Source organism: Talpa europaea (assembly GCF_964194135.1).
Source record: "Talpa europaea genome assembly, chromosome: 12".
Lineage (NCBI taxonomy): Eukaryota > Metazoa > Chordata > Mammalia > Eulipotyphla > Talpidae > Talpa > Talpa europaea.
In genome coordinates this window covers 74,024,610-74,096,105 of record NC_140079.1, presented here as the reverse complement: position 1 = coordinate 74,096,105, position 71,496 = coordinate 74,024,610, and the positions used below count along the sequence as shown (strand labels likewise).

The 71,496-nt window shown below is 40.2% G+C and overlaps 1 protein-coding gene and 1 pseudogene across 2 annotated transcripts; both read right to left on the bottom strand.

The window, feature by feature from the left end:
- Positions 1-11,931: 11,931 nt before the first annotated feature.
- Positions 11,932-49,144, bottom strand: TPST1 (tyrosylprotein sulfotransferase 1; the record flags this gene model as incomplete). Its single annotated transcript, XM_084250138.1, has 4 exons — positions 11,932-11,949; positions 13,072-13,122; positions 38,218-38,416; positions 48,300-49,144. The coding sequence occupies 4 exons, from the start codon at positions 49,142-49,144 to the stop codon at positions 11,932-11,934; spliced, it is 1,113 nt and encodes a 370-aa protein (XP_084106264.1).
- A 5,266-nt stretch (positions 49,145-54,410) lies between these two features.
- Positions 54,411-59,757, bottom strand: LOC311181697 (small ribosomal subunit protein eS1-like; annotated as a pseudogene). Its single transcript has 2 exons — positions 59,709-59,757; positions 54,411-55,197 (listed from the first exon to the last, which is right to left on the bottom strand). The product of its transcript is annotated as a small ribosomal subunit protein eS1-like (transcript).
- Between the last annotated feature and the right edge of the window lie 11,739 nt (positions 59,758-71,496).

Below are 71,496 nucleotides of genomic sequence, written 5' to 3'. Positions count from 1 at the left end.
TGGTGAATTATCTTATGGATACATTGTTGGATTCTGATAGCTAAAATTTTATTGAGGATTTTTGCGTCAGTGTTCATTAGGGAGATTGGCCTATAGTTTTCCTTTTTTGTGTTGTCCTTATTCGGTTTTGGTATTAGTGTAATATTGGCTTCATAGAACGTGTTTGGTATTGTCCCTTCCTTCTCAATTTTTTGGAAGAGTTTGTGAAGGATAGGCACTAATTCGTCTCTGAATGTTTGGTAGAATTCATTTGTAAATCCATCAGGTACTGGGCTTTTGTTTTTGGGGAGGTTTTTGATTACCATTTCAATTTCGCTGCTTGTAATTGGTCTGTTTAGGTGTTCTATTTCTTCTTTATCTAGCTTTGGGTGATTGTAGAGTTGTAGGAATTTGTCCATCTCCTCTAGATTGTTGAACTTGTTTCCATATAACTGTTCATAGTAGTTACTGATTATTCTTTTGATTTCTGCTGTGTCTGTTGTGATTTCTCCTCTTTCATTTATGATCCTGTGTATTTGTGCTTTCTCCCTTTTTTCCTTTGTGAGCCTGGCTAGGGGTTTGTCTATTTTATTTATTTTTTCAAAGAACCAGCTCTTGGTTTCATTGATCTTTTGGATTGTTTTTTTAGTTTCAATTTCATTTATTTCTGCTTTGGTTTTTATTATTTCTTTTCTTCTACTGGTTTTGGGGTTTTTTTGTTGTTCTTTTTCTAGATCTTTGAAGAAGCTTGAAATCTAACAGCAGATTTTCCCAGAGTACTCTGTATCCTGTGTCCCATGATGATAAATTTTCACCAAGATCAGTGCACTTGAGATTTGGAGGGGGAGAATGAACCCAAATGGGAGGTCATGCTTCTTGCTCTTTCAGCAGGCAAGCTTGGACCTTGAAAGTGTTAAAACTTCCCTTTTTGTTCTAGCTAATGCAGAGATCTGAGTGTTGGTCCCTAGCTTCCTTCTTGTCAAAAAAATAGGGTAGGGCAATCCCTTTGGCGACCTTCTTAATCTCTGTAATACAACATCCACTACAATGCCTGGTAGACAGTAGAAACTCAATAGATGAACACATCAAGGAAATTTGTAGTACAATCACATTCCAATAATTACCACACTCCATATATTTTTTTCCCTCCCTCATCCATTTAATGGTGTCTGTTGGGTTGCAGCCTCAGGAGTTTCCCAGGTCTAATTTGAAACTGGCTTGTGTACACTAAAGGCAAGGAAATACATACTGGCCTATGTACACTAAAGGCAAGGAAATACATAAGAAAAAGGTAGACTTCTCCCTATCAGTAGGTGGCAGTGCCAATGACCAAGGAAATATCCTTAGAGGCTTTGTTTTGGGTTGCTGAAAAACAAGTTTTCTGTACCTGACCCTCCCTCTCCCCCATCTTAAAAGTTTATATAAAAGCTTTACCTGGGTTTAATCACGTGTTTCATCCAGATGGTCTTAGCAATGCATTTTATCTCAGAGATGTATCCTTGCGCAGCTTCTGGAAGAGGTGAATGCAAGAGGAATAGGCAAAAGGAGCTCACATTCTTGGAGGACAGCGGGCACAAGAAACCTCCTACCCCTTGGTTCAATTGGCAGCCACGTTCTCTTGACAGACTTCCCTAAAAAGATTATTTGTATATAGGAGCATGAGTTACTGTTACTATTATCATAGAGGTAGGGAATTCCAGGATGCCATCATGCCGAGCTGGTGGGAAGTTGCAAGAGGTCCTAGGGGTTCTTATTCAGACCAGAACATTAAGAGAGGGCCTTTGAGGTAAACACTGGTAATGATGCATATCTTCACTGTGCAAGATGGCAACAGTCGTGAAGTGGCCTTATCCCAAGCTCTTTACATGTTAGCTTTTGATAAATATTTTATGTTTTCATTTATTATAACAAAATAAACATGTACAATATAGGTGTAAAAATAATTCTTGTCCAGAATTCCATGACAATTGTGTTTTAAGAATTTGGTTTGAGGGCCAATAGTTGTCCTACCTAACATTGCATATTACTTTCTCATCCCTTTATGGCTCTAAGAGAGCTCTCATCTCAGTCACCTCTGGAAGCATGATCCAATCCCCCTGGTCCATGGGGTGAGGATACTGGAACCACTTTCCCAATTCTCCCTCCTACATCATGTCCAGTTTGTGTGGCATTTCTACTGCTCTATCATTTCAAGTTTAAACACTTCACAGTCTAAACATCTATTACTTCACACGAGTCCATCAAGTGGCAAAATAATTTAACTGAAAATATAATTCCTGCCCCTTGATAACATTCACCCCCTTTCTTAATGACCCCATCTCTTGGGATCTTTCCACCATTCCACTGTTTTTCTTCTCCCAGTCTCCCCCAACCACTTAGAAACTGTGATGGATTTGAGATTAGGAGGGGCCTGCAGTGAAAGGGTATCAGAGGGAAATTTCCATTTTGGGCCTAGCTCTGACAGTTGTTCTGACATTTGTTTGGAACTGCCAGTTGAGAACCGTTTTGGTTGACTAGCAATATTAAGGTGCAGTGAAAGATTTAAATCTCTTGAGGCAATATAGGATTATTTAATTTAAATAATTTAAATGAGCAGAAGCCTGCAAACTTGTTCTGTAAAGAGTCAGATAAATACTTTCAGCTTAACAGGCCATAGGCTTTCTGTCCTTATAAACTTTGATACTGTTGAGAGAAAGTAGCCATAGAAAGACAAATGACAGGCATGGTTAGATTTGGTTCACTGCCTACAGTTTGTCAGCTTCTACAAAAGAGAAAATAAATCAATCCTAACCACACTGATTTTTCAGATGTGTTCCATCTAAATGTCCAAATAGCTGATAGCCTGCTTCATTTCTGATTCAAGTCACAGGCCTTTGTGAACAACAATCAATAGCCAAGTACTGAGATTATTAATGTTAGTTTTCACCAAATGAACTAAATAATGAGATATCAGAAAATAAATTGAAAGTCAATGTAAATGTGTAGTCTCACATTCCTAAACCCCACTTTATTTTGTTTTATATATTTTTACATAATTTTTTCATTTTTGTACAATGTATGCATTTTCATCTTGGTTATATTCCCCATATAATTCCCACCCCCCTTATTTTGACCATAATCTCTCCTCCTTGCCTCCCCCCACCCCCGTAGTGTGTCTCTGGTTTATAGTTGCTTGTTGATTTTGATTTTTACTTTATTATAATTAGTCTTTTTCCTGGTCCCTTATTTAGGTTCTCTAAATTCCTGCTATGAGGAGACCATCCAGTACTTTTTTTTTCTTTCTGGCTTATTTTGCTGAGCATGATCCCTTCCAGCTCCATCCATGTTGCTGCAAATTGCATAAGTTTATCTTTTTCGATTGCTGAGTAATATTCCGTTGTGTACCACATCTTCTTAATCCAGTCATCTATTTTGGGGCATTTGGGTTGTTTTCATAGCTTAGCTATTGTAAATAGTGCTGCTATAAACATTGGGGTGCAGGTACCCTTTTGAATTAATGTTTCTGTGTCCTTTGGGTAAATACCTAGTAGTGGAGTTGCTGGATCAGATGGAAGCTCCATCTTTAGCAGATTGAGGAATCACCACACCACTTTCCATAGTGATTGGACCAGTGGAGGAGAGTTCCTTTTTCTCCACATCCTCGCCAACATTTGTTGTTGCTAGTTTTTTTAATATGCGCCATTCTCACTGGTGTAAGATGGTATTTCATTGTAGTTATGATTTGCATTTCCCTGATTGCAAGTGATGTTGAACATTTTTTCATATGCCTGTTGGACATTTGCATTTCCTCTTTGGAGAAGTTCCTTTTTAGCTCTTCTGATCTTATTTTTTTTTTAATTTTTATAAACATTTTTTAAAGATTTTTTTTAAATTTTTTTATTTATACAAGAACTGGGGTACAGGCCAGATGTGTGGGAGGGTGAGAGGATTCACCAGAGACAGAGCAGGGAACAGAACAGGCAGACTGACGAAATACACTGCTGAGGGGAGCAGCAGGTGAGACAGAAGAGGTCTGCTCGCCATGTGGGTTGCTCCAAGGCCAGCAGGGATTGAACCGGCACTGCAGAGGCTGCGGACAGCTTTACAGCACAGCGCTCAACCGTCTGGGCCACCAAGGAGGCCTCTTCCGCCCATTTTTTTTTTTAAAGATTTATTTACTTATGCATACAAGAGCTGGGGTACAGGCCAGAGATGAGGGGGTGAGAGGATCCACCAGAGACAGAGTGGGGAACAGAACAGGCAGACTGACTTAAATACGCTGCTGAGGAGAGCAGCGGGCAAGACAGGACAGGTCTGCTGCACCATGTGGGTTTCTCCCTGGCTGGCCGGAGATCGAACTTGTGCTGCAGAGGTTGTGGATTTCTTCATAGTGTGGTGCTTAACCCCTTGCACCACCAGGGAGGCCCCTCTTCTGCCCATTTTTTGACTGGATTATTTACTTTGTTTTTGTTGAGTCTTGTCAGCTCTTTGTAGATTTTTGTAATCAGTCCTTTATCATTAGTGTTGTGTGCAAAATTTTCTCCTAGTCAGTGGGGTGTCTGTTTGTTTTGGTTACTGTCTCTTTGGCTATACAGAAGCTCTTTAATTTGATGTAGTCCCAGCTGTTCATCTTTGCCTTTGCTATCACTGCTTTGGGTGATGAGTCTTTAAAGATGTCACTGAAATGTATGTCATGTAGTGTTTCACCTATATTTCCTTCTATATATTTTATGGTTTCAGGTCTTATATCTAGTTTTTAATCCATTCGTAGTTGGTTTTTGTGCGTGGTGTGAGGTAGTAGTCAAGCTTCTTTCTTTTGCATGCAGCAACCCAATTTTCCCAGCATCATTTATTGAACAAACTTTCTTTGCTCCATTGCATATTCTTTGCTCCTTTGTCAAAGATTAGTTGACCATAAATCTGTGGGTTTATTTCTGGATTTTCTATTCAGTTCCATTGGTCCATGTGTTGGTTCTTGTTCCAATACCATGCAGTTTTGATTATTGTGGCTTTGTGGTAGTTTGAAATCAGGGAGTGTGATGCCTCCATTCCCTTCTCTTTTTTTTTTTTTTTTCAGGAGAGCTTTGGCTATTCGGGGTTTTTGGTGACTCTGTATGAATTTCATCAATATTTATTCTATTTCTTTGAAGAATGTCATTGAAATTTTTATTGGAATAGCATTGAATCTGTAAATTGCTTTTGGTAGGATGGCCATTTCGATAATATTAATTTTTCCACTCCATGAGCAGAGGATGTCTTTCCATTTCTTTGTGTCTTCTTCTATTTCTTTTAACAGTGTTTGATAGTTTTCTTTGTATAGGTCTTTACCTCTTTTTTTAGGTTTATTCCCAAGTATTTGATTTTTTTGGTTTCAATAATAAAAGGGATGGTAAAACCCAATTTTTTATATGTAAGATTAGGAGGTTCACTCTCATGATAACTTTATTTTAAAAAAAAATCTCTGAATGATTTTTACCTTTTTTGCCAAAATAATTCATGTTAATCACAGCACATTTAGAAAATAGAGTTAAGAAGAAAGAGGTAAAGAATTCTTACCACGAAGAGATACCATTGTTAATATTTCGGTACATGTTCTTTTGCTATCATTTTAGCTCTTCTACTTACTTTTCTATCTATCCTTTAAATAATGAAAATGGAATCACACTAAGTAGCTTTGTGATCTCAAATTTTCACTTAATGTAACAAACATTTCCCCATGTTCAGTATTTTTGTACAATATACTTACTAACTGAATGGTACCCTATTATATGATTATAATTCATTTAACTAACCCCCTCTCTTTTTATATTGTTTCCACTTTTTGCTTTTACAAATTACATGGCAATGGACATCTATGTGGAGAAAGCTGTGCACATGCATCCTTTGTGACATACATCCTTAAAACTTAAGTCCAGCAGTCATTCCATATTTGACCTGTAGAGGGTATTTTAGGCTTTCCTTCTCAGGGCAAGGACATAAACCATTTCTACAGCATATAACAACAAAAATAATGGTTTTAGTGTAAAAATTAGTCAATTTTTGATCTTTGGCAATAATCAACAAACTCCAAAGGAAGAATCAAAGTTATTTATTTTTATGTTTGACAAGATTAGACACACGCACAACATTTAATACTCAATAAATGGCTTTGTTAGGACTAAAACCCAAAATGAATAAAAATTTCCTATTTGTTTAATTCAGAATAACTAAGGGAGACCTCTGCTTTATGCAGAAGACTGTGTTGGGCAGACACAAACAAGCACATAAAGAAACTCAATCCTGAAAGTACTGACCTCGCCAGAAGAAAAAGCTTATGTAGTCCCAGGATTTGTAGCTCCCTAGAAACACAGATTTTAGGGCAACACTGAATGAAGTATCGTCTAGACTGTTTTTTATCCATCACCTACTAGCCAGGTTTTGGTACATAATACTCTAAGTTGTGTTAGCTAGAGTTCAAAGCAATTATTTTATGTGCATTTTTCTTGATTTTCACCAAGAGCATAAATTCTCAAGGTTAGCAATCTGCCTATACTTCTGGATGTACCCAATCACACCTAGAAAATTACTAAACAAAAGGGTTGTTAGAGATACTCCAACTATACAACTATACTTAGATAGTTGTCACTCAATACTAATGACAAGTTTCTATTCTTCTATAAAGATGACTGTCTAGAGGTAGTGTTAAGGGTGTAGGCTGGAGCCAGGCTACCTGTATTTGTGTCCTGACTCCATCACTTACTAGCTATACTCTCTGTACTTTATCTGCCTGAGTCAGTGTTTCATTACCTTGTAAAATGTGGCTAGTTATAGCACCTTCTTGAAGGATGATTATGAGAATTAAATGAGTTAGAAAATGTAAAGAGTTTAGCACAGGGCCTGAACCATGAGAAGTTCCTGATAAATATTACTAGAATGATTACCTGATTGCTAATTTTCTACCTCATTAAATTCTATGATTCTTCATGGCTGATGTTCTCCCCAAGTGTTTCCCATAGCCACTGATGACTGTGGTCATGGCCATGCTGGCTCTAGGAAGCTCTTTGATAGTCATAGGCCACAGGTCCATCCTGGCCCCTTATCCAGTTACCTCTTTAAATTTTATTTCAACCATCTTTCATTTGTTCAATAAGAGTTCTACTTGATTCCATAAAATTACATTTCACAATTACAGTCACTTTCATAAAGTTCATATGTCATAGGGAGCACAAATGCTTTTCTTCACAGGAATCAAAAGAAATGTGCTCAGACCAGAAAGAGATAAGGCTTTGTGAAAGGGAGAAATGTCAATAGGGGTGGACATACCAGAGCATCTGCTTCTTCCAGCCAGTAGTGCAGTGGTTCCTCTTCCCTGAGTCAGCCATTTGTGCGGTGGTTGTGGGTCTCTGCCCTTTTCCTGTTCCAATACACTCCCATCCAAAACAGCGGATTCCAGGGGTGGGAAGAGGTGGGGAATAAAAATCATATTACCTTATGGGCAAGTATTGGAGTCAGATGGGTTATACTTTAAAGATACCCTCCTCTCCCATTCTGATAGGATGTTTGATCTCCAGACAAAGTTGATCATATAAGGCTAACATGGGAAAAAAGAGAAAATAGTTTTTAAAAATATATATTATTATGCCAAAATTGAATTTATTGCTGTTTGGAAGATGCAGCAAATGAATAATAAGAAATGGGGCTTAGGATAGTTGAGTCCTTAATGAAGGTGGGATTTCACAGGTAGAGGGAAGAGGGGTTGGGTTTATAGGTATCTGGAATACACAGAAAAGTGAAAGGAGTGTAAAGAGACAGAGAAGTAGTGTATGGTACACAAGAAAATAGTAAGTCCATATTGTGAAGGTAGAAGAGTTTAGGTGTAGTGTGTTAGGCATTAGAGAATCAAAGGTTTTTGAACAAAGGAGTGACTTAAGACATAGTGCTGAACAAAGGATTGATCTCGCAGTAATTTTCATTTTAAATTCAAGGGAACAGGATTAGAAGAATGGAGTGGAAAAAGGGATATTAGGGTCATGCTTGGGTCCTGACACCAGCCAGCTGAGGGGCCTTGTATAAGTGAGCTGACCTGGCTGAGCCTCTGTCTCATCTTTACAATGGAATGTCAGAGGTTTCTAGGGAAATTAACCATTCACCAAGTATTTTTACTAGAATGTGCCACACTATTTGCTAGGTGTTAGGGATGTGAAAACAGACAAGAAAAGACATAGTGTCTACCATATAAGGACTTACTATCTAGTATAGGAGATAATTTAAAATATCATCAAGCAGATTAAAAACTGAAAGTGAGATATGGTGATAATGTGAAAAAACTAGGCAGAGAGGTATCTAAGAGCTCAACAAAAGATTAGGGAAATTTTCTCTGAGGCAGTGGAATTCAATGGGGCTAGCGAAGGGAGCAGAAGGCTGTCAGGCAAAGAGCAAAGGCAAGAACATTCCAAGGGAATGGATACTCTGTGCAGAGGTAGGAAAAGCTTGGTATGATCTAGGAGATACTTGGAGCCCAAAGATACTTGGAGACGTATGGCAGAATGGCTGGATCCAGCAGTCTGATTCTATTCTAACTGAAATAGTAAGTACCACAGAAGTTTAAAGTAGGGGGAGTCATGTTCAGATGTGTATTTAAAAACTATTACTCTTCCGTGTGCTAAACAGATTTGAGGGGAACAAGAAAAGGAATGGGATATCATTTAGAAGGCTCTCTCTTGCAACTATGTAGTACCAACTATGACAGATGGTGAAGTGTAAGATAAGGCTGAGTGCAGTAGAATTGAAAGCAAAAGATGGTTTCAGGAAATATTTTGAAGGTAGAATCAAAGGTCTTATATGTGGGTGAGAAAAGGGACAAAAATAAAAAAAGAGGACCTCTTCTGGTGGTGCAGGAGGTTGAGCACAGCGCTGTGAAGCTGTCGGCAGCCTCTGCAGCGCAGGTTCGATCTCGGCCGGCTGGTGAGAATCCCACATGGTGCGGCAGACCTTTCCTGTCTCGCCCACTGCTCCCCTCAGCAGTGTATTTCAGCCAGTCTGCCTGTTCTGTTCCCCCCTCTGTCTCTGGTGAATCCTCTCACCCTCCTGTGCATCTTGCCTGTGCCCCGGTTCTTGTGTGCATGAATGAATAAATCTTTAAAAAAAAGGGGGGGGGCAAAAAAGTAAAATCAAGTGTGACTCTCAGGTTTCTGGCCTGAGAGAGTGGGTAGAAAACAATTACTAAGATGGGATATGACTGGAGGAGATAGTTTTCAGGCCAGAGATGAGATAACATATATATAACAAGTACCCAGTGCATGGGACACATTGGATAAATGGGAATTACTACTACTGTCTGGCTTCTAGAGAACATCTGGAAACTCTAACTTCTCTGTCCTTAAATATACTATGTAAGCATGAAATAGAAGAACTGGATACTGAGACAGCTGAATGTCTGAAATAAATTACAGAAAAGCTTCACTAAGAAATTATGATGACGAGAGAGGATCTCTACATACATCAATAGAGGAAACTATGGTTTATCAGAAGACCATCTGATATCTCACTGCTTCCCTGAAATCACAGCAATGAAAACATGTAAACTCCTAGAATGCTTCACATTTAAAGCTTTTATTTTGAAAAATAAAATACAAAAGTCATTAAGTTGTAAATGTATACAGTAATTTCTCAGCTTCTCAGAAACAATACAATGAATTATTTAAATAATTAAGATATTTAATATTATCCACATCAATACATATAAGCAAGTACAAGTGTTCTACAAAACATCAGAATGTGTACAGACAACGTATTCCAAGATGAAACTGCCCAATTTTGTTTATAGAATCCCATTTTTAAACCCTTCTATTGAAAACAAAGTTTGGAATCTGGTAAGAAAAGATGAGGACCAGGGCAGTTTTAACAGAAAGCACACGACCCCTTTGGACTCCTTACCCACAGGGCTGTACATGTGATTAGGATCAAGAGCACTGTGCTTGGGAAGCAGATCAAGCAGCAAGGCCCAAATGTGTGTTGATGTCCCACCCTCTCAGCGGGAGGAGCCTGGCAAAGGAACAGGAGATATGGGTCACGGTACACACACTCCACTGATCTCAGTGGAGACAGCCAATCCTAGAAGTTTCCCTTCCACTGAAAAGGCAGCAGTGTCCCCTAGGGCAAACAAACAGAATGCAATTACAGGTCAGAGTCACAGATGGTCCTCCCCAGCACCACAAGGATTCCTTCCCAGTTGTGGGCCTGGCATAAGCCAGCCAGGCAGGAGGATGGACAATGAGAACAGCTGCCTCAGAAGGACTGCAGGAGAGGCATATTCTCCCTCTATGAGGAATGCTTTTAGATACCTGCCAGAAGCTTCAATGTGCAGAACAAGGAATACAGGACAACAGACATAGGACACTGCCACTTCTACTAAGGGAAACGCAAATCAAAATCACAATGAGAAATCATCTCACACTTGTGAGAATGACATACAAAGACTCACAAAGACCCCTAATAACTGTTGGCAAGGATACACCGTTATACACTCTGATGGGAATGTAAACGGTACAGTCATTTTGGAAAGCAGACCTCTAGACTTCTCTAAAAAAGTAAAACTAGAAATATCATGTGATCTAGCAATTTCCACTTCTGGGCATCTATCTGAACAACATGAAACCATCAGTTCAAAATATTAAATGCTCAGGCCTCCCCGGTGGCACAGCGGTTGAACGCTGGGTTGCGAAACTGCTCGCAGCCTCTGCAGCGCCGGTTCGATCCCCAGCTGCTCCCTGGCCACCAGAGGAGGGTCCCACATGGCGCGCAGACCTCTCCTGCCGCCCGCTGCTCCCCTCAGCAGTGTACTTCGGTCCTTCTGCCTGCTCTGCTCCCCGCTCTGGCGAATGCTCTCACCCTCCCGCGCTTCTGACTGTACCCAGTGCTTGTATAAATAAATAAATAAATAAATCTTTAAAAAAAAATATTAAATGCTCAACAATGTTTATTGTGACATTATTTACAATAGTTAAAATATGGACACAACCTAACTCCACACTGATAGAGGCCTGGATAATGGAAAATGTGATATATACCCACAGTGGAATACCATTCAATCACACGGAAAGATGAATTTGCTATTTACAAGAAAATGGAAGGATTTTTTAAAATGCTTTTCAAATCACAAATGATTAAGGCTATCACCACATCTCTCAGAGAAAAACAGACTCTTAAAGTGTGAGAAAGGGATTATTAGTTCTCAGAAGTTACTTCAGAAGGTCTGGGTTCATAATCCAGTTTTGCCATTAATTGGCTGACCTCCCTAGATATGTACCCAATGAGACTCCTTAGATATAAAGGCATGCCTGGCCTGGCCCACACAGTAGCCCTTAGTTACCATGAGACAAATGAAGAAACATAAGACATCATGAATCATTAAAATCAGCAAGGGCAGACTTAAAAAACAACCAACTAACCCCAAAAACATTAAAGTAAATACATTTGCATATCCTGCACACAGAGAAAGCAGCACGTGTGTTATAAGAAGTCCTTCCTTAAAGTCAGGCCTGGGTTTCTCCTTACTGTGATACAACCTTGACAAACAACCTACTCTGTTTAGGATTAGATTCCTTATCAGCAAACAGGTGGTTGGGCTTGATGGGCTCTAGGTTTTTTGCAACTACAATATGCTATCGTTTTATAGCCCTCTTCATATTGAAAATAACACTATTTGAGTGCCTACGGTACCGCACTTTTGTAGACATTATTATGGCTAAAATTCTAACCACTATTCTCTTATTAATATCATCTTCATTTTACATTTGTGGAAATTAAGACACAGAGAAGTTAAGTAAGTTGTTTAATGCCACACAGAACCAAGATCCAAACCCAGGTAGAATGACTTCCAGAGCTGTGCTTTCCACCCCCATCACCCTGTTTCCTATGAACCCAAACAGGGAACCCAAGACAGAGAAAAGTTCCCAGCTCTCACCTTGTGTATGAAAGAGGTTCTTGCATCTGTTACTCCACTTGCTCAGTCTGTTGAAGGAAGCAAAAGATATTTTAAAGTCCTTAAAGTTGTTCAGCACAAGATGGATGTGACCGCTGCATAGAATGTCAGGTGCAGCTTGCAGGCTCTGATTGTACTTTCTAATGAACTCAGTCTGCTAGAATTGTATAATAAACAATTAGACTGGTCTTTCTGCCTGGTTCCTGGCAGGGACACTAAATTCTTAAAAATTTCCCTGGTAACGGGGGTGGGGGGGTGTCTTTGTTATTCATGAGCCCCCTGGATACTTGAATTTATATTCATAGATGATTCAGGATGAGACTTGGTCATTGAAAAGACAACTGTGTTTTTAGAGGTTGGGGCTTTGCGCCAACACAACCTCTAAGCAGGGGAGTTTGGCTGGGGATTGAGTTCAGTAACAGGGTTAATTATTCAATTATAGACATTACCCTCTGGATGCTGAAGTTTCCTGGTTGGTGAACACACTGATGTGTAACCCTGATTCCATGGAAAGTGGGCACATAAGCTCCATGTTTGAGATCCCCCCAGACTTTGTCTTATGTGTCTCTTCATTTGACTGATCCTATTTATATTCTTTGTAATAAAATTATAATCCTAAGCATATAGCACTTTCCTGAGTTGTGTGAGCCATTCTAGCTAAATTATCAAACTTGAGGTTCCATGGGCTTCAGTTTTCTTATTTATTAGAAGTTAAGGTCTGGGCCTCCCTGGTGGCGCAGCGGTTCAGCGCTGGGTTGCGAAGCTGCCCGCAGCCTCTGCAGTGCTGGTTCGATTCCCCGCAAATCCCCGGCCACCAGAGGAGGGTCCCACATGGCGCGCAGACCTCTCCTGCCGCCCGCTGCTCCCCTCAGCAGTGTACTTCGGTCCTTCTGCCTGCTCTGCTCCCCGCTCTGGCTCTGGTGAATTCTCTCACCCTCCAGCGCTTCTGACTGTACCCAGTGCTTGAATAAATAAATAAATCTTAAAAAAAAAAAGTTAAGGTCTGTTACAGGCACTTTTCTAAGTATGTGTGTGAGGTATTAAGGGAAACTAATGAGAGTAAGTCTGTTAAGTCTTGTCCCCAATTTTCTGTTAAGTTTCTTAATTGACTTGTAGGACTTCTCTATATTCTACAGATGAATCCACAGTACCTGAGGTTTTTCTTTCAGAAATTCAGGTAGTTGAAATTCTCCTTTATAGACCTGGAAAAACAAAGCCAAGTATGAGATTAAGGAAATAAGTACTGTCATCATCACTTCAGGATGCTTGCAATACCTGATAGAATTGAGTTATCTTCATTCTTGGTGAATTTAGAATGGAAGGGAAGCCTGTCAGGCCAGCCAGAGTGGCAAGACTGAGAGACATCACCATTCACTCTAAGCCCTACTTTTCCACGTTTGTCTGAATGCTTCCAAATGTGGGCTGGCTGGGTAAAGACTCAAGAGTGTCTGAAGAAGACAAAAAAGTATTCCCACATTTAAAGTTCCAAATATATTAGCTAAGAGAGAAAGCAAGCCTGTAGCCACTTCTCCTCCCTCAACCAACACAGAATTCACACAATTTAAGAACATGCTCCTCCTGATTTCCTTTTGAATGTCCCAACCTTACAATCCTGGATCAAACCCTAGAAAATGTACTTTTTTCCATTTACTCAAATTCCTATAATGATTTGATATTAGATGATTCTTAAATTGATAAATCCTTCTAATCTCATAAAATTTTATTTAAAAGCTGCTCTTTTCAATATTTAAAATTATGTTTCTAATACTAGCAATAATTAGGTCATAATTTCAAACACATAATTCATAATAACTATAAAAGTCTATACCAAATGACTGCCTCACTTGTTTAAACCTTTACCTCTTTTTTTTACCTTCAGGATGCCATTTCTGATTTCAGATTAACATTTCTGACTTGAGCTTAACCACAAAAACTCCCTATTAGGTCTGTTTTGATATTAGTCATTAAACTTTGAAACCAAGTCAGTTACCCTTCCTTGTTGGATACCATGAATTAATTCTGATTAACACACACAGTATCTTTAAAGTTAAAGATATGCATGCTTTAAACCATTACATTTTGAACTAGTTCTCATTAACCAAAAGTTTTCTTAAAAAAGAATTTGGATTAGTTTCTATTAATTCCTGAGCTTAGAATTTTTTATAGGCACCATCTTTAACCCAATATGAATGCTTAGTTCTCACAAAATTCTCTCTTCATAGACTTTTCTCTTTACTAATTTTTCTCCACATTTTAATCCTCACAGACTTTTCTCCTAAAAGGCTATTTCCTCACAGGATGGTCGCCTCTAAGTCTTTTCCTCACAGAATTATCTTACAGACCTTCTTACAGACTTTTCTAAAGAGGTTGTTGATTTCCACCCCATGTTGTCCACCTTTCTAGCAAGGGTGTGGCATCCCCGGACTTGAGAGGTACAGAAAACCTCCATTTTCCTAATTTACTTAATGTTTTGTCCAAGTTGTTTCCTTTCCCAGCAGCTCAGAGTGGGCACCCAAAGACATGCTATCTGTGGGCCTGTTGGGGCACCATTTGACTCATTTAAGAGCTCTCTACCCTGTTCTTACTTCAAGCAAAAGTAAAGCCAAGCCTCAGGATGGTCCCACTTACCTTCCTGGAGGATTTGAGGAAAAAAAGAACACTTGCTGACACTTGGGTAGTGCAGGCGAGTCGGCAGTCCAATGTCACAGACACCGGACAAGGGGTCTCAAAGAGAGAGACACCCCTGTCCATTTGTGGTTCCCAAATTGTTACTGATTCTGAAAGCTCTTTGGTTTCCACCAAATAATCCCATACAACTTTGACAAAACCTTTAAACCTTTACCTCTTATAATTGACAAAGCCAATTATAGGTTTTCAGGGAGGAATGTTTATTGTTGATTATACACTAGGGGAGGGGCAGCAACTGCTATGATCACACTCCTATGTTGAGAGGGGTAGGGGCCCTGGTTTGACTGGGCTGATCACCAGGATGGGGTAGTGGGGAAGTAGGGTTCTCGTTGGCTAGGGTTTTATAAATAGGGTATTGGTTGGACTCAGAGGTTTTCTTGTGTTTCAGGACCTTTAAGCAACTACAGGTACTTTACCTGGTTTCATGTTTACCATCCCTGCCCACCACTAAGAGGGAAGGAAGGAAGGAAGAAAGGGAACAAAAAAGAACCAGGTTGATCCAATAATACAGCAAGGACCATGTTCCTGGGGCCCTGTTACATCTTCAAACTGTGTTTTTTCCCTTTTTAGCATTTTGTAATTTTTTGTTGAAAGCAGGTATGATGTGTTCAGTAAAAGGGACTGAGATAAGCCTTTTGGGCAAGTCTTTCTGTTTATCTGGTTAGAAATTAGGCTACATTTACTATTTGCCATAGCAAAGTATCAGAGCTAAAATTTTCCACAATGTTGTAGTGTTCTAATTTTTGTGTCCACTGTTGTTGTGAATTTTCCTACAGACTTCTTTTTAAAATAGGATCTACACATTATAGTTTTTCAGTATTAATCCATTGTTATTATACACCTGATTGGTGTGGTGGTTAAGTGTGTGTGTGCAGCAGAAAATGTTCTATAAACGCATTAGGTCTCAGTCTTTTAGGGAATCAGCATGCCTGGACTGTGACATTCACAAGTGCTTCTCAGCTTCACTTCCCATTCCCTTCACTAAAACAGGAAGGCTAGAAGGGGGCAGGAGTTGGGTACTTCCCTTCCACCAAGTTAAGCTCTGGTAAAACACTTTATCTTGAAGGTAGTTTTGTCCATAGAGCTTGGACTTGAGGAAGCTGCCTGTGAGAATTTTAAGGAAAGCATGAACATCTGTTTAGAAACTGATGGCAGGGCAATTTTTGATATGTAGGACCAGAAAGTTCAGTAACCCTGTCACTTGCAGTTAGATGGAATGTAGAAAGTGAACCAAATAAACTATAAACCAGATGGTTCAGCTAAGATTTCCAAGCAAGTGTTGAAGGTGCTACCAGGTTTCTTCTTGATGATAATAGTAAATGACAAGAGGAGAGAAATTGAGGCAAAGACTTGGAGGGGGAAAAAAAAAAGAACCAGAAGTTGATGGCTTTAAAATCTGGTTTGAAAATGCTTAGCTTTGCCATCTTCAATGGCAACAATATATATATAGCACTGATACTTTTTTCCCCACTGATTCTGCTTCCAACTTCCATTCATGTTCTCTGCCTTTGCTCTTCTGCCTCCCTCTTAAAAGGACCCTCATGATTACATTGGGCCTACCCAGATAATACAGCACAATCTCCTCATTTGTAAGTTCCTTAATTGCATCTGCAAAGTTCCTTTTGCCACAAAAGATATGTTCACAGGACCTAGTGATTAGGACATGGGACTCTTTAGGGGGCTATTATTCACCTATCACGTGTAAGCAATAGATGACTAGAGTATTATACTTAGAATTTCTACAGTTTATAAGAACACTGGGAACAAAGTGCTACAGAAGTGTATAAGCTTTACACACAAATAAATAGCCCATACATGTGTCTTCAAATTTTGAAACAATGGATTATGCAGAAAAATGTTCATATTTTTAGAGTTGTATGCTGAAGGAGCACAGTATTTACAAGTTTCAAATAACTCACAGTAGCAGCAACAACAAAAATACATGTGCACATACATGTGCAGAGAGAGAAAACACAAATATGGCAAAAATTCAACAACTTATGAATCTAATAGCTGAATCTAGACTCCATTGAATCTATCTGGTATAATAGGCTTTTCCAATTTTTGTCAAAGTATGGAAAAGTTGGGGAAAATATTTTCAACACAACAAATATATGAACCCTACAAAACTCACTGGATAAGATTATAAGAAATACAAAACTTGCAAATGGCCTGAAATTGAGGATTAAACTCAAAGATTAGCAACCTACCACAAGCTGCTTTGTAAAATGCCAAACAGTAAAGACTTAGGCTTTGTGGTTCCTATATTCACTTTCACATCTACTCGACTCTGCTGCTATAGTGCAAAAGCTGATATAGAGAATACATAAATAGTGTAATATGTTCTAATAAAACTTTACTTACAAAAAGGGTGGTAGACCAGACTTGGCCTGTAAGCTCTGAAGTGCTAATCCCTGATTTAACTAAAAACATTCTTGTAAAATAAGAATTTAAATAATCTCCAGAAACATGTATTAATGACCCTACTATGTGCTAAGCGCTGTGTCAGTCCTGAACACTTGAAGATATTGCTTTTGCTCACTGTTTTCTTCAGTGTGTGTCTTCCTTTTCCTATTACATGCAGAGTAAACACAACTCCTACTAGAATATGATCATACAGGAAGGAGTCTAGGGTTTGAATTTTATCTCTTTTTTTTTTTTTTTAATAGAGGCATGCTTTATTTATTTGTTTGCTGGTTTGTTTGTTTGTTTTGTTTATACATGCACTGGGTACAGTCAGAAGTGCGGGAGGGTGAGAGAATTCACCAGAGCCAGAGCGGGGAGCAGAGCAGGCAGAAGGACCGAAGTACACTGCTGAGGGGATCAGCGGGCGGCAGGAGAGGTCTGCACGCCATGTGGGACCCTCCTCCGGTGGCCGGGGAGCAGCCGGGGATCGAACCAGCGCCGCAGAGGCCGCGCGCAGTTTCGCAACCCAGCGCTCAACCGCTGCGCCACCGGGGAGGCCCCTCTAGGGTTTGAATTTTACATCTTTAATTCCACTGGGTTTTTGTGGCCCACCAGAGACTCCTTATCTCTAAACACAAATATGATTGGCTGATAACAAGTGTGTTTACATATTCTCATTTGTCTAAAATTTTGGAAATCATAACGGGATCCTGGAGAGTTCAGTAATCTTGTGCTGCTTAAAAACAACTCAATAAAAGCTATTAATACTTCCTATATCAAGAAGAAACAAAATTTTGTATGGGGAATATAAAAATAAAATTTATTATAAAAAAAAAGAAGAAACAAATGTTAATCAGTTCAAAAGCATGATATTCTATTCCAACAATGTTTTCAAGAACAATGTTTCAATGTATTAACTTTTCCGTGAAGTTAGACAACATAGATTATTCTTTTTTGGGGAGGGGGAAGTAAATATTCTTAACTTCAGATGTGGTAATGAATTCTTATATCTGACTTCAAGAGCAAAGGCAACAAAAGGAAAATTGGATAAATTGGACTGCAAAAAAATTAAAATTTTTTGTCCATCAAAAGATAATATCAAGGGCCTCCCCGGTGGCGCAGCGGTTGAGCGCTGGGTTGCGAAGCTGCCCGCAGCCTCTGCAGCGCCGGTTCGATCCCCGGCTGCTCCCCGGCCACTGGAGGAGGGTCCCACATGGCGCGCAGACCTCTCCTGCCGCCCGCTGCTCCGCTCAGCAGTGTCTTCGGTCCTTCTGCCTGCTCTGCTCCCCACTCTGGCTCTGGTGAATTCTCTCACCCTCCCACGCTTCTGACTATACCCAGTGCATGTATAAATAAATAAATTAAATAAATCTTTACAAAAAACGTTTAAAAAAAAATACAAAAGATAATATCAAGAGACTGAAAAGACAACCTACAGAATGGGAAAAACACTTGCAATCATACATCTGACAAGAGTTTGGTATTCAGAATATTTTAAGAACTTTTATGTTTAAAAAAGAAAAACAAAAACCAATTTTAAAATAGAGTGTATCTGAATAGACATTTCTCCAAAGGAGATACAGAAATAGACAATAAGCATGTGAAAAAATGTTCAAATTTATTGATCAAACCAGAATGAGAAACCACTTCACACATGCTAGGATGCTAGAATTTTAAAAATGGAAAATACAATGTTAATAAGGAAGTGAAGAAACAGGAACTCTTGTGCATTGCTGATGGGAATGGAAAATGGCACAACCATTGTGGAAAATTATTTAGTAATTTCTCAAACAGTTAAACAAAAAATTATCTTATGACCCAGCGATTCCACTCCTAGGTATATATTTAAGAGAAATGAACACATATGTCCACAAAGAAACTTGAACACAAATGTTCATAGCAGCACTATTCATAATGGCCAAAAAGTGGAAACACCCAATGTCCATCAACAGACAAATGGATAAACAAATGAAGTAGATGCATACAATGGAATACTATTAAGTCTTTAAAAGAAGTGAAGCATGAAAACATTCTAAGTATACAAGCCAGACAGAAAAGGACACATAGTACAGTTCCTTTTATATAAATATTCAAAATAATAAAGTCCATAGAGACAGAAAGCAGACTGATGTCTCCCAGGGGGTAAGGGGAGGAGGGAATGGGGAACTATGAAATGGTATTCTTCTGAGGTTATGTAAACTTACTAAAGCTAGAAAGAGTTGGTGATTTACATTATTAATAAACTCAATGTCACGAAAGAAAGAGATATTTGCAAATCCTATCTGATAAGGAATATGCTGAACATATAATGTACTTCTATAACTCAATAATAAAAAACCAAACATCTCGAGATGCACTGCAGCTTCAGTAGCTACAGAGGCTCTCACCAGGTCTGAGCCCCCAGGCTCTCCCCTGGACAGGGATGCAGCCCCTGCTCCATGGGAACCATGGGCAACTGAAAGGCCCTGATCAACACTGCCGAAGTGTGGAGGAGGAGATACAACAGGATTGGGTGGAGTGTGGTACTCAGGCGCTGGAGAAATACAACATAGGGAAGGACACTGCGGTCCATATTAAGGAGTTTGTCAAGAAGTACAATCCTACCTAGCACTGCATTTTGGGCAGGAACTTCATAGTTACCTGACACATGAAACCAAACATTTCATCTGCTTCTATCTGGACCAGGTAACCATTCTTCTGTTCAAATCTGGTTAAAAGCATGGACTGTATCACACACTCAGTGATCCACCCAAAAACAAGGTCTGTGGCCTAAATTCCAAATACCAGAGACTGAAATCTTCAGCCTTGCCTAAGGGAACACCTCAATCTTTCAACCTTCATTGTGTTTTTTTTTTTTTTTTTTTTTTTTTAATAGAGGCATGCTTTTACTTATTTATTTATTTCTTTGTTTGTTTTTGTTTATACATGCACTGGGTACAGTCAGAAGCGCGGGAGGGTGAGAGAATTCACCAGAGCCAGAGCGGGGAGCAGAGCAGGCAGAAGGACCGAAGTACACTGCTGAGGGGAGCAGCGGGCGGCAGGAGAGGTCTGCGCACCATGTGGGACCCTCCTCCGGTGGCCGGGGAGCAGCCGGGGGATCGAACCGGCGCCGCAGACGCTGCGGGCAGCTTCGCAACCCAGCGCTCAACCGCTGCGCCACCGGGGAGGCCCCATTGTGTTGTTTTTTTACAGGGCATTCTCTGTACTGATTTGTTGTGGTTACAAAACAACTAGAAAAATAGCTTACATTTGCATTTATTTTCTATTCCATACTTCTCTGGCCCATGTTTTTTCTCCTCAAAAATCCATTCTTTAAAAAAAAAAAATCTGTTGAAAAAATGAAAAAAAAAATTAAATAACTCAATTAAAAAATAGGCAAAGAACTTGAACAGACATTTTCCCAAAGATGAAAAATTAGTGGCCAGATGCATATGGAAGATGTTCAATGTCATTAACTAGACAAATACAAATGGAAAACTATAATAAGGTATCACTTTACACCCATTAGTAATCTAATTAGAATTACTATTATTTTAAAAAACAGAAAATAATATGTGTTGGAAAGGATGTAGAGAAATTGAAACCCTTGGGCAGTGTTGGTGCAACTGTAGAATGGAGCAACTGCTCTAGACAACAGTGTGGCATTTCCTAAAAAATTAAATAAGATTACAATATAATCCAGCTATTCCAGTTCTGGGTACATATCTAAAAGAATTAAAACAGAACCTCAAAGAGATATTTGTACACCCATGTTCATAGCAGCATTATTCATAAGGAGGAAGCAGTATAAATTAATAGATAAACAAAATGTGGTATATAAATATAACATATTAGTTTTTAAAAAGGAAATTCTGTCACATTTACAACATACATGAATCTTGAAAACATTACGCTAAGTGAAATAAGTCAGTGATAAAAAGACAAATACTGTATGATTCTACTCATAGCAGGTACCTAGAGTAGTCAAATTCAGAGATAGAAAGTGGCATGGTGATTGCCAGGGGCTGTGGGGAAGGAAAGAATGGGAGCTGTATAATGGGTAGAGTTTATTTTGCATGATGAAAAAATTCTGGATATCACAACAACATCAATATACTTAATACCACTGAACTGTATGCTTTAAAATGTTAAAGATGATACATTTAATGTAATTTTTATCGTGATTAAAAAAATCAGATCCATGTTAGTTGCAGATCTAAATGATAAAGGCAAAGCAATAAAGGTTTTATCAGATAACATAGAAGAACATCTTTGTGGCCTTGTAAAAAATGGTATGAAATGGAATAGTAAATGGTGTAACATAAACACTAGGCAGCCAGCCCAGACTTTGAGCAGGTGGAGGAAGTCTGATCACACTAACACCGATGAATAATAAACAAGGCCCTGTCCTTGTAATAGAGGCCTAGGGAAGAAGGGAAGGGCACCATACCTAGTACAAGAATCTGCACATACACACAATATTGTTTTTTAAACAAAAACTCTTGCTTTAAAACTGATATTCTTGGGCCTCCCTGCTGGCCTAGGGGTTAAGTCTCAGTGCTATCACCACTACAGCCTGAGTTCGATCCCCAGTCAGAGAGCTAACCCACATATAGTGCAGCAGACCTCTCCTGTCTTGCCCACCATTCTCCTGTCTCGCCTGCTGCTTCCCTCAGCAGTATATTTCAGTAAATCCACCTGTTCTGCTCCCCACTTTGTCTCTGATGAATCCTCTCACCCCCACCCCTGCACCTCTAGCCTACACCCCAGTTCTTCTATGCAAAACAACGGCAGAGATTCTTGCCCCCTGATGCCTGAATGAGTGTTGGACACTGATGCTATTGGATGTACCTGGGTCAGCATTACCAAGAAGTTGACAACAAACTCTGGGGGCTGATGTGATGAACACCAAGAGGATCAACTATGATGGGCTATTCTGATGGACTGTTTGTTTTTGTTTAGCTTATTATAAAAAGACCAGCTCAAGATGAGATGGCAGAACAGTCCCTCTGTGCTCTCAGACCAATGGTCATAAGGGCTCTTAGAGATTCAATTTCTGTTTCTACTTACTGGCCTTTTGGCTAGTGACAGGTGGCAGAACTCAGGCCTATTCCCAGTAATATGTGGACATGAAAGAGCCAGACTGCCGGCTTAAAAGCAAGAAGACTTGTGTTGCTCAGGACAAAGGAGTAATTTAAAAATGGGTGACGCTAAGAAAAGCAAGAAGATTTTTGTTTAGAAGGGTGCACTGTGCTATACCATGGGGAAGTGAGAGAAGGACAAGTTTGAGCCAAATCTACAATGTCTGCTTGGATGAAAGGCAGGTTAAACCACTGGATTCTCTTATAGGACAACAGGAGACATGGATAGAGTACTTTGAAAATCCGAAGAAGTACACCCGTGTCACAAAAATGATCTTTGCTGGCATTAAGAAGTCAGAAAGGGCAGAGCTGGTTGAGTAACTGTTGGCACTGTCTAATTTATTACAAAACAGAAGTGTCTCATGACTTTTTTATGTGACCGTATTTATTTATTTTTATTTATTTATTTTTAATAAATTTTATTTTTATGTTCCCCATACAATTGCAACCCCCTTATTTTGACCCCAATCCCTCCCCTCCCCGCCCCCTACCCCCCATAGAGTGTCTCTGGTTCATAGTTTTTTGTTGATTTTGATTTTCACTTTCTTATAGTTATTCATTTTCCTGGTCCCTTATTTAAGTTTTCTAGATTCCTGCTATGAGTGAGACCATCCGGTATTTTTCTTTTTCTTTCTGGCTTATTTTGCTGAGCATGATCCCTTCCAGTGCCATATGTGACCATATTTAAATTGAGCTGATACAGCAGAATTCAGATAGTGAATGGTTGGTAGCATATTTTTGTTGGACAGTCCTGATTTAAATAAGATTGACTTGTGGTTAAATTAATATGATCAGCTTTTTGAATTCTGCTAGTAATTCCAGTTCAGCAAATACAATCACTGTTTCTCCACCACAGATATGACTAGACTTAATGAGTGATGTGCAATTTTTCACAGAGATGGTAAATGCCATCTCAAAACCTGCAGATTAGTTTATATGACTAGTTATGTTAGTGTGATTAGAGATTGAGGAAATCCCTTTATTGCAAGAGTCTTGCCAGAACAAGGCTCACTTGTGTTGCAAGCTGTGTTTATTGACCTGGTAAAGGTAAAGGATGACAATAAACTGGCAATTTCCACTTTATCTTTTTGGTCTTAGCTATATAGGCCAATTTAATTAAAATTTACTGTCCTAAAATTTTGTCTTTTACTTAACAAAAGCTATTTTACATGATTTAGGAATAACAAAGATTATTGAACACACAAAAAATAATTAGACACAAAGAAAAAGGTTACTAAGGTAGGCATTACAATTAAGAATTTTTATTCTTGGGCCTCCCCGGTGGTGCAGCAGGTTGAGCGCCACGCTATGAAGATGTCCGCAGCCTCGCAGCGCTGGTCGATCCCCTGCCAGCCGGGGAGAATCCCATAAGGCACGGCAGACCTCTCCTGTCTCGCCCGCTGCTCCCCTCAGCAGTGGATTTCGTCAGTCTGCCTGTTCTGCTCCCCACTCTGCCTCTGGTGAATCCTCTCACCCTCCCACATCTCTGACTGTGCCCCAGTTCTTGTATAAATAAATGAATCTTTGGGCGGGGAAAAAGAATAAGAAAAATAAAATCTTTAAAGAAAAAAAGAATTTTTATTCTTAAAAAGACAGAACCTAGGGCCTCCCTGGTGGTACAAGGGGTTAAGCACCACACTATGAAGCAATCTGCAGCCTCTGCAATGCAGGTTCGATGCTGGCCAGCCAGGGAGATTCCCATATGGCATAACAGACCTCTCCTGTCGCACCTGCTGCTCCCCTCAGTGTATTTCGGTCCATCTGCCTGGTCTGTTCCCCACTCTGTCTCTGGTGAATCCTTTCACCCTCTTGCACCTCTGGCCTGTACCTCAGTTCTTGTATGCATAAATAAACAAATCTTTAGAAAAAAAAAAAAAAGGGCCTCCCTGGTGGTGCAGGTGGTTGAGCACAGCGCTGTGAAGCTGTCCGCAGCCTCTGCAGTGCCAGTTTGATCCCCGCCAGCCTCGGAGCAACGCACATGGCGAGCAGACCTCTCCTGTCTCTCCTGCTGCTCCCCTCAGCAGTGTGTTTCGTCAGTCTGCCGGTTCTGTTCCCCACTCTGTCTCTGGTGAATCCTCTCACCCTCCCGCAAATCTGGCCTGTACCCTGGCTCTTGTATAAATAAAATAAACCTTAAAAAAAAAAAAACAAAAAGAGGGCCTCCCCGGTGGCACAGCGGTTGAGCGCTGGGTTGCAAAGCTGCCTGCAGCCTCTGCAGCGCCGGTTCGATTCCCGGCCACTGGGTGAGGGTCCCACATGGTGTGCAGACCTCTCCTGCCGCCCGCTGCTCCCCTCAGCAGTGTACTTCGTCATTCTGCCTGCTCTGCTCTCCCCTCTGGCTCTGGTGAATTCTCTCACCCTCCCGCACTTCTGACTGTGCCCAGTGCTTGTATAAATAAATAAATAAATCTTTAAAAAAAAAAAAAAACAAACAAAAAGATTACTGTATGAGGGACAGTGAAGACCAGCCTCTGAGACAATGGATGGTACTCATGGTGAACTCAGTGGTAGAAGGCAGAGCTTTCAGACTCTACCCCCTGGTTAGGGTTGACAGGAAAAAGGGGCGGTGCTGAAACTCTGGGCAATTAAAAAGCGGAGAGAATGAATGAATTAAAAAATGAATCCAAAGAAATTACGAAGAGTGTAGCAGACAGATTAGACAGGACACATGAAAGGGATTAAAAGATCTGGAGAGGAGAATGAGACAATTTTATATTCAAAAACTGGAGCCCATTGACAAATTGGAGAGAATGGAGATGAAATACTCAAAGTGAAAAGGCTGAGAATTTTACAGAACTAATAAAATACAGGAATTCACCTAGCACAAGTACACAAAGCAAAATAAGTAACAAAAGCTAGAGTTTTATTTATTATATTAAAATTATAGAATAAGAAAGCCTACTTAAGATTTTAGATGTTAAGTACTTGTGAGCAAAGGAAATAGCAAGTATGTACATAAATACGAGTAAATACTGGCTATATATAAATGGTTAAAGAGCTAAAATACTCAACAACAGCACCACGATCATTAAAAGGGCAGTGACAAGAGGTACTATGTTTATGCGGGATTTAAAATATTGAATGCCGAGAACCCTGCTCCCCTCCCCCGCCCACAGAGGCGGCACTCTCCGACCGGCAGAGACGAGGGAAACAACAAACCAAAACGCCCAACAAGAAAAACGGATGCAGCAAGTGGGACGGTGAGTGGAAAGGAACTATTTCAGCCACCACACCCCGTGAACGGGAGCTGAGGCGAACCCTGCAGGATCCGCCGCAGAGGTGAGCTCCAGGCGCCATTGGAGAGGGCCCCGCCCACCAGGAGGAGACCAGCACCGGCGCACAGCCCCGGCCGCCCGGTAAGCTTGCGCTAAAGCGGCGCTCGGATTGCAGCTGCCCAGGGCCCTGCCCTGCGACCTAGGCTTGCGGGGAGACGGCAGAGGCCCTCCCTGAGTGAGCGGGAACAGGGTGCCCAGGCAGGGGAGCGGGGTTCAAGAGGCGCCATTCCCGCGCCACTGATCTGGGCTACAGCCCGCGTCCTGGAACTGAGGGCTTTGGAACTGAGACCCGGGGCACGAAATTAGGGGCGTGGGTTCCCCACGACGGTGGGGCACAAGGCAGACACAGCACCCCAAAGCCGTTGAGGTGTACCCTACCATCCCCGCTCTGCTCCCTGTCCCACGGGGTGGAAAATCAGCTCCCCAAGGGCTCTAGGAGAGATCTCTGGTGCCACCTAGCGACTTGACCCCAGCACAGGCTACTGAAGGAGCTAGTGGCCAGCTGGGGAGTTAGCCCACACCGGGCCCCTTCTGAACAAGTAGTCTGAGCCCACAGGGAGAGCGAGCACCCACAGCCGGGGCAGACCAGGCGCGCAGAAGAGTGTGCCTGAGACCAGAAGCGCAGGGAGTGTGTCCCACATCACCATTTTAGAACAGGGACATTTCTACAGTAAAGACTACCTGCAGAAGGCTTCCTCAGGAGCCAGAGGTGAGCGGGGGAAGTTCGCCCACGCCAGACCCCCTCTGGCCTGCAGTCCAAGCCCAGAGGGGAGCAGGAACCCACCGCCGGGGCAGACCAGGTGCACAGGGGAGTGTGTCCCCACATCGGCATTTTAGAACAGGGACCTTTCTCCAGTAAAGGCTGCTTGAAACTGACAGATGACTCCTGGAAGAACCAGAGGGGAACAGAGAAGCCCACCCAAGATGCCGGCAAGTCCCAACAACACAGTGTCCCAACGCATACGGCAAATTAGAAAACAGACAGTAGGGAGGAGAAGAACCACACGCAACCTAGCAACTCTCCAGAGAAAAAGCACACCACAAAAAGAAAGCCAGCCCCCAGATTGCAACGACAATAACTTGGAAGAATTTCTGAGCCTTCCAGAAAGAGAATTTAAAATTGCCGTGATTAAAAAACTGACAGAAGTCATAAAGGAAAACAATGATAAGGGAAAAATAATCAACGATCAGAAGAATGCAATTGAGTCCCTAGAGAGGGAAAACAATGGTCAGAAGAAAGAAATTGAGTCCCTAAAGAGGGAAGTAAAAGAAATGCAGGAGATCAAAGAATTAATGGAAGAACTAAAGAATTCTGGGAAAAGCAATGAAAGCAGAATAGATGAAATGGAAGAACGAATAAGTAATCTTGAAGACACAGAAATAAAAAGAACCAAAACAGAAAAGGAAAGAGAAGTACGAAGGAAAAAGAACGAAGAAAGACTTCGGGAACTATCTGACTCCATGAGGAAAGGAAATATAAGAGTTATAGGAATACCAGAAGGAGAGGAGAGAGATGTAGGAACAGAGAAAATATTCAAAGAGATAATTGAAGAGAACTTCCCAAATGTGAAGAAGGAGCTGAAAATTGATATACAAGAAGCAAGAAGAACACCAAACTTCCACGACGAAAGGAAAAATACAGCAAGACACATAATAGTAAAGCTCCCAAGAATCCAGGACAAGGAAAAAATAATGAAGCTGGCAAGAGGGAAGAAACAGATAACATTCAAAGGAAAACCAATCAGGCTGACATCAGACTTCTCCGAAGAAACACTACGGGCAAGGAGAGAGTGGAGGGACATAGTCAACAGACTCCAAGAAAACAGATGCCAACCAAGAATACTCTATCCCGCAAAGCTCTCCTTCCTCTTTGAAGAAAGAATATGGAACTTCCCAGACAAACAGAAACTCCGGAATTTCATTGCAACTAAACCCCCACTCCAAAAAATACTACAAGGAGTCCTAAAGCCAGAACCTCAGAGCGACGAATAACAATGAAAGAAGGCCAAAAAAAAAAAAAAAGTTATTAAAAGAATAAATAAATAAAATCAAAGGAAAGACAAACACAATGGCAAATACAGATGTTAACATATCAATATTAACTCTAAATGTAAATGGACTAAACTCTTCAATAAAAAGACACAGAGTTGCAGCCTGGATTAAGAAACAAAACCCAACCTTTTGCTGTCTCCAGGAAACACATTTAGCTACAAAAGATAAAAATAGGCTCAAAGTTAAAGGATGGAAAACAATCCTACAAGCAAATGGACCAAAAAAGAAAGCAGGAACAGCTATACTTATATCAGATAAAACAGATTTCAAACTCAAAAAGATAAAAAGAGACCCCAATGGTCATTACATTATGATCAAGGGGACAATACTTCAAGAAGAAATAACACTCATTAACATATACTCACCAAACGAAGGAGCACCAAAATATATCAGACAACTGTTGTCCTCTCTGAAAACAGACATCAGAGAAAACACATACGTAGTGGGAGACTTCAACACACCACTATCAACAATGGATAGATCAACAAGACAAAAAATAAGTAAAGAAACCAAAGCTCTAAATAAAGACCTAGAGCAATTGGGCTTAACAGACATCTATAGAACACTAAACCCCAAAAAAACGGAGTACACATTTTTCTCAAGCACACACGGATCATTCTCCAGGATCGATCACATACTGGGGCACAAGACAAACATCAACAGATACACCAAGATTGAAATCATATCAACCATCTTTTCTGACCATGAAGGCATCAAACTAGAAATAAACCATAAAAAGAAGGCAAGGAACTTTCCTACCTCATGGAGATTAAAAACCACACTACTGGAAGACCATTGGACTAATGAGGAGATCAAAGAAGAAATTAAAAAATTTTTTGAATTGAACGACAAGGAGGACACCAATATCCTAAATGTATGGGATGCAGCAAAAGCAGTAATAAGAGGAAAATATATAGCAATAGAAGCTCACATCAAGAAACAAGAAAGAACACAAAGAAACAACCTAATCTCGAAGCTCAAAGATCTAGAAAAAGAACAACAAAAAAACCCCAAAACCAGTAGAAGAAAAGAAATAATAAAAACCAAAGCAGAAATAAATGAAATTGAAACTAAAAAAACAATCCAAAAGATCAATGAAACCAAGAGCTGGTTCTTTGAAAAAATCAATAAAATAGACAAACCCCTAGCCAGGCTCACAAAGGAAAAAAGGGAGAAAGCACAAATAAACAGGATCATCAATGAAAGAGGAGAAATCACAACGGACACAGCAGAAATCAAAAGAATAATCAGTAACTACTATGAACAGTTATATGGAAACAAGTTTAACAATCTAGAGGAGATGGACAAATTCCTACAACTCTACAATCACCCAAAGCTAGATAAAGAAGAAATAGAACACCTAAACAGACCAATTACAATTAGCGAAATTGAAATGGTAATCAAAAACCTCCCCAAAAACAAAAGCCCAGGACCTGATGGATTTACAAATGAATTCTACCAAACATTCAGAGACGAATTAGTGCCTATCCTTCACAAACTCTTCCAAAAAATTGAGAAGGAAGGGACAATACCAAACACGTTCTATGAAGCCAACATTACACTAATACCAAAACCGAACAAGGACAACACAAAAAAGGAAAACTACAGGCCAATCTCCCTAATGAACACTGATGCAAAAATCCTCAATAAAATTTTAGCTATCAGAATCCAACAATGTATCCATAAGATAATTCACCACGACCAAGTTGGATTCATTCCAGGGGCACAAGGATGGTTTAACATCCGAAAATCAATCAACGTTATCCAACACATCAACAAAAAGAAATATAAAAACCATATGATAATATCAATAGATGCTGAGAAAGCTTTCGACAAAGTGCAACACCCATTCATGATAAAAGCCCTTGAAATTCTTGGGATACAAGGAACATACCTCAACATCATAAAGGCCATCTATGACAAGCCAACAGCCAGTATCATTCTCAATGGTGAAAAGCTGAAAGCAATTCCATTAAGATCTGGAACAAGACAAGGATGTCCACTCTCACCATTGCTTTTCAATATAATACTGGAAGTCCTAGCCAGGGCAATAAGACAAGAGAAAGACATCCAAGGAATCCAAATAGGAAAAGAAGAAGTCAAACTATCACTATTTGCAGACGATATGATATTATACATAGAGAACCCCAAAAACTCCACAGAAAAGCTAATTCAACTCATCAATCAGTTCAGTAAAGTGGCAGGATACAAAATCAACACGCAAAAGTCAGTAGCCTTCCTATACACAAACAATAAATCTGAAGAAGAAGAAATCAAAAAGACCATCCCTTTTGTTATTGAAACAAAAAAAATCAAATATTTGGGAATAAATCTAACAAAAGAGGTAAAGGACCTATACAAAGAAAACTATAAAACACTGTTAAAAGAAATAGAAGAAGACACAAAGAAATGGAGAGACATCCCCTGCTCATGGATTGGAAGAATAAACATTATTAAAATGGCCATCCTTCCAAAAGCAATATACAGATTCAATGCTATTCCAATCAAAATTTCAATGTCATTCTTCAAAGAAATAGAACAATTATTGATGAAATTCATATGGAATCACAAAAAACCCCGAATAGCCAAAGCTCTCCTGAAAAAAAAAGAAGGGAATGGAGGCATCAGACTCCCAGACTTCAAACTATACTACAAAGCCATAATCATCAAAACTGCATGGTATTGGAACAAGAACAGACATACAGACCAATGGAATCGAATAGAAAATCCAGAAATAAACCCACAGATTTATGGTCAACTAATCTTTGACAAAGGAGCAAAGACTATGCATTGGAGCAAAGAAAGTTTGTTCAATAAATGGTGCTGGGAAAACTGGGTCGCTACATGCAAAAGAATGAAGCTTGACCACCACCTCACACCATACACAAAAATCAACTCAAAATGGATTAAAGAACTAGACATAAGACCTGAAACCATAAAATATATAGAAGGAAATATAGGCAAAACACTACGTGATTTGCACATCAAAGACATCTTTACAGACACATCACCCAAAGCAGTGATAGTGAAGGCAAAGATAAACAGCTGGGACTATATCAAATTAAAGAGCTTTTGCACAGCAAAAGAGACAATAACAAAAACAAAGAGAAACCCCACCAACTGGGAGAACATTTTTGCACCCAACACTAATGATAAAGGACTGATCACAAAAATCTGCAAAGAGCTGATGAGACTCAACAACAACAAAGAAAATAATCCAGTCAAAAAATGGGCAGAAGAGCTTAAAAGAAACTTCTCTGAAGAGGAAATGCAAACGGCCAACAGGCATATGAAAAAATGTTCAACATCACTTGTCATCAGGGAAATGCAAATCAAAACTACCATGAGATACCATCTTACACCAGTGAGAGTGGCACATATTAAAAAAACTAGCAACAACAAATGTTGGCGAGGGTGTGGAGAAAAAGGAACTCTTCTGCACTGTTGGTGGGAGTGCAAACTGGTCCAACCACTGTGGAAAGCTGTGTGGAGATTTCTGGACCTACTAAACATAGAGCTTCCATATGACCCAGCAATTCCACTCCTAGGTATTTACCCAAAGGACACAGAAACATCAATTCCAAAGAACACCTGCACCCCTATGTTTATAGCAGCACTGTTTACAATAGCTAAGCTTTGGAAACAACCCAAATGCCCAAAAATAGATGACTGGATCAAGAAGATGTGGTACATATATACCATGGAATATTACTCAGCATTCAAAAAAGATAAACACATGCAATTTGCTGCAACATGGATGGCGCTGGAAGGGATCATGCTCAGCGAAATAAGCCAAAAAGAAAAAGAAAAATACCGGATGGTCTCACTCATAGCAGGAATCTAGAAAACTTAAATAAGGGACCAGGAAAATGAATAACTATAAGAAAGTGAAAATCAAAATCAACAAAAAACTATGAACCAGAGACACTTTTAGGGGGGCGGGGGCGGGAGGGGAGGGATTGGGGTCAGAATGGGGGGCTGCAATTGTATGGGGAATATAACAATAAAATTTATAAAAAAAAAAAAAAACTATTTCAAAATAAAATGTTAAAAAAATAAAAATAAAATAAAATAAAATAAAATATTGAATGCCTTTAGATTTGATCAAGTAGAGTTGAACAGTAATATTTATTTTTTTAATAAAGCATTCTTTTTTTTTTAATGATTTATTTATTTATTTATACAAGCACTGGGTACAGTCAGAAGCGCGAGAGGGTGAGAGAATTCACCAGAGCCAGAGTGGAGAGTAGAACAAGCAGAGTGGTGAAGCACACTGCTGAGAGGAGCAGCAGGCGGCAGGAGAGGTCTGCGCACCATGTGGGACCCTGACCCGGAGGCCGGGGATCGAACCAGTGCTACAGAGGCTGCGGGCAGCTTCACAACCCAGCGCTCAACCGCTGCGCCACCAGGGAGGCCCTGAACAGTAATATTTAAAGCTAACAATTAAAAGAATAAATAAGGGGGGCCTCCCCTGGTGGTGCAGCAGTTGAGCGCTGGGTTGTGAAGCTGCCTACAGCCTCTGCTGCTCTCCTGCTGCCTGCTGCTCCCCTCAGCAGTGTACTTCATCAGTCTGCCTGCTCTGCTCTCCGCTTTGACTCTGGTGAATTCTCTCACCCTCCCATGCTTCTGACTGTACCCAGTGCTTGTATAAATAAATAAATAAATCTTTAAAAAAAAAAAAAAGAATAAATAAGGGGCCTCCCCCGGTGGCGCAGGCGGTTGAGCGTAGTGCTGTGAAGCTGTCCGCAGCCTCTGCAATGCCGGTTTGATCCCGGCCGGCCAGCAAGGGTCTCACATGGCGAGGCAGACCTCTCCTGTCATGCCTGCTGCTCCCCTCAGCAGTGTATTTCATCAGTCTGCCTGTTCTGTACCCCATTCTGTCTCTGGTGAATCCTCTCACCCTCCCGTGCATATGGCCTATACCCCAGTTCTAATATAAATAAATAAATAAATAAATAAATATCTTTTTAAAAAAGAATAAATAAGTATAACTTCTAAAACAGTGTATGAAAATGGAATTTTAAAATCAGGTGGGAAAAAAAGAGGCAACAAGAGCACAAAAGATATGAGAAAATGAAAAAAGCACTGAAAATATAGTTTAAAAAAAATAAGGGCTCCAATCTGGAGTTAGGAGGACTAGTAAAGATATGTCAAAGCTTTGTTCTGCCTTCTTTGTGGCTGTGGGTAATCTGGGGTTAAGGAATTGGTAAGAATGCAGTCTACAACCAATAATATACTCACTGAAAATTTTACCCATTCTTTAGCATGGAGTTTTTTCACATCTTTATTTTTAATTTTTTTTTAAGATTTATTTATTTATTTATTTATTTATTTATTTTTTTATAGAGGCATGCTTTATTTATTTGTTTGCTGGTTTGTTTGTTTGTTTTTGTTTATACATGCACTGGGTACAGTCAGAAGCGCGGGAGGGTGAGAGAATTCACCAGAGCCAGAGCGGGGAGCAGAGCAGGCAGAAGGACTGAAGTACACTGCTGAGGGGAGCAGCGGGCGGCAGGAGAGGTCTGCACGCCATGTGGGACCCTCCTCCGGTGGCCGGGGAGCAGCCGGGGATCGAACCGGCGCCGCAGAGGCCGTGCGCAGCTTCGCAACCCAGCGCTCAACCGCTGCGCCACCGGGGAGGCCCAAGATTTATTTATTTTTATACAAGAGCTGGGGGTACAGGCCAGAGGCGCGGGAGGGTGAGAGGATTCACCAGAGACAGAGCGGGGAGCAGAACAGGCAGACAACCGAAAGACACTGCTGAGGGGAGCAATGAGCAAGACGGGAGAGGTCTCCCTGGGCGGCCAGGAATCAAACCTGCGCTGCAGAGGCTGTGGACAGTTTCACAGCACTGCGCTCAACCCACTGCACCACAGGGAGGCCCACATCTTTATTTTTTAATAATGTTCATTTTTATTAGGGAATCTTCATGGATTTTTTTGTAGGTACTTTTAGAAGCTATTTCAGGTACTGGTAATTTGACACCAAGCTCACCTACAAGTGTCTTCCATAGTTTCAGCTGAATCAGAGCAGGGTTAAAAAAAATTACATCTAATTATTCCAGATTATTATTTTATTATTTTAATATTTATAAATAATGGATTTTCTAAGTTAAGTTGGGCATTACTGTTTTGTGCAATCATTTATGGATGTTCAGAAGAGGTAATGGCACCGTGGGAACAACCTCAGCAATGGGTGACGCTCTAGACTCCACCCCATCTCTGCTCCACTGACATCTCAGGTGCTTAGCACTGTAACTCCTAGCGTGCTAGTCAGTCAGTTTTCCTAAAAGGGGAGCACATGTCTAGAAAGGAGGAAAAAGCTAGGCAGACACTGTTGAACTGGGAGAGGAAACAAAAATCACCACAGGCAGAAGCTTCTCCTGGTCTCTCTGCTCATGCTTTTCTGGCTTTAGTGCTCCAGCAGGCAAGAAGATCCTGGTCTCCTGAGAGCCTATGGTAGTTGCCACCTCGACCTTCTGGTGGATTCAGATTAGGCAGTACATTTTCAACTTTGGTTCTCAACTTTTCTCCCACCCCTCTGGGCCCTGCCCAACCTCTTGTTAGTGTTTCCTGTCAGGAGGTGCCTTGGATTATTCGTTCTCCTGGAAGCTCTGTTCTTAGGCCTTGCCCTATTTGGCTGAACTGGTGCCACAAGGTTGGTTTTGGAGTTGATCAGCAGTGTATATTTTTGAAATCTTTTTCTCTTCTACTCCTCCTTCTCTATACCTCAAACCTCTCACTGATTAAAAATCTTTAAGCACACTAGTGTTTGATTCCATTGCTTTTTAAGCACATGGGTAGCATGAACCCTGCAACAAACAACATGGATTTTTTTCTTTTAACAGTATGGGGTTCCTGGGCACCCTTTGATTTTGCCTGGTATCAAAACAAAAAGGGGGACTATTTCCTGTAAATGAACTATGTCTCACATAACTGTGGAAAGGGCAAAGATGAAGATGATCTTCATAAATAATTAGAACCTTGTGAACATTCAGGGAGAAATATATGGAAGGCAGTTGGAAATAATGAGTCTAGGACCCAAGAAAGAGACCCACTGGGAGATACAGATTTATGATCATCAGCAAATAGTTTATAATCAAAGCCACATGAATCCATGTGCTCGATCAAGGAGCACATAAAATAGAAGTCTTTAATTTGATGGATTTTGGGACATCTATGAATCCACTAAAATTGTGGGTAAAATTCTGTGCACACATGTGACTGTATTTCTGAATTAGGGACCCACAGGTTTTTCAGAATCTCAAACAGGTCTGTAAATCTAGTCGCTTCCCCTATAAGGGAGGGAGAAGGCTAAGGAAGCAACCAAGAGGGCACTAGAACTAAAATGCACTGCAATTTTGGGATTAGAGTCAGTGGGGGAAGGTACGGAATATGTTAGAATTTATCATCTTCCAATTTATCATCTGAGTCACAGCAACTGTGAAGTACATGAGTTTTTGTTCAAAATTGGGCAATATGTCCCCAAAGTAAGCTGACTCAGACACCAATACTTTTAGACTAACCCAGAATTGTATGAAAACCAACATTTTTAGGCCTGGAACTTTGGATTCTATATTCCTGGTCAAAATGTGAATGTTTTCCCACACCCACTCCATAACTAAAGGGAACAATCCACTGTCTCTGGACACACTCTCATGTCAGTGTGCATAATCAAAGATCAGTTTTTAAGCATTTCTTCATGAAACTACATGATAATCAATGCTGGATATGTTAGCAGGTTTGTTTTTACAGACAAAAATACTTTGAAGACACACAGGATTTGGATTACAAGAAAGCCTATGAAATCCAACCCCACAAAAAAGAATGTCAGCTTGTGCGCATTACCACAAAAACTCAATTGCTCAAAAATGCTATTACAGTATACACTCTATCTTTTCTTCCTCAAAATTATTTGTCACTTTGGAGATAGAGATAGGAGGAAAAGCTTTTTGTTGTTGTTTTTTTCCCAGTGTGCATTCTGAAACCCTGTCAAAAGCCACAAATTGTATGAAATAAATTCCCTAGTCACATGGACTCAAACCACAGCATTCTTCCCAACCTACCATTCAAGCAAGCCAAGAATAATTTAGACAGCCAACTTGCATGTAGGAAAATTATAATGTCTACTGCTTGGGAAACCTCTAAATATCATTTGTACAAGTACCTTGGTTTATAATAACCATTTCAGTATTGTACAAAGAAGAAAGCTATTAATTACCAATTATCAAGAAATTACAAAAAACACTAATAGAATGCTAGCCTGATATATACTTCATCTTTAGCAGAATACAGTTTCCAAAACTTTAACACATATAAAACATTTTTAAAACTTAAGAGATGGTTTATAAAAGAAGATAACATGCAACTAATAACTGGAAAACATTCAACAATATTAATCAATGATGCCTACTAAAATTAGCAAAAATCTAAAATAAAATTACCTATATTATGCTGATAGTTCAAAAGATTTTAAAAAATAATTTATCAGGGCCTCCCCAGTGGCACAGTGGTTGACTGGTGGGTTGCAAAGCTGCCCGCAGCCTCTGTAGCGCCGGTTGGATCCCTGGCCACCAGGCAAAGGTCCCACACAGTGCGCAGACCTCTCCTGCCGCCCGCTGCTCCCCTCAGCAGTGTACTTCATTGTTCTGTTCCCCGCTCTGAAATCTCTCACCCTCCCTCGCTTCTGACTGTACCCAGTGCTTGTATACATAAATAAATAAATAAGTAAATCTTTAAAAAAATAATAATTTATCAGCCTACATCAAGCAGTTTAAATATTTTAGATACTTTGACCTGGCTTAATTACACTTTCATTAGTGAAATCTTAAAAAAAAAAGAAAAAAACTAAAATGTAGTATATATAAAAGATGTTCATTGTAGCACCATTTGTCAAAAACTGTAACAACAAAAAAAATAGATTATAGGACATAAACTATGGAAAATAAAGTTTATTTGCTTATTCATTTATTCATTTACTACTGTGTTTCAGAAAGGATTTAAGGTAACTCATAAGCTATATAACACAAAAATTATGTTTAAAAAGCATATGCTTTTTATGAATAATAAGAAGGATGTGTTGTATACAAAATTGTGTGTTCCAAAAGTAAGTTTGTAAGATATGTAATCTTGCCTTTGTTTAACAGCATGCAGAAAAAGAAGGGAAATCCATCAAAATATTAGCTATGGTATATATCTGGGTGGTAATATAAGTGGATCTTCATTCTCTTATCTTTTAAGTTTTATAAGTTTAACACGATAAATTTATATTTTTAAAATAAAATTTTTATAGATGAAAAGTATAAAAAGGACAAGGATTGTTTAACAACAGAAAAAAGGGCCTCCCCGGTGGCGCAGCGGTTGAGCGCTGGGTTGCGAAGTGCCGGTTCCATCCCCGGCTGCTCCCCGGCCACCAGAGGAGGGTCCCACATGGCGCACAGACCTCTCCTGCCACCCGCTGCTCCCCTCAGCAGTGTACTTCGGCCCTTTTGCCTGCTCTGCTCCCCGCTTTGGCTGTGGTGAATTCTCTCACCCTCCCACGCTTCTGACTATACCCAGTGCTTGTATAAATAAAATAAAATAAAAAAAACAAACAAATAAATAAATAAAAATAAAATAAAAACAGAAAAAATTTGCCTTAATATATGATGGTCTTACAAAACAACTCTTCCTATATAGTTATCATTGAAGTAAAAGAGGAAAATGAAGTAATGCCTAAGAGGAAACAATCTCCAAGGAAACTGGCCCCATGAAATATAGATGTGTTTGTCAATTTAGGTATAACATGAAAGACAGAATAAAGAGAAGATATATTATGAGGCTGTGGGGAGGTGAGCACACTAATATAAACAAGAGGATACCAGAGAAAGGAACAGAATTTTAATTTTGAAATCAAATAGCTAATCAATGAACTTATGCTAACATGATTGTCTTGTCCAAACTATACTTTCAAAAAAGGAATACATCTAGAGACAGAAAGTAGAGTTGAGACTGCTAGGGCTGGGGGGAGGTGGGTGAGTAATGAGCAGGAAGATGGATAAAGATGGGTGGTGACAGCTGTACAACAGAGTAAATGTACTCACACCACTGAATTGTACACATATAAACTGTTAAAATGGTAAATTTCACTTTATATCTTTTATCTCAAGAAAGAATACATTGAGGATTCAACTGGTAAAATATATATTCAGATTAGATCTCCGAATTTTCAGATTTTCTGAAGCTATATTACAAAGATGAGCACAGCTTAGTTAAAATAAAAAGCAGTAGTTATACTTTAATCACAACTTCCTCTCAATCAAGGGTAGTTTATTGAACCTGCTTAATTATCCCACTAATGTAACCAATGTATAGTTTTCAAGTGTCAAGAAATCATGACTCATGTAAACAATGGTTTAAAAGGAAAGGAGCCATTCAACTGAAAAAAAGAAACTAGAAGTAAATGTCAGGTCACTGGTAATTCTGGTATTTATGCAAATTTGTTGTAATCTGTTATGATAATAAATCTCCCCCCAATTAAACCACATTCCTAGAAATTGGGCAAAATATATTAAAGAAAAGTCCCATAGCCCTGGCAAGAGCCACCGTTAACTTTAAGATGCAAGGGGAGAGTTCTGATGATAAACCATTTTACTAATAGAATTTTTCAAACTTAAAATAATTTTATTTAACAAAAAAAAAAACAAAGAAGAAAAAACTTTGCTTTTTTCTAAATTCCATATACAGTTTTCTCAGTACACTTTAAAAATCTCACTTACCCTTCTAGTGTTTTCAAGGATTTTGGGATCAGGTTTTCCATAATTAGGAGGATTGGCATAGGGGTCATAGCCAAGTTTGGCAAGCATGGGTGCAATCACTGCCATGTCTTGTAAAACATCTGGAGGTATCTTCCCAACCCATTTTGATAAAGCTGCCACATTGACTGGCTTGATGACTTGGTCTGTAGATCTCTCCACTCTGAAAACAATACAGTGAATATAAATATTTACTCAGAATACAAAAAAAAGTGTTAAAAGATCACTGAAAATTATTTTCGATAACAGTAAAAATTGTAAATATCTGGATTATAAAGCTATCGAGAAAAGGGTATTAATCAGCTTAACCCTATACTAGACTTTATTTTAAATGTTCTAAACTTTGATAACAATTATTAGCAACCTCAGATTTCCAGAACAAGGGTGAACTGAAAACATCTGCACAAAAATAGTGACACCTTAATTAAAACATTCAGAAAAATTAACAAGGATAAGACTACTTAGAAAAAGTCAGTCAACTTATTTGAAATATACCAAAAACAAAAAAAAGCAAATAAGATGAATTGATTAATAATGAGAAAGAGAGAAAAGAAAAAGAAAGCTAAAACAAATATAGTAAAATATTAATTATAGCTAGTGGATACAAGTGTTTCAATTTTTTGGTATATTTGAATTTTTTCATAATAAAATATTGGAAAACACCAAACCATAATCCATTAAGAATATAAAATATTCATTTGTTCTACTTATCTGCTGACTTTCTGAAGAATTCTATTTTCTAAGGAAGAAAAAAAGTGCTGCTTGTAATTTTCAATTTTAAAGAATTAATGTATTCCTACTCCTGATATGGGAATTTATTTTAAGTTTACAGTGATTATATTCACTATATTTGAATAAACAGATCATAATCTTAGAATAAACTATATATAAAATGACATCTGGATTTAAACTGAATCTAAATTAGCAGATTTTGGACAAATGAGCATATATAAGTGCTTAGGAGAATTTTTATATCATAATACATAAAAAGTCATTTAAATACAGTATTCAAATAAAAAGCAAAAATCCTTTCTTTAAGAATATAACCTCTCAGTAGACACAATCATTATCTGATGAGGACTGTCTCAAAGGGGCAGTTCCTAAAACAATAGACAAGAGGAAATAAAATGGTTCTTCCTTGCAAGTCTGTGAGGCCACTAACCCTAGGGTTTTTTTCCTGACTCAATGACTACAATCTTTTTTCCCTTCTTAAATATTTCTCTAAGATCCCACTTATCCCACTGCACTCTTCACTCTACACATTTTCTCTAAATGGGTTCATCTCTAATGACATTTACTACACATTTTTAATTGTGTAAACAACCTCTGGGTTGTTTAGGCCAGGATCAGTTAATACTAATTGCCCCATCTTAATTATTAATAGCATATTCCACTCACTCTCATAACTGTTTAAGTTTGTATGATAAATTATATGATCACCTTCCCATATAACTACACACATTTCAAAACTAAATTGGTCCAAAACTGGATCCATTATCTTCTGCTCAAAATTTACTGCTCATTATGTACATCTTGATAAATGGCACTATCACTTATGCACAAGGCAAAGCCAGATATGTGGGATGGGGAAAGGGAAAAGATCTCTCCCAGGTTATCTAGTATTACAGACTTTATCTCTGAGTAGGACAATGTCTCTTCCATTCCTACAACCACAACCTTAGTTCATCTCCCCATTGTTTCACACTCAGACTACTACAAAAGGCTCCTAATTTGCATGTATTTAAATAGTTGGATTCCTTGCCCAACTATCAATCATTCCACCAGAATACAAGGAGGGTTTATGACTCATTAATGTTAAATTTTAGTACCCTCTAGTCTCACTAGGACCTTAAAACATAGTGCCTGTCAGACTGGTATATTTCAGCTTTCACAGCCCAGTCATAGCCCTGCAATGCAAGAAGATATCTGTGAACCAGCAGGTTTTCTCCCCTCCCTCTGTAGCATTCACAGTAGAAGACACTCAGGTTTCCTTTCCTCTGTAAAACTCATAGTGGAAGACATTCCTCCTCAGGGAATGGAACAATGCCAAAATCTTGAGTGACAGAGGCAAATATAATCCTCCAAGTCACATATTTGAAAAGCATGGACCTTCTATGAGTCTTAGTTAAACACTACAGTACAAAGGGCTGCCAAACCACAGGCCAGAACTATAATACACAACTACGACAGAAAACCAAATCCTTAACCTAAAGCATTAGGGCTGGAATGGACATGCAAAAAGGAATGGTTAAGAGTACACAGTCCATACAGTTAGACTTATAACAGTAAAACAAAGGAGGAAATACCATTAAAAGTAATTTTCAGGGCCTCCCTGGTGGCAGAAGAGGTTGAGACGCAAACTATGAAGCTGTCCACAGCCACTGCAACACGAGTTTGAACCCCGGCCAGGGAGATACCCACATGGCACTGCAGACCTTTCCTGACTCACCTGCTGCTCCCCTCAGCAGTTGATTTCAGTAGATCTGCCTGTTCTGTTCCCCACTCTGTCTCTGGTGAATCCTCTCACACTCCACACCTCTGGCCTGTACCCCAGTTCTTGTATGCATGAATAAATTAAAAAAGTATTATTCAAAGACTATTTCATGCTCAGAAAATGTGAAAGAGGGGCCTCCCCTGGTGGCGCAGCGGTTGAGCACTGGGCTGCGAGGCTGCCCACAGCCTCCACAGCGCCGGTTCGTTCCCCGGCTGCGGGTGAACGAACTAGTACCCTCTAGTCTAGAGGAAAAGGAAAGGAAAGGAGAGGGGAGGGGAGGGGAGGGGAGGGGAGGGGAGGGGAGGGGAGGGGAGGGGAGGGGAGGGGAGGGGAGGGGAGGGGAGGGGAGGGGAGGGAAGGGAAAGGAAAGGAAAGAAAAGAAAAGAAAATGTGAAAGAGGATTTTAAAATGTATAAACAACAGAAATTGAATTTTGTAAAAATGTTATATATTATACATGTGTGTACAGAACCACATCAAAATATTAGTAAGTGGTATGACTGTGATTTTTGTTTTCTTACCTAACTTTTCTGTATTATCTATGAAAAATAATTTCTTTTTCAACCTATGTAATAGGTGGGACACAAAATCAAAAAGAAAAATCTTCACTCAGAAGTCCATTAACTAATTCAAACTCAACATAGTCCAAACTGAACCCCTAATTTTATCCCTCAAATGCCCCAAATCTACCATACCAACAGTCCACCCCACCTCAGTTGAAAGAAACTCCATTCTTCTGGTTTCTCAGGATAAAACAATCAGAAACTGGAGTTGCCTTCTAACTTCTCTCTTTCTCTCATTCTCCACATCCAATCTATCAGAAAATCTATCAACTCTACCTCTATATCCAAATACGACCACAACTCACTAACTCCACTGCTACTCCCCTAGTCCAAGCCAACATTATCTCTTGACCAGATTTCTACAATATTCTCTAAAATAGTCTCCCAACTTTTTTATATTCCTGTGATCTCTTCTCAGTTACAGAAACCAAAAAGTCTTTAAAAATACAAGTCAGAACGTGTCACTTCTTTGCTCAAAATCTTGCAACAACTCCCCAGGTATGCAGTCCAAGACCTGAAAATGAAAGGGTATGTGAGAAACCACAGAACGTTTTTTTTAATCCCACCAAATCATCCCCTGAAAACAAAGAAACCAGATAGCAAAAACCAAAACCACATGAACATTTAAAACAAAAAGAGATGACCATATAGCCCCATAAACCCCAAAATACAAGTGGGTAGGACAGCCAACAACAGCCACAAAACCTGCAACGGGGCATCTGAAAGACTAAGAACTGGAAAACACCTAACCAGCAGACAGCCCCAGTCTGAAAATCACAGCAGCTGTTGAAAGTAGAGGGATTCACCAAATTTTCCTAAACAAGTGATAGTTACAATGGTTTGTCATATTAAAATTCATTAAACTAATGTTTAAAGAGCCCTTATAAGATATTCTGACTTCCACACACTCCCACCTCCACTCTGTTCTGGCCCCACTGATCTCTTTGTAGTTGCTTGCCTACACCAGGCAAGACATTTTTACAAGGCTATTTCCTCTGCCAGGAACACTCTTTCCCCAGATATTCATGGCTAACTCCTTTATTTCCTTCAAGACTTTCCTCAGATCTCACCTTCTCAGTAAAAGTACACCCTACCCCTCAAAGTCTCCCGAGTTCCCTTTATTCTCCTGAGTTTTTCCCAAAGCATTAATACCTTTCTCATATACTATATATTTTTCTGAGAGATTTTCTTTTTGTCACCTCCCACTGGACTGTAGGCTCCCTGAGGACAGGAAATGTGTGTCTTGTTCACTTGCTCTTGCTCTCCTCTAGACCTCTGCAAGAACGTCACTTCACCCATGAGGATGTCTCTATTTCTATGCTGCTACCTATTCCCTGCCTTATTTCTCTCCACAGTACTTACTGACACATCTGATAAACTAAATGTTTAGCTTGTCTTTTTTTCTTTATGCAATGTCTCCCAAATACTAAGTTCCATGAAAAAGCGATTCCTCTAGTTTTGTTAACTGCTACAACCCTAGCACGAGAACATTATAAGGCACATAATGGGTCCTCAGTAAAAACATGCTGAGTATCGTATTTAAGTAGCATTTTTTCTATTCCTTCTTTACAGTTTTTTTATAAATAAAAACTGCATATTACCAAGAACTTTTACAGCACTGAATAATTGTCTCTTTATCGATATTGTGAATTATGCGACAAAACTTTTCTGACATGAACTATTCTTTCATTTTTGAAATGAAAACTATTTGATGATAAGTTTATCAATCTTTGATACATTGATGAATTCTGTTTACTTAATATTTTATTATTTTAGCCTCCACATGCATAAGAAAAATGATCTGAAGTTTTCTATAATTTCTACTTGGTTCTGTGACTAAACCAGAATTTGATAAAACAATCTGGAAGATGTTTTACTATGACCTAAAATAGTTTAATAGCATCTCCTCCCAAAAGATTAGAAATAATCAGTTGTGAATCATCTAGGCCTTTTAAAATGGTATCTTTGTCACTGTTTTCATGTCTTTCACATTCATAAACCTGTTTGTTTTCCATCTATCATGAAAAAACCAGCTATTATTTCTATATTTAATACAAACGTACTTTTGTGTGGTATTCTCATATAATCTTTTCATTTCTTTCTCATCCATTGTGATATATATTTGCTCTTTTCCCTTTATTGATATTGCAAACGGTTTACCTTTTTATTGTCTCAAATCATCAATTTTACTTTTTATTTAGCCTTTCTACTATTTGTCTCTTTTATTAACGTCAGCTTTTATCTGTGTTGACTTTAGGAGCCAATATCATCACTCCTTTGTATAAGGTATCATACCACTATTCTAAATTCCTGTATGATTTCAGATGATTTCTTATTGTATTCATTATCATTTATCATGAAAGATCCATCTTGATTCATATGCAAGGAGATTCTGCTATTAAAGTACTGAGGAGGGTCTCATTAGGAAGGACTATGGGGCTTCAAAAGCAGCATTAAACCAGTGGTTCTAGAGACATGATTAGTTGAAGACTAAACAAGAAACGTAGCTACTTAATTTAAGGTCACTGAAAACTGTCTTATGTGTGTCTTGTCTTGTGTGTGAACATTCCTGCTCCACTCCTACCTTCACTATAGTTCTTGTAGGGGCAGGAATTTTTGCCTATTTTGTTCACAGCTGTATCTCAAGTCCCTACAGTGGTAGCAGGCACATAAGAGGAGGTCAATAAATATTTGTTGCATACTTTAGTAAACTGGAGAAATCTGTTTCTGATTCTTCAGACAAAATCAGCATTTCTAGGTTTAGGTCAATAGTAAGAACAAAATCCAGACCAAAATTTAAAAATGTCCTTTCCTCTGCTTTCCCTTCCTGTCCCCCCTGAACTGGTCACATTGAGGTTTGTATTCCTCAGTTCCCTGAACCCTGTGGGGTGAAAACAGCTCTGTTGTGGTATTGTCTGTTTTATTTTCTCTGTGTAGCAACCTCTTGGTGTTTGACCCTTGTGTTTTGGCATTCTTTTCAAGAAACGGATTTCATTTCTATTTTGTGGCATAAAAGTAGTTGTAAAAACACTGGTACTTCATTTCTCAAAAGTTCCCTCACACGCTCATTCTGCTTTGGTCCTCCAGCTGAAAGAACAGAACCAAGCAGGTTCAATATTGGTAGTAAATTCCCTGACTTCAACAATAGCACATGTGACAAAATATTTAAAATTACATAAAATCAAACAATCAGCAGATACATTTAGACCTAGATTATACTTTTATCTAGATTATAGATAGTTAAAACAAAGATAAATTGTTTTAACTTCTTATACATTTATTATGGCTTTTGGCAGGTACAAATAATGAAATATAGTTGAATCTCCTTCCATAGTGATTGAATTGCATAGTACTGTTTGCACAACTTTGACAGAGAAATAAAATATATATTTCTTCAAGACACTCTTTCATAACAAGGAATACAAATAAAACCTCAAAAATATCAACTTTTAAAAAGTGTTTAACTCAAATTTTTATGTATACACTTGTGTATATTCTAGTCAGTACCATGAAGAAAACCACTATTATAATATGTATCAACAAAGATTACCTAGTTTTGAACTTTGTAAACAGAAAATTTGATTATAAACTTGTTTGTGTCTGGCTTTTGTAAGTGAAACATTATCTGTGAGAGTCAATCATGTTGTATGTATCAGCAGTTCTTTTTTAATGATGAGTAGTTTCTCATTACAGGAATAGATCACATATAATCACAGACATTTGGATTCATTTCCAGTTTTTGGTTATTATTATTATGAATAGTGTTGCTATAAATGTTTGTATGTCTTTTGGTGTAATTTTCTTTAGTGTATAACTTCTTTCTTTTCCATATACACCCAGGAGTGCACTTGATGGGTCATAAGATAGAAATATATTCCTAAGTCGCTAACAAATGGTTTTCCCAGGTGGCTATACTAACTCACCCTCCCACCAACAATGAGTTCCAGTTGCTTCATATCCTTGCCAACATTATGTACTGTTCCATTCATTAAAATAACCATTCTGGTGGATATGTAGGCATTTCTTACTATGTTTTGTTTTTTTTTTAGATTTATTTATTTATTTATACAAGCACTGGGTACAGTCAGAAGTGCGGGAGGGTGAGAGAATTCACCAGAGCCAGAGCGGGGAGCACAGCAGGCAGAAGGACCGAAGTACACTGCTGTGGGGAGCAGCGGGCAGCAGGAGAGGTCTGTGCGCCATGTGGGACCCTCCTCCGGTGGCAGGGGAGCAGCTGGGGATCGAACCGACGCTGCAGAGGCTGCGGGCAGCTTCGCAACCCAGCGCTCAACCGCTGCGCCACTGGGGAGGCCCTCTCACTATGGTTTTAATTTGTATTTCCTGTTGACTATTAAGTCTACCTTCTATTAATTTTTAATTATTAATAAAATGGTGATTAGAACTCATTAATTTATTCAATAAATATATAGTGAATGAATAAGGCAGGACTCCCGAGAAGTGGAGAGAAGCATGGCTTTTTCCTTACTGTCTTGAAGGAAGTGGTCTTTAGAAGTCCTCCCTTCTCCAGGGACCAGCTTGGCCAATGCTGAGTCAACCTGTGGAGCTTATATCTATGTTCTTTGTTTTTTTAATATGAACTTGAGTTTAGTGCTCCTTCATTTCAGCCTGAAGGACACCTGTTAGCATTTGTGGTAGGCAGGTATACTGCTGAGTAATTTTCTCACTTTTTGTTTGTGGGGAATGTCTTCATTTTTGAAAGATATTTTGGCACATATAGAAGTCTTAGTTTACTTTTTCCCTTTCAGCAATGAACATCCCATTCCACTGTCTTCTGGAATCCATGATTTCTAATGCAAAGGCAGCTGCTATTCTTACTGAGGATCCCTAGTATGCCATGAGTCCTTTTCTCTTCGTCTCTTTGTCTTGTGTCAGTTTATAACGTGTTGAGGTATGGAGCTCCTTGGTTTTACTCTACATTGAGTTCAACAAACTTCTTGTATGTTTTTCATTGGGGTTTTCAGTTACTGTATTGTCAAACATTCTTTCTGCCCTGTTTGATATCTCCTCCTTTTAAATTTTGGAAAGAAAGAAGTATATTTTAGCAGTACTAATTCATCTGGTCCATGAACATAGGAGAATTTTCCACTTATTTGTTTCTTGTTTGATTTTTTTCATAAGTGTTTCATAGTTTTTATTCTACAGATCTCGTCTCCATGGATATATTTATTCTCTATTCTTTTTGAAGTTAGCTTTTAAAGTTATTTTAAGTGGGAATATTTATATGATTTGCTTTTTGCATAGCTAACTGCTGATGTAAATAAACAGTACTGATTTGTATATGCTGATTTTCTTTTTTTTATATATATATATTTAATAGAGGCATATTTTATTTATTTATTTGTTTGTTTGTTTTTTGTTTATACATGCACTGGGTACAGTCAGAAGCGCGGGAGGGTGAGAGCATTCACCAGAGCCAGAGCGGGGAGCAGAGCAGGCAGAGGGACCGAAGTACACTGCTGAGGGGAGCAGCGGGCGGCAGGAGAGGTCTGCGCGCCATGTGGGACCCTCCTCCAGTGGCCGGGGAGCAGCCGGGGATCGAACCTGCGCCGCAGAGGCCGCGGGCAGCTTCGCAACCCAGCGCTCAACCGCTGCGCCACTGAGGAGGTCCATATATGCTGCAACTTTCCTGAATTTATTAGCTCTAGTAGTATTTTAATAGTCTTAGGTTATCTAAAAATAGAATCATGTCCTCTGCAAATAGATAATTTTGCTTCTTTCTTTCCAATTTGGATACCTTGTATTACTTTTTATTACCTAATTGCTCTAGCTATGACTTCCTATACACTGTTGAATATACATAGTGAAAGTGAGCATCCTCACTTGTACCAGATCTTAGAGGGAAAGCTTTCTTTCAGTGCCTATTGATAATGATGTTAGCAATTCCTCTATAAATGGCTTTTATTGTATTGAGGTAAGTTCTTTTTATACCTATTCTGTTGAGTTTTTATAATGAATGCATGTTGAACTTTGTCAAATATTTTTTCTGCATTTATTAAGATGATCATGTGGTTTTTATACTTCATTCTATTAATGTAGATTAACACATTGTTTGATTTGCATATGTTCAACCATCCTTGCATTTCAAGGATAAATACCACTTGGTCCAGGTGTATAAACTTTTTGATGATGTGCCATTGAATTCAGCTGGAAAGTGTCTTATTGAGGATTTTTGCATCTATATTCATAGAGATGTTTAAATGTAATTTTACTATCTATGTTATCTTTGGATAGCGCTGATTTCAGTGATAGTGGCATTGTAAAATGAGTTTGGAAGTGTTCCTTCTTCTGTTTTAGGGTTGAGAATAAGAAAGATTAGCATCAATACTTTGAAAATTCAGTGCAATTCACTATAAACCCATAACTTTTCCTGGGCTTTTACTGGAAGGTTTTTGATTACTGATTCAATCTATGTATTTGCTAGTGGCTGTTTAGGCTTTCCACTTCTTCTTGATTTAATTTTGGTAAATTGTATGTTTCTAGGAGCTTATCCAATTTTTTTTTTAACCAGAAAACTCACATCAGAGTGAATTTATCCAATTCTTATTAGTCTAAATGCTTGGAATTCATTACATGCTCACCAGTATGGCAGATCCATTTCCCCATATTAATGTTAACCTCACAAAAATCAACTATCATTATTAATGAAAACATCTAGAAATTAGAAATCAGAAGCTAATGAAATTAAATAGACATTAAAGCCTGAGGTCAGTGAAAAAGGTCTTTCATTACCTAAAAAATCAATTTGTCGCCACCAAATAAATAAAAATACACTCCATAGATTAAAAAATGAATTAAATGAATAACAGGTTTATAATGAACTGGCTAGAGAAATTTTTTTTAAATTCATCAATGAAGTTCTATCTATCCCAAAAATTCCTATAGCTTCCATACACACACACACACACACACACACATACATGTCATTATTTACTAAATATAGTCAAAATAAAAAAATTATTTCTACTCACTTTGACAGAGATACTCCCCCAGCTTTCCCAATCATCTCTTCATGATGCAATACTGAGTGGTTCCATGGAATATGGAGGAACTTTAAGAGTGATCTCATCCACCGTTCAGGATGTAAGACAAGCTGTTCATAGTGAACTAACATACATTTTTTATAACCAACCTCCATACACTGGTTATACATAGTCTCTATGGCACGATTCCACTTGGTTAAACAGTCCCTGTAGCTGTTCAAGTCAAACCCAGCTATGGTAACTTTCCGAGAAATCATTGAATGTACTGATGCCCGGCCATCTCGGACCATCAGAAGAAATTTGGCATTGGGGAACAACCTAGCAAGGTAAGTTAAGGATTTCAGGGCAAAAGGATCTTTATTACATAAATAAGGAGCGGGTTCCCCATGCTTAACAATGATTTCTAGTAAAAAGGCTTGCATGGCAGAATCCAGTACTTCATCAGTAACACCAGCCTCATCCAAGCGTATTTTCTCTTTACTTGACCGTGACCACATCTGCTTCAGGGCCAGTATTCGGGGAATGACCCTGGTTTCCTCTCCACAGCGAATGTCAGGGTGTGCATCTAGCATGGCCCTCATAAGTGTGGTTCCACTCCGAGGCACACCTCCAATAAATATTAAAGGCATATCTTTGTGATAGGCAAAGGTTTTGTTGGCTTTAATGTCCAGGCTTGTTCGCATAGTGGTCTTTGTGCTCTCCAATTTGAGGGGTTGGCTACGTTCCTCTATCCGGTGATGGCATTCCATGGCATGTTGGCCCAAGTAAAACACAGTCACAGAACTAATCACCAGACATGCCAATAGTAAGTTCTGCTTCAGTTTTCCAACCATCTTGATATGGTTATCTTGTTATTAAACAGATATTTTGCTCAAAATGACTTTCTGAAAATGTTCAGGCCATGGAGATTCTACTTCAGAAAGATGATCAACATCTAACGGGAAAAGGAAAAAGTTATTTTATCATCACATTAGGACTGTTCAAAAATTAGTCCTCAGTTATCACCATTACATTTTAGCTAGAAAGAAGATGAAGATTCTTTCTGAAGTCTGAAAAAGAAGCTTTCTTAGAAAATAAAGACAAACCCAAAAAATGGAAGATAATATTTACAAATCACATATCTGATAAGGGACTTGTTTCCAGAATATATAAAGACTGTTACCATGCAACAATAAAGACAAATAATCCAGTTAAAACTAGACAAAGGATCTGAATAGACACTTCTCCATACGAATGGTTAATAAGCACATAAAGTGATATTCAACATCATTAGTCTTTTGGAAAATGTAAATCATGAGCTATTACTCCACATCATTAGATGGTTACATGATATCAACAATAAACAAGTGTTGGTGAAGATGTGGAAAACTGAATACCTCCTACACAGCAGATGAATGGAATTGTAAAATGTGCATCCACTTTAAAAAACAGTTTGGCAAAAATATAAAGAACAAATAAAAAAATTAAAATAGCTTGGAGTCCAGCAAGAAAAGGGCACACTGAAGACACCAAGCTCATCTCCTTCATATAGTCACAACTAAACTGCAGCAGAGCAAAATCAATAATCCCTGAAAGATAAAAGGATGACTGCAGAACACATTAGCAACAACAGACCAGTGGCAAGAGGTAGGAAAAACTGTAACTGAACTGTATTTTCACTGATACCAAGCAGAACAACTCATGAGAGGGAGGGTGGCTGTTGTATGGAGCTCCCCTTCAGTTGGCGATTCAAGCACATACCCCCTTCAGGGACTTTGGAGCTCCATCACTGTGCTGGATAAGGATATCATCTCAGACTCATGAGAATGGCACATTTTTTTTTTTAAGATTTATTTATTTATTTATTTATTTATACAAGCACTATACAGTCGGAAGCACGGGGGGGGGGGTGTGTGTGAGAAAATTCACCAGAGCCAGAGCGGGGAGCAGAACAGGCAGACTGACGGAATACACTGCTGAGGGGAGCAGCAGGCATGGGAATGGCACAATTTTTAAAAAACCCAACAAGCACTGGAGAGGATGCAGAGAAAGAGGAACTCAATTATGCTGTTTACAGGAATGTAAACTGGTACAATAATATGGAAAATTATCTGGATTTTCCATAAAAAACTAAAAGTGGAAATGCCATATGATCCAGCAATCTGACTCTTTGGCATATATCCAAAGAACATGAAACTATCAAATAAAAATACTGTAAGCCCGACAATGTATATTACAATACTATTTATAATAGCGAGGACATAGAAGCAAACTAAATGCCTACAGATAGAAGACTGGATCAAGAAGATGTGTATCTGTACTATGGAATACTTTTCAGCCATAAGGACAGATGAAATGTTGCCAGATACAACAAAATGGAAAGAGTAACAAAGCAAGTCAAAATAAATGGATATGTACATAGCAGATAAAGTAAATACTTCAATAAAGTAAAATACTTACCAAAACTAGTGGACATTAATAAATGAAGTGAGAATTCTAAGATTAAGAAGGAAGGAGCAGGGAGAAAGGGTCAAAGGAAATTAATGTAAGGGTTGGTGGTAGTGGTTGAGGTTGAGGTGGGGGGAAAGAGCTTGGCATTCCTTAAAAGGTTAACATAGAGTTTCTGTAAGATCCATCAATTCCACCCAGGAGAACTTAAAAACATGTGTCCACACACAAATACTTACACACGAAAGTTCAAAGCATCATTATTTGTAGGCAAAAAGTAGCAAAAACCCAAATGATCACTACTTAATAAATGGATAAAATCGTGTATCCACACAGTGAAGTATTATTCAGCCATCAAAAGAAATGGAGTACTGATACTGCTACGCCATGGATCGACCTTGAAAACAGTATGCTGAGTGACTGAAGCCAGACTGTATGATTCCATTTATCTGCAGTATCTAGAACAGGCAAATTTATAGACAGGAAAATTAGTAGTTGCCTGAGGCTAAGGGCAGAAAGAGTGACTACTATGTAGTTTCTTTTTGAGAAATTTTCTAAATATAGATTGTAGTGAATTTTTTGGTTGTGGGTTTTATCACAATTAATACTGTTTTCTTTTTTAAAAAAAAAACTACTACACTCCTATTAGAATGACTAAAATAAAAATTACTGACAATATCAAGTACAAATAAGGATAAAGAATAATGGGATTCAGAGTAATACATACATCACTGGGATGCACAATGGTACATCCACTCAGAAAAGGTTGGCAGATAATAACAAAAGTAAACATGTGCTTCCTCTACAACCCAACAATTGCACTCCTGAGCCCTTATCCCAGAGAAATGAAACCCATGTTCAGACAAAACATGCATATGAAAGTATATAGCAGTTTCATCATAATCATCAAAAAATTAAAATGAAGCAAATGTCTTTGGTAAACTTGGATAAACTATGGTACATTCTTTACAGAAACACTACCCAGCAAGAAAAAGAAATGAACTCTTGACAAAAATCAACAACTCAGATAAATCTCAAAGGCATTACGCTAAGTGAAAGAAGATGATCCTACAATCATTCTATTCATAAAATATTCTCCAAAAACACAACTACAAATCAGTAGGTGCCAAAGGACTGTGACTATCAAAGGATATAACACATCAGAGTTTTCTGGGATGATGGAGCTCTGTTCTCCATTTGTAGCAGTTCTTAGATAAGTCAACACATGTATGAAAAAACTATGCACCAAAAAAAAGTGAATTTTACTTGATAGGCAGATTGTATAAAACCAAGAACAGGAGGCTGTGATCCTAAATCTTCCAATTAATATTTCTGACCAAACATTAGTTAGCGGTGATAGGAATACATTAAATAATGGGTTTTACTGAAAAGACCAATGATCTGAGAAAAATTATCTCATATTTTCCATTAAATGAACACTTAAATGAAAAATTCATTTAAACCTGAACAAAGCAAACCAAACTCACTTAATGAAGCAAGGAGAACTGCTCTCAGGGATGCAATAAACTCTAATAATGGTTGGTTTTATTTTAGATAGTTACACAGAAATTACTCCACTTGTACATCCCATTAGTTTGGGGGGCAGGGCTGTTGCACAATGCATGTTACATTAGAGAATAGCAGAAATCACTAAGAAAATCACCCTGAAAAGGAAAAACTTTTCAGTTTATTGCATTTAATTTACCAACTTCTGACACAAGTCAGAATTTAATAAGTGACAAATGATTCAACTCCTTGCACAACTTATCTTCACAACAATTAAAAATTCAAATTGTAAAAAAACCAGATAACTAACCCTCTAAGATCTTCCCCTAGCATATATCAGATACAAAACACTTCCCAATTAAAAGTTAATATGACAGAGCTTTATTGTTACTACAGCAGCAACCAAAAGTATCTGATATCAACTTCTCATTAATATGAGGCAAGTTCCCACAAAAATACATAAAATAGACAAAAATTGGAAATATGTTATTAGCGTATTTTCTTGTTCAGAAACATAAATCATTTTAGGGGCTCCATAGCACTTTACTAAAGGAATCTACCATTGTTTATATGGCCAATTCTCCAGTATTTACTTGTTTTTAAATTTCTAGGATTATAAACAACATTGTGATAAATATTCTTGTATATACAAACATATTTGCATACATGATCACTTTCTTAAACTAAATTTTTAAAGACTTATTTATTTATGCATACAAGAACTGGGGTACAGGCCAGAGGTGCAGGGGGTAAGAGGATTCACCAGAGACAGAGTGGGGAGCAGAACAGGCAGATCTACTGAAATACACTGCTAAGGGGAGCAGTGGGTGAGACAGGAGAGGTCTGCTGTGCCATGTGGGTCACCCCCCTGGCAGGGGTCGGGGATCCAACTCTTGCTGAAGATGCTGCAGATAGCTTCACAGTACTGTGACCTAACCCCTTGAGCCACCAGGGAGGCGCTTCAACTAAATTTTTAATTTTTTTAAAAAAAATATTTATTTTTATACAAGAACTGGGGTAGAGGCCAGGGGCGTGGGAGGGTGAGAGGATTCACCACAGACAGAGCAGGGAACAGAACAGGCAGACTGGCCAAAGTACACTGCTGAGGAGAGTAGTGGGCGAGACAGTAGAGGTCTGTCCCGCCACAAGGGTTTCTCCCTGGCCAGCTGGGAATCGAACTGGCGCTGCAGAGGCTGCAGACAGCTTCACAGCGCTGCGCTCAATGTGCTATGCCACTGGGGAGGCCCTAAACTAAATTTTTAGAAGAGGAATTGCTACGTTAAAGTGTGTGGGGTGTGCTTGATTTTAAAGTATTTAATATATATTTGATTCATCTTATTCTCATACCCTACATGCAATCTGATAAAAAAAAAAAAGCCACTGGCTCTACCTTCAAAATATAGTCATAATGTGACCATTTCTCAACACTTCTATTAGCAGCACCACCAGCATCTCTCCTAGGATTACTGGCAGGCATCCTTTCTATCCCTGCCCCCTAGAGTCTATTCTCAATTCAATAGCCAAAGGGATCCTTTAAAAACATAAGTCAGAACTTGTGATTTTTCTGCTCAAAGACTGGTATTATTTTTCAAAATGGCCTTGAAAGGCCTTATTTTAAGACTCCAACTTGTGTGTAATTCCTCTGTCTCTTTTAGTAGTACTGACTATGGTCAAGCTAATTAATACATTGTTGTCTCAAAACAAAACTTTGTTGTTCAAAGTAAAGGAACTGAGAATGTGCTTCTCTTAGCAGAAGTTTCTTAAAAACTCAAATGAAGGCAATTCTCCATTACTTTTTTCACAAATAAAGCTTTTTTTTTTAATTTCTTTCATATTATTTTATTTATTTATTTATTAACGATTTATTTATTTATTTATACAAGCACTGGGTACAGTCAGAAGCGCAGAGGGTGAGAGAATTCACCAGAGTCAGAGCGGGGAGCAGAGCAGGCAGAGGGACCGAAGTACACTGCTGAGGGGAGCAGCGGGCGGCAGGAGAGGTCTACACGCCATGTGGGACCCTCCTCCGGTGGCCGGGGAGCAGCCTGGGATAGAACCGGCGCTGCGGAGGCTGCGGGCAGCTTCGCAACCCAGCGCTCAACCACTGCGCCACCGGGGAGGCCCCAAAATAAAGCTTTTTATTTGTCACCATTAAAAGTTTGGATTTTAAACCGATTTTTGGACTGGTGGTTCACATATTTCAGCTAATTCAACTTTAGCACCTGTCTCTTCTCCAATAACTTTTCCAGAACTATTACTTTCACCATGAATCTCCTTGAGTTTTCTCAATTCAAAATTGGGCTTCTTCAGCATTTTTACTTTTTAATGATGACATCATGGAGCAGGAAAATAAACTGGCAAGCCTTTTCTGTATTTCCCAGTGCTGTCTGGAATCAATTTATTGACAATATCTTGCATCTCTTTTTCATTTGCAGATCTCAGGTCATGATTTCCATCATCTTCCTCCAGACTTGACAGATATATTGTTGCTGAGCAAAGAAACCTTCAAATCTCAGTGTTGCATTTTTTAGTAAAACCAACACTGAATAGATGAATAGATGAAGCGAGATCCATTGGCAGTCTTACACATCAATGTGAGCCTTAATCATGGTCTGCCATTTTTTTGACCATGGAACACATTTTGTCAAGATAGGACCCACACCACAAGAGTTAGGCAAGGACATGCCTATCCTCAGTAATTAGCTTCAGATTTCTACCCGCAGCTTCATCATTCTGCAGATCACCAAGGTTCACTTCAGAAACTTAACCCTTAGGTCATGAGATGAGACGTTAGCTCCTTGAGTTCCTGTGACTAGTGTTTTTCCAGTATTTTTTGTATTGAACATTGCCAGTGCTTTCACATCATACCAATCTTTTCTAGAAAACAGACCGACTACTTTCTCCTTGGTTCCCTTTTTTGCCACCTTGATTAAGGCACTTGTTTTGCCGACCACTATGGTTTACGCAGAGAGCCAAAAAGGCTCAACTCCCTTTAAACTGAAAGATAATTAAGGGAAAAGAAAACTTTGCCATATATCCAAGCAGACCTGAACAGCTGGGTCAGTTAATACAGTCTGATGGATTTTTTCCAAGCTTTTATTTCTTTAGTGTTTTAAATTAAACACTGTCTTCCCCCAACACACTTGGTATGTAGGGGAAAGGGGGGAGAATATGTTCTATATCCTCTTCAAAATTTTCTATTACTTAAAAACAAGTAATAAGTGGTCAAAGGCCTTGTAAAGGATACAGAAAAAAAAGGAAAAGGGGATTTTAGCTTCCTCAAAGCTAAAATCACTTTTTGTCACTTTTTTCCTAGGCTTATGATGCCTGATTTTCTCTCTTAGGATGGTTCTTAACGTGGAGTTTCATAGTATCATTGAGCATCAGTGCGAAAAGGGGCCTTGAAATCATCTAGGCCCAAAGGACTTATTTAAGAGATGTATAAACTAAAGCCCAAGCAGCACATTCTCCTTACCACCTCTTGAAATCATTCTAAACATTCTTTTTTTTTTTTTTTTTTTTTTATTTGTTTGTTTGTTTTCTTTATACATGCACTGGGTACAGTCAGAAGCGCGGGAGGGTGAGAGAATTCACCAGAGCCAGAGCAGGGAGCAGAACAGGCAGAAGGACCGAAGTACACTGCTGAGGGGAGCAGCGGGCTGCAGGAGAGGTCTGCGCGCCATGTGGGACCCTCCTCCTGTGGCCGGGGAGCAGCCGGGGATCGAACCGACGCCGCAGCGGTCGCCGGCAGCCTCGCAACCCAGCGCTCAACCGCTGCGCCACCGGGGAGGCCCAACATTCTAAACATTCTTAAAATATCTTTTATTTCTTTTTATAACTTTTTAAGTAAATCTCTTAAAATCTTTAAGTAAGATTTTATATCCTGAAGCTCAGAGCCCTTGTCTATGTCCCTTCATGCACCACAGCAAGCGTGGCAAAGCACCAGGTCAGAGTGCCCACTGAGTCTTCAAAAAGCATCAGCAAATGAGTCAAATTGGGAGATACATTTCTCCAGATAAGAAATGGTGTGGAGTTTGGGGTATCTACTCACACCTACCTTCACACTGATTCTTCTCAAATTCTTGAGAAAAAAAAAATAGCCCTATCATTTAAGAATAAAGTCAAGTAAAAGCTGGTCTTGACCACAGTGCACACATGCACTTACACACTCGTGCACAAGCCTCTTTTCATATGCTCAGTATCAAACTTAGAATGATTTGACTTAATGATATTCTAATTCTACAATGGTGCAAAAGTGATATGTATTGAGTAGAAACTGGACTTCAAATGTTGGCCTTTTCCCAGGCTAGAAATATAAGGTAGATTCTCTCTCATGATGCTGGACAGCAGCAGCAAGCGGTAGCTTCCAGTCACCAAGAGATCCTAAGGGCAAACAATCCACACTCTATAGACTGTTTCTCGTTTTCCATACTCAATAAATTCAATAGTAAGTATTCAAAACTCTACTATAAAACAGACCTTGTGTTAGATGACTGTGCCCAACAGTGAGCTATTATAAATATTTGTGCTCACTTACAGTAGGCTAAGCTAAGCCATGATGTTCAGCAGGTTAAGTACATTAAATGCATTAACTTAAGATATTTTCAATTTATGGTGCGTTTATCTAGATGTAAACCCATCGTAAATTAAAGAAGATGTGTAGCTTAAAGTCAACTTCACTGTATTTTTAGATAAGTAGTATCAATATTTTTTGAATGGGGACATTTACAGAGCTGAGGCTGACGTAGAAGGGACACTAGAGAATAGAGTCTCATTTATATCTCGAGGGAAAAGAAAAAGCATTGACACACTGAAATAAATACATAAATATATCTGAGAAATCACTATTAGTAGGACTGCTCTTTCCCAGCATGTCAAATGAAACAAACTACCAGAAATAATGCTCCAGAGAAGAAGAGTGTTGACATTACACTTCCGTTGCAAACTTTATAAAGACTTTTAATCAGAAACAGTATCAGTCAACAAAACTAGAGGTATGGAGGTCAGCAGTCAGCAAGGCCACGTCCACCACCTCGTGTACACGCATGGGCCGAGGCACAAGCACTCACAGGTATGTTCATCATCTGCGCTTGTTATAATCAGGAAAGGGGTCAGTCACATGCCAGGTCCAAAGAAATGCTGAGCAAACAGCCCAGCGAAAGATAAAATACAAGAATGGAAAAATCCAAAAAAAACTTTCTTTCTTTTGTTAATTATTAGCTCCTTGCTTGCTTTCCATGCCCATTTAAGAGGCCAACTAATGTGGCAAAAGGCAGCAGTCAATGCCACTTTACCTGTTGTCTAAAGTCCAGTCTATAGTTGGATTTTCTATTCACTTCTAGACTTTTAGCGAAAGGAAAGATAATTGTATAACATGCTCAACTAGTCAATAACAAGGGATAAATTGCAACGACAGCTTCACCAGTCAGCAGAAACCTCAAGACTAACCAAATAAACCCACAGTTGCAAGACCAATTCCTCTTATGTCAAGTCATGGTCAGAGCACCAGCATGGGAACACCTTTTCCCAGCTGCACACTGGGCACTTGAACTAGAACCACTTACCACAAATGGCAGTTATATGGTATACACACAGCTGACAATTTTTGGAAGTCTGCAGGAACCCATCTTCTTAAAGAAACAGTGTACTGGGATTTTGTTTTCAATAAAACCAATTGTCAGGAAGTAAAAGAGCTAGTCAAATACTGAGGACTGAACCTAATGCCTAAACCATAACTAGCGACAAGGGTACACGTTTAACTCAAGCATAATGTTTTTTTAATATTTCAAGTTAAAGGAAACGATGTCTGGGAATTGCTCCAAAAATACCGTGAAATTAATAGCTACAAATCAGTAACTACTGGAGTGATGGGTATTTGAGGGCTCAATATAATTATCTCTATATTGTTAGTATGTTTGAAAATTTTCATAACAAAGTTCAAATGAAAGAAAATAAAAATTTTAAGTTACAAAGTTCTCAACTTCTCAGACCTGTAAATCAGAGAATGCTAACCATTCCTCTTCTAGATTCTTCACTCATGCTTATCTTTTGTTTAAACCACTCAAGACTGGGAGCACAAAGAAAACAAAACAAATTTGCTGAAATTATGTTCTCTCCAATAAATCAAAGCTATATAATTTATTTTTACCATCTTCTTGACTTTCAGAGTTTCAAATAACTGAAATAGGAAAAGAAAAAAGATGGCATTGAATAAATGTAAAAAAAAGTCTAGTATATTAGTGCACCTGGGCTCTAGTCTAAAATCAGTATTTTCTTAGCCACTTGGAACTATATAAATTACTGATCATCAGTTCCCTCATCCATAAAATAGGGATAATGATAATCAGCCTCTTTTTCACACCTAATTAAGAGTGGGAATTAAAAAGTAGATTGGAAAGAAAATACAAAGGCTGAAGGAACACCTGCAAGGTTTCTTTTCTTTCACAATGCTGCTGTGACAACCAAGCAGATAAAATGTGAAATCCCTCTTAAAGAACAGAAGTGTGTGGCACTCTTCACACGCTGCTCATGCTCCCACGTCACCTTTCAGCACCCCTCTCATGTAGCCTGCCCCTTCAGAACCAGTCTCCATTCACACCAGGTACCTCCACACCTGGCCTCTGCTCCTGCTTTGTCTCCTGTGTCTTGCCCTTTTCTCCCTTTCGCATATCCTTCTTCAGTGCCCTTTTCCTAACCTTCTCCTTCCCCAAATCAACCGTTCCCTCTTCTATAACCTCACACAATTGGTAAAAACACATTGATTTGCATATTTATGCCACTATATTGTGGTTAGTCCACCTCCACTACACTACAAACTTTTTAAAATGGGCAAATGCAGTGGATACATCAGATAAACTCTAAAGAAAGGAATTTACAGATGAATAGACAACTACTGAAATCTTCTCTATTAAATCTCCCTTAATTGTTCACTCTGTGTCAGTCTGCCCCTCTCTAACCCATTCTCTACAGAGAAATCAAAGGTATTGTTCTCAAAATATATCTGGCCACAACATTCATTTCAATGTTCATACCTTCCAAGGCAAGGAATGAAAACATGTACCCAAATCTATCTTAATTTCTAAAGCCTTATCCTTAGAGCCTAGAAAAAGACATGTAGATACAACCTCCAAGGGAACTTGGACTGTAGACATCAAAAGAGGAATTGGAAAAGGAGTGAAAGCGTTGATGCAGAGGTGACCGTAAGCATGTATAATCTAAGTAGGTGGCTACAGTAAGAAAGGGTACCCCATGGGGAAGTCATCTAAGCACATCCAGGAAATGCAGGTGATTTTATGACTGAGACAAAAGGCAAGTCATGCAGTAAGACATGAAGGATGAGATGGGTACAAGTCAGACTTTGCAAGAGCTGACAGGTTAAAATCTTTCAGAGGTTCCCTCACTATCATCAGGATAAAACTCTGCAGCAAGACACATAAAGGCCATTCATAAGTTGCATCTTTATACCTTTCCAGGCTAATCTCTCATCATGTCCCAAGTCTCCTCCGTCCTCCATTTCATGTATCAGTTCTTTCCCAAACGCATCAGGTTATCACACAACCCTGTACATTTTCCAAGAATGCCCATCTCTTCTTTCCTCCCCATGTCTAGATTCACCTCTTTTGAAAATATGATTGGTTTACAGAGCACCCTGGCACTTTGCTATAACTGGAGACACAATGAGATATGACACAACCGCTTTCCTTAATGAGTTTGCTAAAGAAGAAAATTACAAAAACAGATCATTATAAAAAGTAAAAATGGAGATGATAGCATGTACAGAATACTGTGGAACACAAAAAAATCACTTAACCCGGCCTCCCCGGTGGTGCAGCGGTTGAGCGCTGGGTTGCGAAGCTGCCCGCAGCCTCTGCAGCGCCGGTTCGATCCCCGGCTGCTCCCCAGTCACCAGAGGAGGGTCCCACATGGCACGCAGACCTCTCCTGCCGCCCGCTGCTCCCCTCAGCAATGTACTTCGGTCCTTCTGCCTGCTCTGTTCCCCGCTCTGGCTCTGGTGAATTCTCTCACCCTCCCACGATTCTGACTGTACCCAGTGCTTATATAAATAAATAAAAATAAATCTTTTTAAAAAAAAATCACTTAACCCAAACTGAAAAAGGTATGGATAGTCAGAAAAGTGTAAGGTGCCTGTGAACAGAATCCTTTCCTCATCCTCTCCAGGTTAGTGCTAGATTGAATGTCTATTTCCATAATGTTTTCTTCTCTGAATCATGAAGAGCCAAGGATGAAGATGAGGCTACCCTATTGGTCTGGTTCATTATGCTAAGTGTCTGGGAGCTGACAAGAAGTTTTAAGTAAACCAGTGGCATGATCAGAGCTACATTTTAGGAATGGTTGACAAGAAGTTTTAAGTAAGCCAGTGGCATGATCAGAGCTAAATTTTAGGAATGTAACCAATCTCAGCAGCAGTGTGGAGGATGAACTAGAGTGTAGGACCTAGAGGTAGCTACTGACTCTGGGGAACACCCAGACTCCAACAAATCTCCAGGCAATGAGAAAAAGATTTGCTGTATGGTCTACAATAGACTTAATGTGAGGAGAAAAGAGGATTCTAAGGTTTCTAGGGTAAAGACCTTAATATAGGGGGAGTGTCCATGTACGTGCTAGAGGGGGGCTATGAATAGAGGAAAGGGAAAGTGGAAAAAAACAAATTTGAAGTATCAAATATCCAAGTATAGTTATCCAGCAGGCAGATGAAAAGAGGAATACCTGAAGTTTAAGAAAAATGGAGACTAAATATACATTTTTGAAAACTATAAATACACAGATGCTATTTGTAGCCTAAAGGGAAATGTAACCCTGCAAGGAAATTAGAGAACAGAGAAAAGAACAACAACAACAAAAAAAAAACCCTAATGAATGCCACTTTAATCTGAGAGAAAAAAGAGGAAGGCATCAAGGGAAGGTTTTGTTTCTGCTTTGGATTGTGGAAACCTGAGCAGGTTGCAAAAAAAGAGATATAGGGAGAAATCTAAGATGTTAGCTTTACCAAGGAGGACCCTTCTTCCTCTGAAATAAAAGATGGAAAATCAAGAGAGATGAAAGTACAAATTGATGCCCACCAATTTCTTCTGTGAAGTAGGAGGCAAAATAAGCAATGAAGAGATGTTAAGAGTAGGACAATGGCAAAAATCTATAAACAGTCATTTAGATTTTAGTACATAAGAGGAACCTAGCCAGAAAAAGAATCCCCAGGCAGTGTGAGTACAGTTGGAATCCAGAAGATTAGACCAGTACCAGCAGCACAGTTAATGATTTTCTCCAGCCTGCCCTGGAGATCCCAGAAGCAGAAAAAGCCGACTATTTGACTGATCCAGGCTTGCAGACCATCAAAGCAATGACCAGAATGGCTTGAGGCCAGTAACACTGCTCACAAAATTTTAAAATGTCAAATTAATTTCACTCTTTTAAAAAAATTGACTAGATTTTTCCTCTGATAGCTAGAAAGAGTATTGGGGATTATGCTTTCACTCTTAAGGAACTTGTCAGAACATTCACTCCTAAGCATATCTAATCCCTTCAGCAGTTGAGTCCAAGAAATCTAAACATTCCCCCAGCTCTTAAAAAGACAAAAATTCACTGCTAGACCGGACAGTTCAGCTGATAAACAAGTGAAACACTGCTCACATACAATGCTCTTTCTGCAGGGAGGATAGGGGCTCTTTCTGCCTTAAAAGGAAAGGCTCAGTAAATACTATAGGTGGATGAGGGGGCAGATGAGGGGGTAATTAGACTCCAAAAGTCACTAAGAACCCGTTACAAAGTCAATTAATATAATCCATGACACAGGCTGGAATGCAGAGTCTTCTCATTAAATGCAATAAGTTACTGTCAATTTCATCCCTTTATCACACCTGGAGTTGACTAATTCTCCCTGCCGTTTCCTGCAACACTCCAGGTAGTGGGGCAAATCCCTGGGCTACTGGACCTCTTGCCTACCACCATCTAGAGAGCACAGAGGCCTGCGAGGAGGAAGGAGGCTGACAAGCATTAGGGTCCACGCACCATGGCCAGGCCTACTGTGTGCCGGACTCGGGCCGGGCACTTCACAGGTTAAGTGCAGGTCACTCAAAGGCGAGTTAAGATGCTAAAACTACAGCCCTGACATTCGGGGAAGTAACAAGGCTGCTAAGGGTGTGTGCGTCAAGCCCAGGAAGAAGCACTGGAGATGGTGATGGACGAGAGTCACGGGAGAAGGGGAGCTGGGAGAGGCAGGCATGTGGGAGCCAAAGGCGACGCTGGGGGTAGGGTGGGCCACGGGGGTGCAGCGAGGAAACGCTCTAAAGGGGCCGGCCGGCTTGGGGGTGACCGCGGAGCCCGAGCCGGGCAGAGCTGAGAGCACACAGTCGGATCCCGGCGGGATGGAGCCCCGTCCCCGGAGGGCGCCCCGAAGGGCTGCGGGGGCCGGGACGCGGGGCGTGCGCGGAGCGGGGCAGGGCGGGAGGCCGACCCCGGCGGGATGATCGCGGCCCCCGCGAAGCCCACGACGGGCCGGGCTGGCGCTGCAGGAAGGGGTGTGGGCGCAAGACCCCGGCCCCGACAGAACCAGGGGCTCCGGGCCGGGGGGCGCGGGGCCGGACAACTGCCCGGCGGCAGCCCTGAAGGTGAGCGGCAAGAAGGCAACGTGGAGCCGGGGGCGCCAAGACCGCGGCCGGCGGGGCGCGGAGCCAGGTGGGCGGCGGCGGGAGGGCGGCGGGGCCGGGGCGGCGGGGCCGGGGCGGCGCTCCGAACCCGGAGCCGCGGCGAGCGCGGCGTCCCCCTTACCTGGGATGAGTGAGGAGCCGCCGCGCCGCCTCCCCGGCATCCTGGGCTCAGCCGCTTCTCCCACCACCTTACGTGGGGGCCATTCCGCCCGCCCCGCGAGCCCGCCCTCACCGCCAGGCGCCACCCGCTGCCGCCCGGCCCGGCCCCGCGGAGCTGCGCCGACGCGACCCGCGCCCGCGGCCGCCTCAACAGCGACTCCCGCCGTCGCCGCCTCAGCGCTGCTGCCAGTCTCCCGGGCGGGCGCGGGGTCACACGCGTGAGCCGATTGGCTGCGGGGCGCCCGCGCCGGGCGATGTGTCGGCCTCTCTGATTCGTGGGCTTCACCGGCTCCCCGCCGAGGCGGGCGGGACTTGGCGTCGCGGGGTCCCGCAGGCGCTGAGGGGCTGAGTGGGCCTGACGCGGGGGCCTGGCGGGCTGGCACCCCGGCGCCCCTCTGCGTGCGCGCCCTCCCCGCAGAGCCCGCGGGCCACCGCCTGCGTAGACGGGCTCTTGCAGAAGCAACCGTGTGCGTGGCCTAGCTAGTGGGGAAGCCGCGCCCAGGAGGCGGGCCACGTCGCCCAGCGCCCCCTTCATCCGTGAAACCCTGACTGGGCACGAAAAGACGAGCTTTCCCACCACATCCTCCCGCTGCTTGTCCACCGCTTCAGATACGACCTCTGTGACCGCTGCTGTCAGAGGAGTTTTCATTTCGGTGTTTTCATTTCGGTGGAGATAACGCACAAATGCAAATATCAAATTCGCACGATATTCCATTCCACGGGAAAGTGTATATGAGGGAGAGCAGATTCCGTTCCAAACACGAGGGTGAGGGTGGCAAGTGGAAACTGATAGCTGAAAGAAAGACTTATAAACTAGAAAAGGGCACAGAGGGAAGGGAAATGTCCTTGGGAGATTTGAAATTTCATAACTGAAAAGTAACTGTTCATGTGAACAGTTCCTACAGGTACACCTACACCTGGTTCTGTCAAAACAATCATTTCAACTTTATTAGCATATTGGAAAAAGCAATGGATCAGGCCGGAATCTAATTCAAAATTCTACCATTTTGGAAGGAGTTTTGGTAGCTATAGAATGAGGTCTATAGAAAAAAGGATATGCTTTAGGGAGTTGCTATAAAGATCACGTATGTTTCACCAAAAACCTTGTACATGAATGTTTACAGCAGCATTATTCACAGTAGCCAATTAAGAGGAAGCAACCCACATGTCTATCAACTGATCAATGGATGAACAGGATATGGAATATCCACATAATGAAATATTTGACCATCAAAGGAATGAAGTTCTGATACATGCTACAAGTTAAATGAATCCTGAAAATATGCTAAATGAAAGAAACTATTCACAAAGAATCACATATCATGATCTATTTGTATGAAATGTACAGAATAGGCAAATCAGTAGATTAGTGGCCACCTTGAGCTGAGGGTTTAAGAGGAAATAGGAAGTGACTGTTAGTGAGTATGGGGTTTCTTTGAGGGACAATTGTGAAAATGTTCTAAAATTAATTGTAATAGTGGCGGTTGCATAATTCTTTGAATATACCAAAAACATTGAATTGTGCCCACTAGTTGAATTGTATGGTATGTGAATTATATTTCAATAAAACTGTTACTTTAAAAAATATCAAATGAATTTAAAAAAAAAAATCATCTGAAAGTCCCTAGCTATTTTTCCTCTCCAAGAAAGAACAAGAAGGGCTCAATATAGCTGACCTTTTTTTTTCCTTTGTTCGATTGGCAAAATCTTTTAAGCAAGTTGAGCTAAGCAAATTTAAAGAAATACCCACCATGGTATTTTTCTCGGAAACATTTTAGACTGATTTGACCTAAGCTGCTTTTGCACAGCAGAAATGGACCAGCGGGATTACAAAGCTCATCAAAAGAAATGAGCAAGGTCAGCAGGCAGAACAAGGGGAAAAGAAAAGAAAGACATAAACCTCATAGAGTTGACTATAGATAGACCTCAGTGCTGCCGGGCAGCCTCATTTAGCCAGTCTTTTAAGGTTAAGGGTTAAGGACCCTTCAGGAAAAGAGTTCACCATGACTTAAGTCACACTGGAGCCACTGCCAGCAGCATGAGGGCATTAATCACATAAACGTGGCCCCTGTCAATCTCTCTGCACCAACCAGAAATGCACTTCTCAGAGATGACCTCTACAATGCCCCAACAACGCTTCAATCACTTACAAGACCTGAAAAAGGAATTAAATAGCTAAATGGGGGGCTGAGGACAAATTCCATAGGTGGGGATATTCAGTAAGAAAAGGGACAGGAATGCCTTTAGTGAAATCTGGCAGGGAGATATGCCCCCTGTGCAATCTCTGTGCAACACACCTCAGAATGCTCAGGCTTGGAGGAAAGCCAAAGAGGCAGCACAGCACTTTAGCACTTTTATTTGGGGTGGTGGTGGAGGGTTCCTGGCATTGCTTTGGTTTTTAGATTACCCTTCATGGCATTTCATTCGAGGATCTGGCATGGAGAAAGGGAGGTAGAGGTGAAGTTCATGGAAGGGAGAGGGAAGTCCTCAGAAATGAAAACTGGGAAAGGGAAACTTAAAATGGAAAGAAAAGCTACTTTTTTCCTAACTTCATGCAAGTGAAGGAGCGGAGGACTTTCAGAGAGCACAAACATGGCTGTGCAAGGAACTGGACAAGTGGGGTTAAAGAGAGTTCCCAAGAAATAGGATGACAGAAGATAGAAGATACCAGATCTTCCATTCTGTCTCCAGCACAGGATCTGGCCCTGGATGAATGAACGGTGGGTGAATGAATGGACAGATGCAGAGCAAATGCTGCAGCTACCAGTGCCTGCCACTAGGGCAAAGCAAAGAGGGAAGAGAATAGGAGGGCACGCAGAGTCCTTCCTAGAAGGGCTGGAAGGCTCCCAGTGAGGTCTCCAGAGCCAAACTGTGGGAAACTGGGTTAAACTAAGTGACCCTAAAGCCTTGTCTGATTTGGAACAAGATGAAACACTTACCTCAAGGAGTCAAGGAGCTGAAGAAGATGCCTCAGAAATCTCTTGGAGCTTGTGAGAGAGAGGGATTTGAAACCAAAGGAAAATGGTGATACAATTTAAAGAAAAGGAAAAAAATGAGCATGCCTCCTCACTTTCCCCACCCCTAGATCCAGGAAAACTAGCCAGGTCAGGCCCCTCAGCCACATCATCATTTTAAAACGAGACTCCTATGAGCCGGCATTTTCCAAATGGCTACAGTATTCCTACACCTTCCAAAAAATACTTCTCTGCGCAACTCCTGCCAGGGAGGAAAGTCTCCAAGCCCAGGCTGGAACCAACCAAATGGGCTTCCTGAGCTTGGGAGCTGCACCCACGTGCTCTGCAGACCCGATACAGGAAATGCACACTGCTCTATGGGCAAGCCCAACCAGACACCTACTGGGCAGAGCTGAAGACTGGAAGCAAAGCGTCCTGCAGTTCTACTCATGACAGAAGAGATTATATGACATCCAGGAATGGTTTGTTAACTTCATCAGTTTCATCAAGCAGAATCCCTGCAGAATCTCTGCAACCCCCTTCAACCACCTGGGGACAGGGATGGGGATAGTGACTGGGAAGTGACATATGAAGGACTTCAGAGAGGCTAGTTGGAAATATTGTTTCCGGACCAGGGAACTACGTGGTTCATTCACTTTCAGAAAATTCGTCAAAGTATACACATATATGTACTTTTCTGTATGTTTGTTAATATTTTAAATTTTAAATGATAAATTTAAAAAAGAAAACGTCTCAGGCCTCCCTGGTGGCGCAGCGGTTGAGCGCTGGGTTGCGAAGCTGCCCGCGGCCTCTGCGGCGCAGGTTCGATCCCCGGCTGCTACCCGGCCACCGGCGGAGGGTCCCGCATGGCGCGCAGACCTCTCCTGCCGCCCGCTGCTCCCCTCAGCAGTGTACTTCGGTCCTTCTGCCTGCTCTGCTCCCCACTCTGGCTCTGGTGAATTCTCTCACCCTCCCGCGCTTCTGACTGTACCCAGTGCTTGTATAAACAAAAACAAAACAAACAAATAAATAAAATATGCCTCTATTAAAAAAAAAAAGAATTTATTAAAAAAAAAAGAAAGAAAATGTCTCCTAGCAGGATGTGTGGGCTCCAGCATATGAGATTTACCAATGCCCTGCACCAGACAAGGTTCTAGGCACTGAGGCTACAGCAGCGGACAAAACGGTCCCTGCTGCCCATTCTGGACATATATTTTAATGTAGGATCTGGTGTCAATTACATATGAAGGGCATCAGAATATGTCAATCCAAAATATGCCAGTTTGGCATAAGGATTATTTTCAGTTGAAGGTAATTAAGAGAAAACAAAGGAAGAATCTTTTTGACTGTTCCCTTTCCACATAAATTTCCCTTTTGTGAAGGAAATTTTTACTTATAAAGGTGTCCCCCCCCCTTAATATGTCCACCTGGAAGAGAACAATTTGAACAGAGCACCTTATCCGAGAAGGTGATTCTGCATAACAAACATCACTAATACTCTTTATCTTCCATTAGTTTACCGCACACTTTTTTTTTTTTAAAGAATCTACTTTCTGCCATTTACCATCTTTGCCTTTTTTTTTTTTTAAGGTTTATTTTATTTATTTATACAAGCACTGGGTACAGTCAGAAGCGCAGGAGGGTGAGAGAATTCACCAGAGCCAGAGCGGGGAGCAGAGCAGGCAGAAGGACCGAAGTACACTGCTGAGGGGAGCAGCGGGCGGCAGGAGAGGTCTGCGCGCCGTGTGGGACCCTCGCTGGTGGCTGGGGATCAAACCAGCGCTGCAGAGGCTGCGGGCAGCTTCGCAACCCAGCGCTCAACCGCTGTGCCACCGGGGAGGCCCTACCAAACACTTTTACCTTACTATCATTTACTGCTCCTGGAAGTCCAAAACCTCCCCTCCCTTTCCCCTACAAAGTTAGGTATCTAAGCCTTTACCTCTAATCATTTAAGGAGCCAGCTGCTGACCTTCCTTGGGTCTTATGCGCCTGTGCCCCAAAACTTTTCTCCTATGAATTTAGTGTCTGCTTAATTCTCAGGCCTCAACCACTGAGCCTAAGGAGGCGGGGAGACAGGTGTTGGCTTGCCTACACTTGCTGAACAAAAGCACTCAAGGCAATAAGACTTGCTCACTTCTCGGGGTGCCTGGGCCTCTACTCTTCTTCCTTTGCTTATACATGTCCTTCCCCCCGCATGGAACTCCTCAACTCAGCTATGCCAGTGAAAATTCCGCCAATCTCCCATGACATCACCAATGTCAACCCCACTGAAAAAAGTCTCATGTCTGTGACTCTTGTAACTTATGCCCAGTTTACACCTCAGGCACTTCTCCCATTCTTAGTCTCTTTTAATCTGGAACAGTTCCTCACTCTGTCTTTCATTCTTGAGACATACTAGTAAAATAATTAATAGCTTTCAACTTGAGTTTGTCTGCTGTCTCAGGTTATGCATTTGGGGGGCAAGGATGTCACATTCACTCTAAGTGTTAGTACCTATCTTTTGGGGGGCACCACTCAACCATCTGTAAAAGGTATTCATGAGCTCTCTTTTATTCTGCATCATAATTAATTGTCTCTGAACAAATTCTAAACTGATGGCTAAAACTCATTAAAATTGCCCCTGAGAGCTGTTTTGGGCCTATCCAAATATTTTTATCCTTCTTCCTCCACACACACACACACACACACACACACACACACACACACACACACACACATCTAATAATACATATATACACAGAGATTTAATATTGAACACAGGGACTTGGACAGAAATGTGCCATGTATGCTGTGTTAACCTGAAACAAATAAATTATTTCACCAGCAAAATGAGTTTATTCAGAAACAAGAAAAACAGTTTTGAAGCTCAGTTTCATGGCAAAACACGTGTGCACATCCATAGAATAAAAAAAGTCCTTTTGTAGATTTTAGAGGAGATGTTGCAAGTGAAGCGTTTATTAGCGCAAACCAGGAGTTCGAAGTATAACAGCTTCTCTTTTGTTGGGTTATAGCATCTTTCACTGACTTACTGGGCAAGAAGGAACCTCCTGCCTCCTGCTGGGGCAGAAAAGTGGCATCACTTCCAGTCAGATGCAAGGCCTGGCCCTTCCAGTTGGATTCTGTAGTGTGTGTACGTGAGAACTCTCTTCTAGCCTCCCCACCTCAATTAAATGAGGTTTCTGTACATTAACTTTCACAGCTGTATTCATTCTCTTGATGCACATTTATTGAGCGCTCACCATGTGCCAAGCCTGTGGAAGCACTGGAGACACAGCCATGAACAAGACAGCAAGCCCATGCTTTGTTTACATTCTGGGAAAATATTTACATGCACACAATGACCATAAAAAGGATGGAAAATGTGCAAGGCTTTCACATTCCCTGTACTCCCAGAAGTGCTGAGTTCAGCAATTCCAGACCAGAGGCATTAAGGAAATACGAAGGCCCTCGATGCAAATAAACGAAGTCTCTAGCAAAGTAGTTACAACAAATCTTTGATTAAGTGCAGTATTTGTCAGCTGGGTGAACCCCATTTCTGAAAGAACTAATCTCTGTTTTGTGGAAGGGCTTGGAGTTCTAAACAAAGAGGACAAAGTAAGCCTTAACAGCTGGAAAAGATGATGGCTGTATGCTGGATTTGGATAGGCCTCAAGAATAAGGAGGGGGAAGAAACTGACCACAGGTGACACATGGCAGAGGCTGGGGGGTCAAAAGTTGGCAATAATGTGCAGGCCAAGGTGAGACAAATCAATAAAAAATCATGACACTCTCTCCCTAAACTGGAACTCTTTCTAGTGTGATGAGTATGTGACGGAAACTTGGCAAGGCTGAACTACAGACCCCAGAGTTCCCTTTCTACTAATTCCAGCTCGGGTAAGCTACAAGGGATAGTCGTTCATGAAGGTCAAGGACAGAAGCAGCAGCTGTTTTGTAGCATGCAGAACTTCTGCCTGTGTAAGAACAATTGTCTTTCTCCCCTCTGTATCTTCCTTCCTTCCTACCTGTCTATGAACAAGATTCCACCTGTGTCTATGGGGTTCCAGCTCTCTAAGACCTCCCTCCCTGACTGCCTGTCCTCCTGTGGCCTTCAAGCTTATATATACATATAGTATTATACATATATACCTATAGTATTATATAAGAATGTGTGTGTATCTATATATAGCTGTGACTGATATAACTAGTATTTTATAAACTGTTAGGAATTCAATTATCTTTTAAAAATCAAGCTATATACTTAAATACATTTCAAATATAAAACTTTATAATATCATAAAACATCAAACAAGATTCAACATGGATTATATTGTACTCATGTAAATTCTAAGCAAATTAACTAAAATTAAGTATTTCTTTAAAACAATCACCTTGATACAATAGACAAAATAGAAGTTTAATCGTTCCACGCTGATCAAAGAGTAACATTATTCAATTTTTTTAAGAACGATTTTAAAATATAAAGAGCATCTGAGGGCTTCCCTGGTGGCACAAGGGGTTAAGTCAGCACTATGAAGCTGTCCGCAGCCACTGCAGCACCAGTTCCATCCCCAGCCAGCCAGGGAGCTACCCACATGGCACAGGAGACCTCTCCTGTCTTGCCCACTGCTCCCCTCAGCTGTGTATTTCAGTACATCTGCCTGTTCTGCTCCTGGCTCTGTCTCTGGTGAATTCTCTCACCTCCCACACCTCTGGCCTACAGCCCAGCTCTTATATGCATAAGTAAATAAATCTTTAAAAAAAAAAAAATAAAAAGCATCTGAGTTGTGAGTAATTTTTGTATAAATATTTCTATCTGCTGAATAAAAAACTGACTCTCACTAGTTGGGGGAAGCTGAAGAAATAACTCCAAATATTTTTCTCTAAATCCTTTACCATATTTAAAGAGCTCAGACAGAGTACAGGAATGCTGGAACATCAGGATGCTGAAAAAGTCATTGTTGTACGCACCAATACAATACTGTGAAATAAGATGAAATATAGAGTTGGTCTTTGTCCCAAGTTCCTGGCCCAGTGTCTCTTAAAACTCTTAGTCATTTCCTGAGTGAGAAGTGAGCAGGGCATCTTTTGTTATTCATAATAAGCCCCTTTCAAACATACCTGAGTTTATGTTAATGATAGTTTCCTAGATAACTTCAGATTAGGGGTTGTTTGCCAGAAGAACCAATCATGTGATCAGAGAGTTGAACTTTTAGCCTCATCCCTCAACTTCTGGGAAAGGGAATAAGGCTGAGGATTGAGTTAGTTACCAACGATCAAGGATTTTAATGAATCATGTCTATGTAATTGAATCTCCACAGAACCCCTAAACAAAGGGACTCAGAGAGCTTCAGATTGGTGAACACATCTATGTGCCAGAAAGGTGGTATACCCCAAACTTCACAGGGACAAAAGCTTGGCACCCTTCCAGACTTCACACTGGGCATCTCCTGTTCATTTTGTGTACAGCTATGCCGCCTTATTCGTGGTTTCCCTTCCCAT